Below are 72,089 nucleotides of genomic sequence, written 5' to 3' on the forward strand. Positions count from 1 at the left end.
CATTTTGCTTCATCAGGCAGCATACAATAAGAAGATGCATAGAAAAGAGGGAGAGACATGCAACTCAGTTTGGGCTCCCAGTCTGCATATATTGCGGTCTGCTGAATTATGAAGAATTTGTAATAAAAAAGTTTTATGCAGAACAGACAATGTCAAAGTTCACAAGAAGTTGTTTCCTGCTCTACAGTGTAAATGGAAATGAAGTTATCGGTTCTCATGCGGACGGCTGATGTGTTGTTCAGCTGAGAGAGAAGATGGGAAAGGACAGAGAAGCGAAGAAGAACTGATTAGAATCACATGAGCAGAAACGTGTTCATTTTGAATAGAAGTGAATATGTTTACATTTTATTTGTTCTTTATTCCTGCATGGTTTTAAGTGTCTTCATATTTTGTAAATTATTTAGATAAACTTTATATATATGTATATATGTATATGTATATATATGTGTGTGTGTGTGTGTGTGTGTGTGTGTGTGTATGTATATATGCATATGTTTGTATGTATGTATGTATGTATGTATGTATATATATGTATGTGTATATATATATACATTTTATTTTATTTTATTTATTTTTTTATGCCGTCAAGTGGCATTTTTTCTTCCAGGGGCAAATAAATAAAATAAATAAATAATAAATTAAGTTATGCAGGGAACCATTCCAAGTAAAAAATGAAGTGAAATTAAATGAAAAAAGTCAAATAAAATAAAATAAAATAAAAAACCCAGCAAAAAACTAAGCTGGACAAAAGCACACCTATAGGGTTTGTAAATGATTCTAGTAAGTGTAGTGTCATACCTGATTTGTCTCTTGGTCAGTGGTGAGTCTGTTGCAGTAACGTGTAAACAACTTTGGAGGAATCCCTGTGCGTTTTGTCACCACCCAGTGGCAGACTGTGGACCTGCACCTGGTCCACACTGAAGCAATAAACAAACAGCAACCGTGAGAGTTCATCTGGACATCTGCCTCAGATCAAACCATAAAAGCAGATCTTCATTTTGCTCCAGAACCATTCAAATGTTTTTAATATCCAAAACTGGGATGAGAAATTTATTGTGCTCTCATAAACATGAGGAAGGTGTTGGATATCACAGAGGAAAGAGAGTAAAGACAGAGGAAAAACAAGGAGCAGAAAGTATAAGGAGACTCGAGAGAAAGTGATGACAGGAAGATAAAGAAGAAAGGCAAGAGGGAGCAGTGTGGTTGTGAAATAAAATGCAAGACATGAAACAGTAGATTGCTGCTGCGGTCAACAGCTCTGCAGACAGACAGATGGTGGAAATGACAGAGAGAAAAAAGGAAGAAAGACACAAAGAGAGAGGAATGTAGTTTGGAGGACAAGAGAAAGTGACGGAGGAAGATGGCGTGTACCTGGACCTTTTGGAGTAGTGGACAGTGATGTAGTTGGGTGCAGGGTTGTGAGTTTCAACTTCTGTGATTGGTGGAGCATCCTTCAGGGGAACGATGGCCGGATGGCTGCTGTCACTCAAGTCCTCTGGCTCCTCCTACACACACACACACACACACACACACACAAAAATACATAACTTAGATAATTAGTTCTGTACTGTCATTTCTTTTCCAGAGTATTACGAGACTCTCAGATTGTGTCCTGAGTTGCGTACCGGTATGTCGGACATCTTGCCCTTTCTCACTGGAAAGGTCTGTTGGGCTGACTCATAGAACATGGTGTCAGCTGTCAATGATGGACGCTGGGGTCACACACACACACACACACACACACACACACACAAAAAGAACAATGGAAACAGACAAACGAAGGGTCATTTACAATCGATAGTGTAACAGAAAATTGCATTGTGGGATCTTTTCATTATTCTTCTTTTGTTTTCATTTCAAGCAAGTAAAAAAACAACAGTAATAACATATAAAAGGTGCTTTACCTTGTTAGCTCCTTCTCCTGACTCCATGTCTACTCTGTGCATGTTCTTACTGAGAAGACACAAGGACAATATAATAAAACCATAACCAAATGATGGCTTTAATGCAAATAAACCACAAAAGTGGCAGTTTGGAGATAACAGAAACCTTGAAAATAAGTCTGTAGTAGACACATAATCATTATGTATTCTTCCAAAAAACAGGACCACAATTATGTTTTTTTTAAGGGGGACTTATTATGCTTTCTTTTTTATTTTGTGTTTTATTTATAATATTACAATGAAGGAGGCTCCTCATATTAAACGTGGCCAGAGTATTAAATAATGAGCTAAACATATGTTATAGAAATTCTTGAGAGCAAAAACCTCAGGTTTCCGTTCTAAATAATCTGTATCCAACAGTTTTTTTCTACTTCTGCTACAATATGACCAGTGGCGTAGTGGAGGGTATGGAGGTATACAGAATATACCCACCTCCTTTTTCTGGTTGTTTACAGTATACCCACCTATTAGCCAAAAACACACTGGGATATATTAGAGAGTATAGCCACTTCCTCCTTGGTAACCTTCCCATCTACCTAGTAGTACACCCATCTCATCCACTACCACTATACCACTGAGTGTGATGTCATTGCATGCTAGATTTCTTTAAATGAAGATGTTAAAATATGGAAGACCTGAAAACGCTGACCAGTCAGAGGAGACTGGGTTTTTTCGTGAGAGACGGCTTAAAGAGATAGGCGCTAAAATGGAGCGTTTCAGACAGTGTGAGGAAAGTGTTTTTTGAAGCATGTAAACATGTTCTACCTTACAAGTATGAACCTGAAAATGAGAATAATAGGTCCTTTTTAAAACATGTGTAAGTGAACAGAAATAGCTCATCAAGCAATGAGCAAATAGCAGTGTACTTCCTGTCACCTGATCATAATGGCCACTGTGAGAGTGATGAGTGCAGCAGATACCCCTACTGCTGACGCCAAGGCAATGACCTTCAGACGACCTGCCAAAGGGAGGACAACAGAGGTTATCAACATGACTAGAAAGGAGAAGAAATGAGGGCAGCATAAGAGGAATAAAAATAGAAGTTGAGCAGATATAAAAATAGAAACAGAGAAAGTGAGCAAAGAGCTGTGCATCATCCTGAAGGCGTCTAGACTTTGAGACTTGTGTTTCCAGTTCAGATTTCCAAACCTAACTCCACTTCTTCAGCTGTCTAGACTCAAATAGTAGTTTTCCACAACACCTCATCACTCCTTCCTCTCCCCTCATATTGAGAGGGCTTTACATGACTCACCATGACTCATAGACAAACAGTCAGAAACCATAAGACCAAACACAACGGAGCAAGAGCCCAGACCTCATGCTGCGAAAGTGACAGGGAGGTTTTATCGCTCAGAAACCTGTCCAATATCCCATGTGTTTGGGGGGGCACTGTGTGAGATAATCAGGAACATATATCTATAAATGTGGCAAGCTTATCATAGACACTTCATCTCATCCATTACACTTCTAAAAGTGATATGCACAATAACTCAGAACACACACAACCACCACAGTATACACAGGGGAGTGCAGGAGAACAGCTGTCAGCAGAGATGAGCCACTAAAAGGCCTTCAGATTGAGTGTGAATGTTACTGTTAGACCTTCACAACTCATGAAAATCATCACATACATTTTTAAAAACATTGTATGATAAAATGACTTTTAATACTCCAGCAGAGTAAATATCAGATACTTTAAGACTTTTTCTCATGTATTATTCTAATAGATGACTTTAACTTCTACAAAAGTAATTTTCTTGAAGTATATCTGTAATATTGCTCAAGTTGGGCTTTCAGGTACTTCATCCAAAACTGAGTACAATATTTATCAGGTAAAAAACACCACAAGTATTGTACAAAGATGTGACCTGATGATGATGTTTAAGTAAAAGGGTCATGGAAATTACTGCAGTTCTTCCTGAGGGAGACATGTGGACTAAATAACACAACAATCAACGCCAAGACATTTCACTCAAAACCATAAATGTGAACCTCGTGGTGTACAAAATGCCACGTCAATCCATTTGATAATTGTTGAAATATTTCACTCTACAACTGTACTAAAAAACACAACATGCTGTCTTTTCGTTCTGATAGAACACAAAGACACACAAGCTTAAGAAAAAGACGTGTCCCTGCATGAATAATTATGTACCTCTGACTCGTACGGTGAGGACAGGAGAGCTGTGGGCTCCGATTCGATTCCTGGCCTCACAATAGTACTGGCCGCTCTCTCGAGGGCCGACCTCTGAGAAGGTGAAGACAGGACCGGACTTGCTGCCCCACGCTGCATGGAGCACAGAAAGGGACAAGATCTTAGTTTTTCAGAGGATACAAACCACCGGAAAGTCACCTTACAGTCACAATACCTTACTGACTACAAACATTTACAGGTGACAGTTAAGTATTGATGATTTTGTAATGTTAACCTTGAGTGGAATCACATTTTTACGATGCTAACATTGTACAGAGCCCCCGTCCAGAGCTAAGCGGTGCCATGTGAAGTTGTCCACTGCCGGGTTTGCCTGACTGCTGCAGGTCAAGGTCAAAGGTCGGCCAGCATCCACCACACTGGAGGGACGAGCCAGAACTGAGGTGTTCTTAGGAGGGTCTAGAGAGAGAATTACAGAAAGATACTGTAGATGCAGACGGCTAAGAAACATTTTGTCTTGTAAATTGTGTTCTAGAGAGACGGGACAAAGAGAAGAGCAAGTTCAGACTGAGAAGAGGAGGCATATCTGAGAATTGTTCTTAACACTGTCACTGAGCAGCATGTCCACAGATAAAAATCAGTATTTATAACTGATATTTAAAGAATGAATGAAAGAATGAAATCACACACATACACACACACACACACATACACGCACACACATGCGCATGCGCATGCACACACACACACACACGCGCACACACACACACACACACACACACACACACACACACACACACACCAAACTCACTACTTACAAAGTATAGTGAGTGTAGCAACAGGGGAGGTCTGGTATCCGAACCGGTTCCAAGCTGTACAGTAGTACTGACCAGCAAGGTGAGCACGCACCGAGGGGAACGACATGTTCTGGAAGGTTCCTTTAGCCAACACCTGGTCACCTAGGATACGATACCAAGCATACCTGCAGGAGGAAGGACGCTGAGGATGATGATGACGATGATGAAAAAGATTACAGGATTGGGCAATTTGTGATAATATAATATTTGTTCCTTGATGATTAGGTTCTATAACACTGGATTTAAGTTAGATTTATCAGTATTTAAATGGTTCTGTCCATTTTGTGGTTTTGTGTATAAAATGTTTAGAAATTTGATAAAAAAAAGAGAAATGACAAATGACAGAATCATGATATGATGACAAAGACAGCAAAAACACCCATAAGAACTCAGTTCCCTGTCAGCATCATGTATTAGTTGGTAAATACTGATAAACATGGGGGAGAAGTATTTGTCATACCTGCTGGCAGGAGGGTTGGCGTGGCTGACGCAGCTCATGTTTACATATGAGCCCTCTCTGATGTCGGCTGGAGGACTCACTATCACGCGCGTGTTCTTTGGAGAGTCTAAACAGACAGAGAGGAAAACAGGAGCACCGTTACTGTCATGTTTGTGTTTTGATTTGACATAAGGTCCATGCAACAACTGATCCCAAATGTGGAGTGAAACTGAGGCCGCAATGGTGCCTGTTCATTATTGATGAATCACTTCAGCTACAAAAAATCTGCAATTTGAGTTTGTATCACTTCCTGTTGAATCCATATGACAGAAGATACCCATTATGACTAGAGTCTAAAATAAAGTTGTTGCCTCATCAGTTTGACCCAGGATAACCTTTGACAGATTTACACAACAGAAACTGTCTGTGATAGCAACGCAAACATGCAACAAACTTACAGGTGACGTTGAGTAGAAGTGGTTTGGAGCGGTCTGTTCCCAGTGAGTTACGTGCTACGCAGAAGTACTGTCCTCTGTCAGTGTATTTGAGGTGGGACAAACGCAGCTGAGGCCTAAAACTGTCTGGGATGCTGCCACTCTCCATGTCTTAAGAGCAGGAAAACACAAAAGCAGATTAGTGCAAACATGAACTGACATGACGAGCATGATCTAAAGATCATAAAATGTTATGTTTTTCTTTAAAGGTCATGCAATTGTAGAGGAAACTTCCGAAACGTCTGCTGTTCACAAGTGTCCAGGGAAAACTTGATCCTGCTCTGTTTCAACAAATCATTACAGAACCTTCACTTGTCCAACTGCAGGACAAAATTCACATTACAGCATCAACCAGTTATTTCATATCCACGACACAGCTAGTATATGTGTACACGGACATCATCCGCTGTCTGGTGGTGAACATTGTGCACTGTGGTGTACCTTTGAACCATGCAAAGCTCTCTACAGGTGGAGCTGCATCACTACTGCAGGTGAGAGTAACCGATCCCCCCTCTGTCACCTCCCCGACTGGGAAGACTGTGATTGAGGTGGAACGTGGACCATCTAGAGGGGAAGAGAGTGATAACAGGATGGGAAGAAAAGGAGGATATATGAAAGAAATGGGGACAAAGAGGACAAAGGAGGGGGGCGAAGATGAAATAATGCAAAATGCAAATAGAGTTTACAAACTTGTTTCAATGATTTAACATTCATCAAGGCTGATACTGTGTGCAGGCTACAGTTTAATGGATTTTGCCACGACAAATTGTTCCTTGCGTTTATGTGTTAAGTCCATAGACTGTATAAAATAAGGCATATGACCAGGGTGACGTCACCCATTGGTTTTTGGACAGTTTTGATGAGTTTGGCATTTTGGCCATCGCCATCTTGGATATTTAAAGCCAGAAGTGACCATATTTAGATGAGAGTTTGGAGAAACCGTAATGCTAGCTGCTAGCTTGGTGGTTAGCACAGCAATTTTACAGCTATGGCTATCTGTGATAATGCTAATGCTAATTTTGACTGGCAAAAACAAGGCTTAAGCTATCAAAATAAAATGTACTTACTGGAAAAAACTGAATATCAGACAACCAAACTATTTTAGGTGACTAAAATACTACAATTAACTTAAAGAACTGAAAAAACCCTGAAATAGTGATAATGACATCTCCCCTATGTGAATGTGGGGTTATGCATGTGGTTACATTACCTAACCAATGTTACGCCCATTGTTAACAAATGGTTCCCACCTGTCACTCAAAGAGACCATGTCTTGTATGCTCAACTTTAAGCCTCAAAAACATCCAGACAGGGGGGTTATATTAAAATGAATCCCCTGTGTAGTTGTCATGAAGGGGGATATTAGCTATAGATACCAAAACCATTTTATGTACCAGGCTACAAGTGTTTGTCTCTTCTGTAAAGATGGGCATTTTAACATGGTTTTTAACAGGTCTATGGTGATCGACTCATTATTGGAGTCACTTAGAGGAGATGTAGTAGTTTTTTGTACTTCTGTGCTTTTTTTTTCAGCCCCAGGCTACCACTTGGTTGTGTCCCAAAAGTAAAACACATCAGAGCAATACTTGTATGCAACTATGATCCTCCCTCTGAAACATGTTCAGATACATGTGACTTGTTACTTTGAAAAACTGTCTGTTTCTATCAGCTTGCTTGAGATTACTCACGTCCCAGAGCCAGTGAGAGAGACGGTGACTGTACATTCTGCGGTGGGATTGGTCGACAGGTGTACGCTCCAGCATGTTGCTGGTCAAAGCGGTTGATAATCATCCATTTCTCATAGGAGCCGAGGTTGAGTCCGTTCCTGTGTGCAGAAAACTGTATCATCTGCCGTGTATTAACTACAATATTATGCTCTGAACCACAGCGTAGATGACCAAACAATAATACACTCTCATGCACAATAACACACCTGTACAGAGCAAGGCTCCGCCCTGGAGCAGCACATCCTCGGGCCTGGCAGCCTACAAACACAGTCTCTCCGAGGCCAAACATGTTGGCGGGTCTTGCTGGATGTGCCTGTACCTGGAGGTCTGAAACACTCACAGACATTGACACATGCACGAAAACACTGGCTGGATGAGTCCAGTGCCGCCTCTGTTAGTATGAGCCTACCTGTTACATCCAGAGTGATGGTGTTTGGGGAGGTCCATCTCCCCAACGGTTGGTCTGTTTCAAACCTGAAGTGGTACTGGCCTGCATCACTCAGCTTAACTACCCGAATCTGGACTGAACAGCTGGAGTAGCTGCCCCCGATGTAGCTGGAACCCACCATTCATTTGTCATTACATTTACTCATGATTTGAAATTTTCAGCATGTTTTCAAAAATCACTGTATGTTTCTCCTACCGGGTGCGCCCGCGGTACGACAGGCTGATCTCGTTTGAATCTGTGTGGTGAGCAAACTCCCTGCGACCTTCTGCAGACACACGGAACCACATGACCCGCCTCACAGTGTGACCTGTGAGGTTAAAGACCAAAAATCATACATGTAGCCAAATATTTTTAGGCTTTAGAGTGAACTTTGGTCTCTTGGAACTTGGACACATGTGGCATCCAGAGGAATTTATGGCTTTATTAATCATTATAGACATGAAAATACAGTAAAAAGTATATGTTTTTCTTTCACAGATTACAGTATTTATTGGCTTTTTTGGTACAAAATGTTATATGCATATGCAAATTCATATAGAGTAAGTATCCAAAGTACTTTACTCTGTTCAGTCTAGATATTATGCTATTTCCCATCTCCCCTCACAAACCAACCCACCAGCTAGTCATTTTTATTTTAAGTCTGATTGTATCCAGTCATTATGGACTAAAAGTTTGTGAGAGTTCCCAACTGTGGAACAGCAGATATAATTTTCTTTTAGCGTTGCAACGATGTGAGATTTTCATGGTACGGGAACCAAATCACAAAAGATCATGGTATAAAACTATTATTATTATTACTATTATTATCATTATTATTATTATTATTATTTTCATCAGTTACAATGCCTTTTAAAGGATTTTTTGGTTGATAAAAAACTTTGTGTAGAACCCATTCCCTTAAATGGATGTTTGTGTAAAAAAAACAGTACAAAAAATGTTTACTGAAAATAAACAAAATGAAGAGGAGATCCATCCAGCTGCATTCTTTTCAATAATACTATACAATAATACTTACATGGTATGATAACCATCAAATTTGCCTTGAAACCAGTGACCTGTTGCAACCCCATTTTCATTACATCAAGCTTATTATCATACTTGTGACAACTAATAATATCAAACACAGAAACCATGGATTGTACAAACTTAACTAGACTTGATCGAAAAAGAGATAAAATAAAATAAAACTGAGTTTAGATTTAAAAAATGTATTTAAGTTCCAAAAAGGAAAAAAAAGAACTGTGTGGGGGGAAAGGTAAAAACTTTGTTTTTGAATTACAAAAATGAATAATACAAAATGGAATAGAGAAGGTTTATACATGGATTTCATACCTGATGGATAATCATAACGGCAGGGCAGAGTGACAGTTGTTCCTGCCCACACACAGATCTCCCTTCTGGAAAATGACACACTCCACCTGCTCTGGATCCCTGTAGGACAATTTAACATCACAAACACCAAGAAACATTAATACAACAACTACATACACAAATGCACGGTTAAAAGAGGCAAACTAAAAACAGTATGCACACCTAAAAACATATGCAAAGCAAATAAGGCTGAAAGATGAAGAGCATCTCAGCTGTCTTTTAATTCTTTTAATCATTTCATGAAGGACCAGTTCAGGGTTCCAAACAAATAAGCGTCTGGCTGTCACATCCACAAAAAAATAAGCTACCAAACATTTAGGGAAAACATACTGGAGCTGGAAATTTCAACTGCCCACAAGTAAAAGTTTTCCTTCACTGCAGCTCCTCAGAGGGAGACGTGTCAAACCACAGCTCTGATCGACTCAGAGAGTGACACATAAATTGGAGCAGTGAACATGAGCCTTAATGTGCAGCCGTGGTGTCATCCTGTGCTGCTTACTGCCTGCCTGCCTGACTACCTTGCACAAAAGGCAATCAATACTTATAAATAACTTGAGCGTAAAGGCAAGGGCACCTGGCTGCAGGACCTTAGGTGCATAATGGATCCTATAAGTCAGTCATTCATTTTTCAACTGTTGTTGCTTGTATTAAAACATGTCTGTCATTAAGATATATCTGGAATAAAATACAAATATCTCACAATAAAGGAGTCTGGCAATTCATCTCTTGCACCCTTGATAATAGGAATATAGTTATTCAGACCTTTTTAAGTTTTATACCTCATGATGAAAAGAAAAGTTGCAATTTCTGAAGTATTTTAGTGTTTTCTCTTACCTGGTAAAGCTGTAAGGATGGTGCCCAGAACTAACACACCTGCCAACATCTCCGCTGACACGAGCTCTGTAATGTCACCGGAGAAAGGGAAAAGCAAAGGCAGAGGTGAACAAAACATTGTGGAAAAAAAACACCATACAGCTGATTAAATGTGAAGCACTCACCCCTTAAAGTACCTTCATTCACCTCACTCAGTCAGACCGACCGGGGTTTGACGGATGCGAGATGGAGGTGAGGTTTTAGAGCGCGGATGAGAGTTGCATGGTGATCAGAATCAGGTGGTAGGAGACGGGAGGAGGAGTGGAAGGGGCAGACAGAGGAGGATGAGGAAGTGACTTCAGCTATTGTCCTGTGTTACATCTTCTAAACTTTCAACTGTTTCTATTTTCATTTTTTTTCCTCACTTCTCCATCTGAAAGTTATTTAAGGTCAATGATGTGCTGACTCTGGTTTCCTACTTTGTATTATTGTGAAAATGTGACATCCTTGTGATCACTTTCACAATTATCTCTTTTAAATGAACGTCATCAATAGACTATTTCTGGATTTTGTAAAGTGTCTGCCGCTGCTTTAGCAACCTCTTGACGACAGCCTAGGAGGTTACTATGTGCTCTTATCTAACTCTTGGCAATGTGTATTTCTTTAAAGAAATGCAAAAATGAAATAAAATAAAATAAAAAAAGATGTTAACAACACTGGGATAAATACTACAAGCAAATTATACATGCAGTATAATTTTAGTGTACATGAACTCTTGAGAAAAATGTGTGGGTCTTTAAATGCTAAGGGTTTCACTAGTTAGTTGCTCAGTTTTCGGTGCTGGGCACAAAAGGCTTTCAGAGCAGAGGAACTTTTTCATAAGTCTAAGAGTCATAAGTCATAAGTCATAAGTCTTTTTTATTGTGTCAACACCACAAGTTGTAGGAAAGCTTGTTGTTCTTAAAACCCTGTTTTGAGGGAATACAACTCAATTTCAACCCATCAGAACAAAAGTGATGGTGCTATATCGACAGCTAGCTGGCTTACGTCACTTCAGCGTTCCTATTTGTGGTACAACTGTAAACTCTTATTTTTGGGGCTTTTTGCTTTTATTTGAGAAGATAATTTAAGTGAACAAGGGGGACAGAGAGGGGATAACTTGCAGCATAAATGAAAATGAAAATGCCTGTAGTATTAGTTTATCAGAGCTTTGACTGGAAAAGACCCTAATAAGAACAGTGAGAGTGAATCAAAACAGTAAAGGTGTGGGCTGTAAAAAAACAACAAAGGAATTAGCTAAAAGACGTTAAAATGCTTCACGAGGCTGAGGGGACCCATTGACCCATTGTTTATATGAAAATATTGATGCATGAAACTTTAACAAAATATTCTTCCTGATTAATAGACATACAGAATATTCACTGATCAAATTTATTTCACTGTAAAAGTCAGTCTTCACTCTCTGACATTGTGACAATACTGGAGCAAACTTTGACCATCAGGATTGATTGATTGTTGAAAAGACAAACATGCATGGTTCATTTGTAAAATGAATTCGGGCCGGTTGGCGTACACTAATGTACATAAGTCAAGCAGACAGAGACTCGGCAGCCCAGATGTCCTCTCATCCACTGCTCTAATTGAGAATTGCTGGCACAGAAAACAACCCGCAACCAGACGTGGGGAGGTTCGAGACCTCTCAGTCAACTGTGTCCACTTAGCCTGATGAGTCTAAATGACTTTAACATCCCACCCTGCCACAACTTGGCCAATAGATGTCAGTTTAGCGTCACGACTCGGCCAATTGGCTACTTACCCCAGCTTTGACCCAGGAGTAATGATGATGTACAGTTTAACTTTTCAGTCAATCTCTATTCACAGTCATCCAAGTCAGGGAGGGACGGGGGAGTCAACTTTAAGGGTTCAGAGATGATATCTTGATGTACATCTGGAAATGACTGCTGACGTTTTACTTATTAGCCAGCTGATCAAAGATGATGGAGGGGGGCAGTATAAGGGATCGGTGCTGATTTTAGGAAACATGGAAGTACATCCGATTTATATCCTGCTAGAGCTTAGGATCCGCAGGCCGCATTTTAGTTGGTCTTCACACAAGAACAAGAAGAATGTTAGAGCTATTAGGTTCAGACTCAATATCTTCCTCATGCGAGTCATAAAGACGAAAATTTAATGTCATGGTTTTTGCATTTTTGGCTTTGTTCAATTGTCAGATGGTACACCGTAAAATCTGACATCAACCATAGTCTAAGACAAGCAATTTATCTAAAAAGAGATGCGTGAAAGGTATTAAGATTAAGTAAGACTCATAGTTATACTAACTTATCTTTTTTAAGGCTACCCGTTTCCTAGATTTTTTGCAGTAAGATAAAGCTGTAACACGTTCTCAGCCCAACTCAGCAAATATTGATGCTTCATCAGTGGACCCACACGTCAAAATATGACACACTCGAGACACGCTCAATTTTGGATGTTCATAGACTGTCAAGTTACGCTCTTAACATGCATTGTGTTTTTTCAAAATGCACTTTGGTTTCACAGGAAATGTACAGATTCTGCTTGTTAAATGCAGACAGTCTTTTTCAAAATGAACTTAAAAAAAACATCTTTCCAACCTAAGTCTGTAGTGCACATGCTCTAAGAAGAAGATTCAGGTAATTTCATACCATGGAAATAGAGGGTTTTTGGCTTCATGCACCACTGAGCAACTTTCATAGGAATGAACGGGGCCCTGCCTCGAATGATGTATCCAGGTCTCTTAATACAACAAACCTGATTGACTTTTGGCTTCAGCGGTAGACAAACAGCGGGCTCCCTGGTGAAAGTTCAGAGTTTGTTTGACCCATCCACTTCCCCTACCTCCCACCCTATGTAAACTTCCTCACACTTTATACTATGATAGTTGCCTGTAGCATCAAAAACAGCTGCTGCCTGGGGCATCCAGTGGGTCACCTTGTACAGCAGGCATCCCACTTCCTTGCTGCAGTGGCCGCAGGTTTGACCTACGGCTCTTTGCTGCATGCCGTCCCCTCTCTCTCCCCATTTTATGCTTAAGCTGTCCTATACAAAATAAAAGCAAAAGACAAAAATAACAAATAAAAAATCTTAAAAGACAATAATAAAACAGCCACTGCCTGGTGCATATCATATCGCCACAAAGGGTGCCCCTGTGTGTTGGTGTCTGCTGCTGAGGTCCACTGACAAAGCTGCAGTAATTACCAACTTGGAAGTAAAATCAGGATGGACCAACCTGTCAGATTTTACCATTAGGAAATTAGGGAAGAAAAAGAGGTATGACATGCAGCACAGTTCCTCAGCTGGGATTGAAACCTTGGATGCTGCGGTAATGTATGCCTCTTAACCATAAGGCAATCAGGACGCCCCCTAAAAAAATACAATTTTGTACAAGAGGTCTGCATTATGTTTAGTGGGGAATTCAAACTCGACTTTGAACAGCAACCCTAATAAGGAACAGAAATTCTCTGGTTGGGAACGTTACCTTCAAAACATAATCAAAATCCTCAGGATATAAAGTTAAATGAACAATATATTCCAGTTCACAGATTGCTAGGTTGGATTATGGGTTGGGACCCGAAATGGGTCACAGGCCCTCCTCTAAAGGGTCTCCACATGACGGGAAAAGTTTGTATGATTTAATGATCCTGGATCCCAGGAAGCAAAAAAAAAAAAAGTCATTTGGTCCCTGGCTGAAAAGTTTTAAGAACCTTCCCCCTCCAAATACTGTCTGTATTATGTTGAGTAAAAAGAGTGGTGGGCTTTGAGCTTAACCTGTAACCACAGAATGACTTCAAAAGGATCACGGCACACTAATAGGTCAAAGCCTGATGTAATCGTAATCGAAAGCAGCCCGGACTAAACGAATGAAGAGAAACAGATGGATGGAGCTAGATTAAGTGTGACTGACCACAAACAGAGAGAGAAAGAGGGTGAGAGAGGGAGGAATGAGAAAGTTTGAAGGGGAAGGTAGGCGAGGGGGGAAAAAGGAGACAAAAACACGATGAGGTAAGGTGGCTAAGGTTGGAAAGAAAGAAAAGAGGGACGGGAGATGAAGCAAGAGAAGTAGAGGAAGTTAAGAGGAAATGGAGAATAAAAAGAGGGGGATAGGTTTGTCAGAGGAGAGAGAAAGTGTAAGAGAAATGGAAAAAAGTGTGAGGGGAGCAATAGACAAATGTATGACAGCGTATCCAACCCTAACGGTAGGGAAGGTATCCATCCACTGACCGCAGCCTCCAGGCCAGATGAAGTGTGACCGTCTGGTGGTCAGACTGGACCTGAAGATTTTCCGCTGTTGCAAAACACTTCCTGCCTGCTGTTTTCATGTAATGTGACCGCTCACAGTTTGCTCCCCCGCCATACTTTAAGTTGTACAATATGTTATTTCTATGTTATTCCTTATGCCCACAGATTAGACTCTTGGCTCTCCGGGCCCTCCAGCCTTGGATGGACTCCACATAAGCAAATAATGATCTGACTGTCCAACATATGTTAGTCTTCAAATTGAGTGGTGCTCTCTGCGGGGGAAGTCTGGGCAAGAATGACGATGATCAGAGCTACAATCATATCTGACAAGGTGATATGTTGTCCCTGTGCTGTCTTTTAAGAGCTCCACATGATGACTTGATGAGCAGGATTGTTGCCAAGAGAATCATTGAACCGACGGGGAATTAAAGAAAAGCAATATAAGGAAACTGAGAGAGAGAAAGAAGAGGTTTCTTCTTTGTTAAATCTTATCAATAAAACACAATATTTAGCCACTTAGACACTTGACTTTCATAAATGAGCCAAACCAAACAGTTGATGAATTCTTAAAACTCTTAAATCTTTAAAACCGATTGGAGCTCTATTAAATTTACCCTGGTTTTGCTCATTCCTGTCCCATTCACAAACTCGGCTGCAGGGTCGGATTTCTGCTCCTTGTCTGCCAGAGACCTGTCTGTGGCTGCTGTGGTATTCCACGCTGAATGAGTCATGTCTGGTGGTTATTATGGGCAGGCGTTTGGCTCCCCCCGTCTCTCGCCCCGTCTAGTGGCAGCAGACAAAATTACATCTTTTTTTGAGCCTCTTCCAATCGAGCTGACTAGGATCAAGTTCTCAGTTAACCAGCCTAGATGAGTTAAGGAAACATTTTTGGTTAGTGACGTAAGGATACACTGACATTTTAACTTTATGTCAGGGTGATTAATACCAGTTTTCTAAAATTAAAGCTGATGAGAATGATAAAGGACACACCTTATTTTTAAGGATTTAAGGATTTTGTGTGGATATCAAAACATTTTGAAGGATTTGAGGCTGCTACTGAGAACAAAACAACAAAAATCAACAAAACAACTTTAAATCAGAAAAGAGAATTCTTACTTAAATCTGGTTTCAAACTTAAAGCTGTAACCCTGAGACCTGGAGCAACATCATTTTATCACTTTCAGATGCCCTTCCCAAGTATTTAAACCTTTAAACCCTTTGCAAATTGGTAAGATTTAAAAAACATGGAGAAAAAGACAACAAGCCACTTGGTAAGTAATGTTCCACAAACGGGAAGAAATTAGTAGATTTAGAATTTTTTTTTCTTTTTTTTTTAATGCCAGGGGAAAATTTCTAGAGAAAAAATTATTGATAATGATCATAATCACATATATAAAATTATGTCAGCGAATCATAATAATTTTTAAGCACATTTCCAGGTCAGTTCTTTTTGAAGCTTTTTCTTTTTTGTCTTTTTCAACAATTTTTCGGGTAATTCTCTTGTACTTACTACTAATTTCATGCTTATGCAGACTTTCACGATCTTTAAACTACATCCGTTGCTCTGAGCATATAATAATGACACATTGGAGTTGCTGGACAGCCCGGTGCGGCTCACACAGATGCTAAATTGTGCTCCTGGTGTTGGTAAAGTGATGCTGGGGACACTGCTCAAGCAGCATATTTTGATACCGTGGGAGTGAGATCAGGCTGTGCCGACAAAGTATGTTGTTTCTATTGGCCAGTCTACAGACTGAGAGAAGATGACTTTAATTTAACAAAAAGTACTCTGCGCAACCAGACTCTTTCAGCAAAACCAATCCTAATTTAACCATACAGAAGAGGCAACCTGGCAACCTAGAATTAGGTTCTTCTTACACTGGGGACAATTGTTTCGTACCGTACCTGCCGGTCAGCTTTATGTAATCTACACCCAAAGAAGAACAAGCAACTACAAGCATCATCAACGAAGCATATTTGTTTATGTTCTATGCGGTTCAGTGTATCATCCAGTGTAGCAAGAAGACTATGGAGTCCACCCTGTTAAAACAATAGTCATTCGCTGACTGTGACTCGCAGTCGTCCCTATGGGTGAGGAACAGACCAGTTATTGAATATTTCTTTTGATTTCCATAGTGCATTTAAAAAAGTGTGGACAAACTACCTAACCAGTGGCAGGAGTTATGTTAATATAATGACAGTAACCATTGCACACTTATATAAAGGCACGGTTGCTTTCACACCTCCTGCGGACCATATCCAAGCACATGTGAATCGTGCCCAAGACCACCTTTTCAAGTCGACGTGTCCAAGTCTGGTACACTTGTCTTCACACCAATCAAATTAACTGGACTTTGGGGTGAAGTGTACTTGGATCTGTGCCCGGGTTCCTAATGTGAAACCACCCTAAGTCTGGCACCTCATCCCCTGAAACACAATTTGTTGTGTTACATGCTGGTTTTTGTACAGATTAGGGAAACGAGACACAATGTGTTAACAAGTGAGCTTGAGAGGTGTTTGGAGATGGATTTTGTTACTTTGTCAGTCTTCATGCTAGGTCAAGCTAACCGGCTTCTGGTGGTAACATCGCATTTCCAGCACAGATGAGAGGGTAACTCTTTCCATCTAACTCTCTCTGAAAGAAAGTGAATGAGCCTAATTCCCAAAATGTCAAACCATTCCTTTAACACTGAAGTATTATCACAATTTTCCCTGTTTTAACCATTCATTTTACTTGTTTAACTCTAAATAGATGTCATAATACTGATAGAAAACACTCACAAATGTTGAAATGATTTATTTATCAGTCATATCAGCATTTTGTTTACTGATTATGTTGAACTGATTTTTGTAACTACAAGAAAATGTATCTGCAGATCAGAAAAGATTAATACGCCTACAAGCAGCAGCTACACAGAAATATGTCACTGAGCAGCCTCCTGTGGAGGAGCTGTATCGAATCACTGCTTTGGGGTTCACAGACTACTTGTGAGGAAAAGAAGAGCACACCTTGTTCACGTCGACTGTCCACATTTTCTTCAGTGGCATATATGATCTACTGAGAGCCAAACTACTCTCTGTGCGTCTGTCTTGATTTCTTGTGTTCTCAAATATGAGTAAAAGTCATTTCCTGGTTGAAACTGAGAGAGAACATGTGTGTTTTCTGTATGTGTATGAGAGAGAGAAATGATGTGTGGGAGTCTGTGTGTGTGTGTGTGTGTGTGTGTGTCTATGATGGTTTTACCATGTGTAGAGTCCCTGTATGGGACTGAATGAAGTCGGATATGAGGGAACCTGTCAGGTCTGGGCTACTGTCGGAAACCCTCCTTCATTACCTCCTCCTCAGCTTCGGCCTACGTTTTACATCTGAGTACATCCACATTACACATACATTGTTGTAAGTTAGTGTGTCACGTATAATTTAAAAAGTTACACTGCATTTGGCATTATATTAATTACTTATGAATTGGGCAAATGTTAAAAACAAATTCATTCAAAATTGCAGTTTTGTCATACCACTGCTTTTTCAAACATTTTCATGTAGCTGTTTTTATTAAAGAGTAACTAAACCCCCAACTACTTTTTTTTAGTTGAAAAGCAATATATATGGGTCTTTAGTAGTGCAGTTAATTGATTCAGGTCCAACTCTGGACATTTTAGTGCAATGTATTAAAAAGCTATGTATTGTTATAAATATGCATAGTGACTGCCTTCTGAAGTTTAAAACCTGCTATTGCGATTGAATTTCAATACTGACAGCAGGAGCCTGCTTTCATCACCAACCAAGCCCCCTGTCACCGCCCCATCCCTCTCACCAACCAACTACTTTGTGTGAGTGCCGGGAGCAGAGAGGTGCTGTGGATCAAGAGGCGGCATAATTGGGTGAGTGGGCGTATCTTAGCTCCATTTCCAGCCCTGCCCATTTTTGAGACTTTTTTTACACTCCAGGGATGGGGCACTCCAACCAAACATGCTCTTCAAAACAAAATCTCTGCAAAGAGAGATGGTTAACGGTCTAATTATAAGACCTTAGAGGGTTAAAAATATCAAGACAACAAACCCCACTGAACTCTGGAGTTGAATTAAGTTATTATGAAACTGAGAATTTAGTATGTAGTAAGTATGTCCTTAATTTGAAAAATCCGGGATGTTACAAATTATTTGAATTTTCAGACATTTGTGTTTTGTAGATACTGACAGATGAATTTGCAATGATTTGCAATGTTGGGATTTCTCAAAGGACAACAAAACTAACCAGTCTTGAATAAATTCACCATTGTTAAAGAAAACAAACTGTTTAAAGAGTCAGTCTGCCTGTCATTTGTTTGGGTAGCCTTGAGGCTGAGCATTACTTTACTCAACAATGTAGCTATAGTGAGTAAAACAGCATTATGAACAGCATTTTTGTTGAATTACGAAAAGGGTTTTAGCTTTTTACATACTTCATTTGAACCAAAATGACCAAAAACACCCACTAAATGCTTCAGTAACAATCCCTCTGGGTTTTATTTGGTGCCAAGTTTATTTTCTGGGAAATACTGTCTATGTTCGGCATTAAAAACATTATCACTACCACAAAATGAACTCTCAAGACAAACAGTTAATTGGCTGTCTTGCACTGAAAATGAGAATGACAATGACAAATGAGAATGTAACAGGCAAACAGTGTTTCAGTGGTGTGAGGCCTGTGACAAGCTTTCAGTCACAACTGTATACAGTGTAATGTGAGAATCACACCTTTCTGTGGCTTATTTTGTTCCCTTTTTTCCAGGGTTTAATTATTGGTGCCAAAATATCGACCTAATCCGTAGAATAAACATCGGAGTTGTTTGTTTCTCAAACCACTGATCCATTACGGCATTGTTGAAACATTCCAACAATGCTGTGGTGAACATGTGGCATAAAAAACCACTTGGTTATGGTTAAGAAAAGATCATGTTATCTAGCCGTCTCTCTTAAAAACAACCGGTTTGTTGCCAATATTCCAGCAGGAAAAGCAGTGATGTCCTGATAAAAAAACAACAGCTTTTGCGCCACTACCCATGCAGAAAAAGAAGGAATTATTCAATAAATAACAACTGCTTTTCATGCAGCAGGAAAAGCAGTGATTTCTTAATAAAAAAATGCTGATGCTTTTCACATCACTATTCCGGTAGGGAAAGCAGCGGCATTTTGATAAAAATAATTCCTTTTTGTGCCACGATCACAGCAAGCAAAGCTGTGATGTAATGATAAAAAAACAACAGCTTGTCATGCCTAAGATGCCACTGAAAACACAGCACAGGGTCACGACAAAACAACTATGTTTGGTGCCTAAAAAGCAATTGGAAACACAGCAATGACTCCTTAAATTATTTTTGCTGATTGTTGGTCTCAAACAGTGGTCTCCTTGGAAGGTGTCTCTCCAAGGTATCACACTATCAACCATCCAATCCGCCCCCAAATGACAAAGTCAGCACATATAGTGCACCACTTCAGAAATACTGATATGATACGAATGAAAATGCGAACATAACATGTCAATGGTTTGCAGAAATGTGCAATTCTAACATTTTGTTCTGGGTTGAAAATATCCACTATTGACTGTGCAGCTGAATATTTTGATTTAGAAAAATCAATTTGCCTAACTCTCCTTACTGTCAGAGAGCTTACCTTAGTTACTTACAACAATGTAATCTACTAATTAAGAGGCCCAAAATATCCAAAGATAAACTACAAATTTTAGGGGTGGTATTTAAGGGGGAGCAATCAGATTTGGATGGTGTTTGGTCCCACCCTGGCAGCCCTCTGGCTACGCCCCTGGTTTCACGTCGTCCACATGGAACAAGCTCGGTCCAGAACTTTCCTGCAATCCCAACCCCAATCCTAACCTTAACCCAAACCCTGTAATTAGTTTTTTTCAAGGGAAAATGGTCCACACAAGTCATTTTCTGGTAATTGACTGCGAGCAAAGTTTAAATGGTCACACACACACACACACACACACACACACACACACACACACACACACACACGCACACGCACAGCCTGCATATATACACACACGCATAAACACACTCACTCATATCCACAGTGGTCGTGCAGCTGCGGTGTGTGTGATAATGAGACAATCCTTGGAGGGGCTCATCTGGACTGCGTTATATCATCTCCCTGGAAACAGTCCACAGCTCTAAAATAGGAGTGTTTGCTCCCAGTCAGCTGCAGCATGATGTCATCCAATATAATTCCTACAATCAAGGGGAAAAAAAGACATTTGATGACATGTGAATGTGCAAAGAACAGTGGTTTCCTTAAATATGGAGATTCTTGTGGTGCAGACTAATTCGGCGTTCTGTCTGCAGCTAATGTTTGTCCAAACAGAGAAGTGCCATAAACAGAGAAAAACTTGTTGCCTGAGCCGTTGCACCTGTCTCATATTTTCTCAAGTGAATGAACTGCTAAAAATAGAGAATAAGCTCTTTTTGATATGGAAAACACATTTATTATCAGAATGTCTACCCGGTACTGATGCTCTATCTACCTTGTAGCATAGACAGAGCCAAAAGAGTACAAAATACATAATATATATGCAAAAAATTGTACCTCAGTCTGGTATTTCACAGGGTCTTCCAGGTGTTCCACTTTTCTAATGAGTTTCACTAAGCTACTGACTTCATAGCACTCACTAGGTGTCCCCCCCTGCTGCGGCTTATTACTAACTCCACATCTGGACGGGGCAGTTTTACAGTACATTTACAGTTATACAGTAGAACCATATGCAGACAAAATACTTAAAATTGCCTACATCAGTAAAAAGACTTTCATTTCAGTATATCCGTCTCTTATCGGTCATATTTTTTTCTGTTGTGATTAGGAAACTGCATGTTTGAAAGTCCATATAATGAGGTTCTTCTGTCTTTTTCTTTTTTTTTTTTCTTTTTTTGGTCCAGGGCGACGTGAATCTATATGAATGCGAGCATGACCGTGTCACTCTCGCCTTAAAAGAGCCTCAGATTGGCCGGGTCTGGTCTGTTTCCCGAGCAATAGCTTTATTAAAGGCTGCATCTGTGTGTATGTGTGTGTGTGCGTGTGGTTTACTAGCCGGCTGTGGTGGTTCTCAGGGGACAGCCCTCTCCAGCTGCTGCTTTACAAGACTGTAACATCAAACACACACATACACACACACACACACACACTTAACACAAAGGTTTGACTTCACACAGCTTTCACTTCAACCCTCAGCCTCCCTTAACAAGTTCAACAAATGAACTCTTCTCTCACTTCTTCCATTCTCCACATACCACTGATCTTTACCATCACACCTCCCGCACTCTCTCTACTTTCTTTTGAGATACAACGAAATGTATGCAAAGTACAAAAATTGTGCATTAAATTTTAATCTTGTTGAATATATTCCATATGTTGTGCAATATTATAGTGCATTTGTAAGCAAGATAAAAAAAAAGTCAGTATCAGGTGTAAATCTGTAGGTGACCCTGACCTTTGACCTACTGGAGCAGGACAAGCTAAAGGCGCCTCTTCAGCCCCCCCGGCTGCTGGTGCACAATAATTTAAGTGATACTTTTAAAGAAGGATTGTTTTTCACTCTTCAAGGTCTCGTCTGCTTCCCTGCTGCACCACAGTAGTACAGTCATAAAATGAAGTATGAAATGTTTGGACTTGACCTGACAATAAAACTGCTTTTGCACTTTAATATTTCTTTGTCCTCTTAAGCTCCACTTTAGTTTTCCCAAGGTGAAAATTTTGGCAAAAAATAAAAAAAAAGAAGTCTGAAAACCAGTGCACTGGAAATCTCTCAGTGTTGACAAAAGCCTCTTTCACACATAGTTCCCAGTAAATTAACATTTCAGGCACCATTAGTGGTTTTCAGTATTCACCCTTACGCTACATTCAGGAACATTTCCGTCTCGCACCTTTTCACACATGCTGTGCTGATGTTGAGGTAGACAGGGCAAAAAACAGTCCAGGAGATGGCGGTAATGAAATTCCTAAAGATGCCAAACTCATCAGAAGACGAAGTTGGGGCAAGGCCAGAAGTGGGAAGTGGGAGTCAGGCATGTTTCATTTAGTACCCGCTTGTACTGTTGTCAAAAACATTGATTTAAATATCGATTCTGTTAGTATTTGAAACAATTTAAATACCTATTTTCAACTGTACTGATACAACAGTGCCATCTACGTTTTCTTTTCTAGCAAGCCCTTATAATGTCCCACTTTTTTGGGGGTTGCGGGGGTGTCACTTGAATGCATTACCTGACCTGGAGTCTCTCATTAAAGGCAGGTGTGCTAAATTAGTCAAACAGAGGATACAACCTCTGTGTGTATGGTTAAATCAGTTTAGTCCTCTCATTAATATGTTTATCGTCCCATTAATTTGAACTTTGTATTGGTAAAGGCCTGTTTATTTGGGGGGATTTTTTTTGTAAATGTTGATTTGACGGTCAGACAATTACGTTTAGTCTCATCCAACAACTCTCCATACACCCTGCAAATCAATCTTCACCCTGGATCATCAAAAAAAAAAAAAAGTGAGTACAACCAAATACAGCGAGTTGGTCACATATGCCATGGCGTCTATGGTCGGTTATTTCAAGCTTATTTAGATGCCACAGTGCTTATCTTTGAATAAAAATGTATGCCCACAATTTTATACACTCTATCATCACACGACAGGCCTATGCCATTGTGTTCAACGTCACACTGTCACGCCTGTCACGCCATCACACCCTTCACGCCTCTTTTAATGCCGTGATGCCATAACCAATTTAAAATCACACACTGAAGCAGAATGATGCTGCTGTCGTTTCATTATGTGTAAAAATGCAAAGGAGTCATAAAGAAGGGACTTAGCAGCGGCCCTATAGCACAATCTCTGTGTAACAAGGGCTTCTGTCTGTCACTCTCTTTGCTCCCCCTTTTTTGTCCTCCCCCCTCTCTTGGTGATGTGAGCTCCCTGGCATTTGAGGCAGCCAGTCATTACACCATGGAACGTGGAGGAGCCAACCAGAGCCTTAAACGTTTGGAAAACCATAGTGCGGACAATTTTATTTATTGTTACCTTTTAGATGATGTTTTATGGTCAGTCCTTTTAACATAAATTATTTGTTTCTCAGGCTTACCAGAGTGAACTGCATTCAACTAACTTTTATTTTTAGTTTTGTGTTTTGTCTCAGTAAGCTCAAACTGTGTGGCTGGAAATGATTGCAGCCAAGCAGCCAGGGTACAACAGAGCAGGACAGCCTGGCTAAGCTCATATAACCAGTCAGGGGAAAACACATAGCCCAGGGAAAAAAAGCACATGAACGGTAGGCAGGGATGGTGGCAGATTGAGGGAAGAAGAAGAAGTGAGTGAGAAAGTGGCAGAGTTAAAGAGAAAGTTAAAAACACAGAGGGGAGAGAAAGAGAGGTGAGCTGGTGAGCGAGTCAGGTGGTCAAAGTGCTCTGCCACCTCATTAGTGGTGATGACATCACAGATGATTTTTCTTTTAGTCTGCTACCACTGCTCCACCACTCGTCTGTTACAGAGAGGTAGAGCTGCTACCGGCAGTAGTCTTTAACGGCAGAGTCTGGGGAGCAGCTTTTATGTCGTCAATAACTCAGCACGAGCAAAAAGGAGGCTGCTCTGATTGGGGAAGCGTTTTTTGAGCTGAGTAATCACAGCTCACATTTTGTAATATTTTTAATTTAATGAATGAACTGTACTGAACTGATTTAGTTGTAACTAAGCCATTTGCCGTTTCCCTTGAGGATATGGCCCACGTCAAGGCTACAGAGAGCTTTCAAAATTGTTTATACTGTAACAAAGAAGATATCTCACAGGTGACGAACAGCGCCTCCAGACTGACTCAGTCAACTTCAAGCCAATCCTTGCACTTTTGTGAAGAGTCTCTCCATTTTTATTTTCTGTGTCCAACATTCATACAGGAAACAAAGGCCTAATAGTCTTGAGAGGAGACGTTTAAGCACTGCTCCAGGTCTGATTGGTTGCAGAAAAGTGAATGGTGTCTTGATTTTTTCCTTTTTATATATCCACTGACATGAACCAGACCTTTCACCTCCGCTGGAATAAAAATGCTGAGGGTAACAGAGTGTGGAGAGGGGTCTGGCTTGAGTGCACTTTGCAAATAATTAACATAATTCACAGTTACAACACTAAAAATGATCATAAATTTAGGCCTGATATCTAAGGAAGTTCTATTTTTGAATTATAGTTTAGCATATTTGTGCAGTATAGTTTAATTTACCCGGATGATTGGCACTGCTTCTGCATTACTGACCCTGTAGAAAAAGTGCACCAGAGACGTCAGCCACTGAGCTAGCTAAGTAATAGATAAAATGATTTCATCTCGCAGCTTTTCTGGATTGTCCAAATATTATCAGACCGAACAGATAAAATCCTGATAGTGAAACAAGTCATTTGCTGGTGCTGTAATGCTAAAAAAATTATCCACTGATGGGAAAAAGTAATTTTGGGCCCAATAGCATCATGTGGCGGACTTGGGATTTGTAATTCCACTGTTTGGCCTCAACAAAAATTGGCTTCAAAGCCCAACACACTTCCTGGAGGCCTGGTTTCACCACTCCAACTTTCCTATACATGGACCGTGACGCTCCGTTTATATGACAGAGGACAGCCAGTAGCCAGCAGAATGTCCAGATTTTTTTTTACTTAGTAGGGGTAGCATGAAGTACGAGCGCTGCTGCGGGCACAGGTGTCGGCATAACTTTGATTAACCACTTTTGTCTCTACCACCCATACCTACTTTAATTACTTACATTGCATTGTTTATAGTTAAAGTCCTGTTTACCCAACACAACGACACCACACAAGTGAGCTCTGCTCCAAATCAAAACAGATCTGCTTCCTCCTCTGTGGCTTTTTTTTTTTTTGCAGCTAGACACTACTCTGCCTCATTACTGCCGCTCAGGTTTAGGACTGAATTGCACCTGTAAATTCAGTTTATTCCTCAAACAGTTCAAACTGACTAGGCAGCTAGCTAATAGCAACTCGGATGGCAAACTAGATTTCAGGGGTTTCTCGTGCCACCTCAGGCCATTCCCTAGACATGTGATCACAGCCTCCTGGCTCACAATTACACTATATGAGAAAAGCCCGACCATAGTTAGCTTGCACCTTCTAAAAAATATATGCTGGCACTACAGTGGCTGCAGAGATAAGCTGCAAGAATGTTTATGTTACATATAACAGGAAAATGTGACAGCAGTATTTTATTCTATTCAACGGCTAAGATTTTCTAAAACTTTTGCAACAGATCCAGGCCGTTCCAGACTACTGTTACATTCAAATATACGACACAAAGTGACAAAATGCTTGGCACATAGTTGCTCCAGCACATCCAAACAAGACTGATCAACCATATAAGGTCTATGTTTGCTGTAAATGTGCCGCCGATTCAAATTCCCAGACAAAAAGTGATTGTAACACTTTCCGGACTCTGCTGATATGCACTGGAGGTGAGACGGCCTTGAGTGTTGCACTACACCCTCAGCTGCCCCAGTGGAGCAGATCAGTGGCCAGCAGCTGTTTGTAGAAACATTGTAGGTGTGAATGCGTGTAATTGCATTACTCTAAAGCACAGTGCATCTGTGGAAAAAAAACCCTTCAAGGTTAAACAGCAACTCAGACAAGCTGCAGTAGAAAAGAAGCAAATCACAAATGAACACCAGATAATGGATTGGAAACAGACTTCCACCCTTCAAAGTTATTTTATTGCCCCAGTGTGTTCACAAATACTGCAAGATTCAAACAAACTAGAAGAGACACCCGCATGCAGCCGGGCTCAGATGTATGACGACAGCCTTCAGACACACTCAGACAAACGAGATAAAAGTCACACAGCCTTTAATTTCCCAGCATTTGTTTCATTGTTTTACAGCGTTCTGAGGGATGTCGAATCAAACAATAGCTTTTTACTATGTGTTTGAACCCGGTGCACCACGAACGTGTTTGTGAGAAACTCTATCATAAAACGGGATATGAACGGAAAAAACTAAGAGAGCGAGCACGGTTTCAACTGATGTCTTCCAGTTGTGTGACCTCTCTTTCCTTCTCCGTCTTTTTTCTGTCTCTCTGCCTCTCTCGGTTTAATAGGGCCAGCTGTAGAGTCTGGCTCTCTTGGGAAACACAGTAGAGTGTGGCTGGAGCTGAGGCTGAATGAGGCTGAAATTGGGGCTGGTGGTGGTGGTGGTGGAGGTGCTGGCGGGGGTGCAAGTTGGGGGGGCGAGCACTTCCGACCATTTTCCCCATGCAATACACCATGCAGTCTGGAGCGTTGGCAGGCCGCCGCCAACTCTCTCCCCTTCGTCTTCTTTCCCTCCCTCCTTCATTTCCTTCCTTTCCATCCCACTTTTCTTCCTCTGTCTCACTGCCTCTGTCTCCCTTTCCCTCCACCTTCTTTTCTTCCTTTTCCTACTCTTCTTCCTGCTGTCCTTCTTTCAGACAATTACATTTGGTAATGACCCTCTCCAGACGTCTGCTCAGTGGCACCATAACAAGTCTAGAAGCTCTTCCCCTCCTTCTATCACTCTCAGCAAGGTCTAAAAACGACTGTCCAAGGACTACGATAAATAGCTCAAGTCCTTGGAGTCCCTCTCCCCCTCCAGACGCCTGCTCTGTGGTACCGTATCGGGTCCAGACCTGCTTCCGAGTTTTGACAGGTCCCTGACCCACGCCAGAGCGGTTCAGCTAGGTTGGGATTGCGTGTGTTTAAGTGTGTATGTGTGTGTGTACTGGTGTGTGTGTGTGTATGTGTGTGTGCGAGGTTGGGCCCGGCTAAGTTGGTGGGTGTTTTTCATCAGACTAATGAATAATACGTCTGAGCTGAGAGAGGAGTATCAAGCGAGAGGAGAAGAGGAGGAGAAAGGAGGGGGGACGAGAGGGGAGGGGTAATGACTATCAGATGGTGCTCTACTACTGTGCTGCTGCCGCCACTGCTGCTGCTGCTGCTGCTGTGTCCTTAAAGGGGAACGACACTCGATCTAAAAATTCACATTTGTGTGTTAATCTTATGAACTGTGTGATTAGCATTGTGAAAAAGAAAAAAAGTAGATAGAAAGACTTGAGAATCTAATGAGTAATTTTAAACCTGGTAAATGACAGCAGACTCTGGAGCAACAGACGAGTTGCTGAACGTTAACGTTTTCATGGACTGATTTAGTCTTTGGTCTAACCTGTGTTGGACAACTTACTTTAAAATGGTTAGAATCAATATTTCATGACAATTATAAAATGAAACAAATGTAAGATATGACAGAGGCTGCTCATTGTGGTTAACCTAAAGATAATCATCTGAATTTTCTACTCCCCTCAGCTAAACATTGCTTTATAGTGAGTTTCAGCCCACTGTTTAGCCCACAACTTTGCTATTTGGTTCATTCCTGCACTGCTGTTCGGCTGCAACTGGCAAATCCACCCCTCACTCCTCCCTAGCCCCACCCCTTTGTCCAAATATGGTCACTTCCGGCAAAAAAAGAATAAAATAAATAAAATAAAAATACTAATTGGTGTAGGCCAAATTGCCAAATTTGTGGTGTCAAAACAGTAGTTAACAAACTAATGGGTGCTTCACTGTAGCTAAGTCCAACACTTTTATACAATCTTTATTTCAGCTGCCCCCCTGTGGCAAAAAATACTCATTAACCTATTCATTACAGACTGCGGTTCTTTTACTCAACTTCACCGATTATTGCAATGAATCAGTTAAGTGTTACAAATTACAGATTACTAGTTACTCCGTTAAAATGTGATAAGTAATGTAACTACTTTAATTACCTAACTTTAATACAATGTAACACATTACATTTAATTACCTTTAGATTACTTTTCAAGCCAAAAGAAGGCAATAAAGTGAACGTTATATTCAATATATAAACTTTACACTGAAAAGAATATATTCTGGTTTGACTCCAGTCTAATCATCAGTATTTTTATTTTTACTGTAATTTATTTGTATATTTTTTTTCTCAGTAACTGTAACGGATAACATTTATTTATTTATTAATGCCTATTCAAGAATAAATTTGATGAGTTTTCCTCACTCTGTCGAGCTCTGTCTTTAAACAGCGCAACATAACTTTACCCATCAGGCCTTTCGACAAGACCTTTGACGAAGAAGCAGCAGCTGGTATCAATCTACAGTTAGCTTAACGTTAGCCGGGTGACTCCACATCGCCAATTATCTTCGCAGTTTACACAACCTTTAACTCTGAACAAAACCAGCGAAGTGTACAGTGAGCGACGGCCGCCGTTAGCAAGCCAGCTAAGAAGACACAACATGAAGAAGTCAACTTTGGAGTTTCCGTAAGGTTTATTTCTGCTGTCATGGCGGAGGCTCGTAGCCTGCACAGAGCGCATCGTGTAACCTGTCGTCCACCTGTGCTCCAGGTAAGACAACAAACAAAAACACGCCGACATTGTACATTCAAACACCAACGCACTAGTGAAGCCCTAATAGTGTCGTTCACTTGGCAACTTGTTAAAAAGACAGGTTTCATTTTGAATTTGGTAGGAGCATCTTTTTTTTTTTTTTTTTTTTGGACGGCCATAATGGACATTTGTGTAACGTCAGGCGAACTGTGTGTGCACTTCCTCTTTTTCTTCTTAACAAAAAGCTTAAAAGATAGGCTACTGTATATAAACATATTCAAAAACCCCACTTCATCCACCATGTGTTGACACATACAACTTTCCTAAAACCGTAACTATATATTTTTTCTTATTTTAAATAGATAAGTTACATTTAATTGCATGAATATAGATTTGAGACTACATTCATTAATTAAAAATCTAGATATAGGCCTAGATTTTCCATAGTAACTATTATGATAACATAAATGGTTATTCACTAGTGTTGAAACCAATGTTGGAAATAACTTTTTTATCCACCTGTCAGTATGGCAGGTGAACTCCAAAATTTACCAGCCACTCAACTGATAATCATTGTTTCTTTGGCTGGTAAGTGAAGCAAATCTAGCAGCCACTTGCATATTTTACCAGCATTTTGCTGGTGACTCCGGTTGCAACAGAGTGAGATCTTAACAGTATGATAGCCGTATTGCAAAATATCGCTGTTTCACTGTATTACAGAAATATTGTTATCATTGAAAATGACCCTTGAAAACAGAAGGATTAGTTTTGGTTGAACAAATGTTTTATTACTATAACTGAAACTTGAAAGCATTTATTTAATGGAAGTATGTGTTAAAAGACTGTCTTTTAAAAATAACTAAAATTAAGTTGAACTTCTCAGACCAGTTGCATGTTTTTTCAAGATCATAGCTAAGCAAATGTACACAGTATAATAACCATCAACTTTAATATCACAGTGTACCTTAAAACCGATATATAGCTGCAACCCTAACATTCACTAGTAATTTAATTTGTAAACACACGTTTAATGGTATATCTATTCTCTTATGCAACCTGAAGACTTTTTGCAGCATTCACCTCATCAAGGGCTGAATGTTGAAGCTGTCAGTGACTTCCTCATCATCAAATGCATAATTCTGCCCATGGCAAGAAGAATTATAGCCTGTGTCTGTGTTAGCTCAATAGCTCCTCTATTGTGGCATGCACTGTCTAAATTGGAGCGATATTGTAAACATAATATGTATTTCATGTAATTCTAAGAACACGCTTCATAATGATTTGTCATATAACCTGTAACTGACAACTAGTGCTCTTTATTCGAGACACATTCAGCATGATTATGTAAAATCTAGACTCGGTGTTGTGGACTTAGGTCAACACACTTTATGTAGTTTTATGTAAATGCCACCATTACTGTGCTGTAATGTAGCTATTTCCTTTTTCATACAACATTCTTCTGGCAAATGCAGCCATGTGTGATTATGAAAAGATTTAAAGTCTACATTATACCCAGTCAAATGTTTTCTGGCCTGAGGGCAACAATTGAGAGAGAAATGGATACTGTGTTAGACCAGCCACAAACTCCTGGGAGATGCAAATCAGAGGAAGATCATGCTAATGCATGTAATGACGGACCACAGTGAGTGGAACTGGTTTGGAAATGCACCTCCAGAGTGCAGTGGGCAATCACAAATATATATGCATGTATGCAGTAATGGGCTCAGGCCCTGCTGTGTGGAGTTTGCATGTTCCTCCTGTGTCCGTGTGGGTTTTCTCTGGGTCCAAAGAGTTCAGAGACATGCAGGTCAGGTTAATTAGGTAACTGGTGACTCTGCATTAACCCTAAATGTGAATGTGAGCTTGACTGGTTGTCTGTCTCTATCGTGTTATCTTGGTGATTGACTGGTGACCTGTTGAGGGTGTACACTTTCTCATGCCAAATGTCAGCTGGGATCAGCTCCAGCCTCCTCTTGACTCTCTAAGGATAATTGTTTTACAGTGACAGATAATGGATGGATGGGTGGATCTACATGCTATTTCCATTTTTGCTAATCTGAGACAATATTTTATATTACAATATTATTATAATATAAAATATTGTCTATAGTATATGTTTTATCAACTCTATACTTACCATAAAACTATAAATGATTGAATAAATAATTGACAGTTTTTTACTACAAATTAAAATAAAGTCTGAAATACTTTCAAAATCCATGTAGATTGATTTAAAATAATTTCAAGAACTGCACTGATTTTTTTCACTTAAAAAATAACAAATTGAAGACATGCCGTCAACTTGAGTATTCGGACTATTATATTGGGAAGCAGATCCAAAAGGGAATCAGAACCAAACTCCATTGTTTACCACATGTTGTCATGATTTTCTCCTTTGCAAGAGCAATGAGCTGTTGGATTGCATTGGCTCTCGAAAGACGTTTATTTTCTTTGGGTGATTTTGATCTTTTCGGTCATTGAGGCTGTTGTTTCCAAAACTAACATAACTCTAACGGCAATTATATCGGCTGTTGAATCTGGGTCACTCACTGAGGTGAAATCCATGCAGGTGTGGGAATCTGATCTACAGTTTAGGTCAATGCAGAGGACCCAGGGCACTGGCTGCATGAAGGCACTGCTCTTTCATGAGTGACATGATGTAATGTAGATCCAGTCTGCGTCTCAGATGTTCAGAGTTGACAGCCAGGCAACTGTTTTCAAACACATTTGCTATCCAGTGACCGGATGTGTCCAGTGAGAGCTGGAGGAGAGTGGAAAACTATAAAACTAACTATAAAATTTAAGACTTTTTGTTTCCATTGCATTCTTGGTCCATACCAGTTTTGCAACAGTTTCTCAGTGAGGAAATTTTTGTGAATTTGCCCAGCATGACAGCGCAAAAAGTAGACAGCAACTGCAAGACCTTAAAGGATCAGTCTAAAAGATTTAGGGGGCTTTAGTGGCATCTAGCGGTGAGGATTGCAGGTTGCAACCAGCTGAAACTTAACCAGGTTAGATTTTCTTCTGTGTTCATTGTTCAGGAGGTTTTTAACAGAAGCCAAATTACCTGCAGAGGTCTCTTCCTCTCCAAAACAAACAGACTATTTGATTAAATGCGTGGGAGGGGTTTCTGCTGCAAGCGAGTGAAAGCAAACCTCTAGACCTAGTGCAATGAACGTTTATGTTTCACTTTCACTGCACCTGACTCTCTGCTGCTCCATCTGTTCCCAGAGTACGCTGTGCGCTCAGAGAGTGTGGTGCAGTGAATAACTGAATGGTATTCTAATTAGTGCTTCTAATGAATGGTCCAGCTCCAAAAATATAAAATCTATACGTAGTAGCAGATGGTTTAATCATGGCAGGCAGCCACAAATACATGAATGAGTGGGGAACCCTGCCTCGTTATATTGCACCTTTAGGGGGGACATTGGGCGCCAACCCCTAATGCTTTCTGGTTTTACTTGTCATATTATGGGTCAAATTCAGTGTTCCTCCATCCTGACTGTTCCATGCACTTCCTGTATGTACTGTAATCCACCACTGCAACCAGCACTGGCCTCACTTCATACAGTCAATACCACAGCATAAACACCACGACTGTGATTGAAGGGTAGAGATAGATACACAGACGAGGGAAGGAGAGAGAAATATGGACAGAAGAGGAGAAGAGAGCGAGAGTGATGAGTGCTGACTTTAACATTGTGTAACTCTGACAGATTATTCATTGTGCTATTAGTTTTCAGCAGCGGCTTATGGTTGCCAATCTACACAAAAGAGGCATACCAGCAATGGCAGCTGGGTTTAGAGTTTTCAATAATGCACTACTGAGGATTATAGACTTCATAGTTGAGTTTTACATAGGTTGTCAACCTTTAACCACCGCACAGTTGAAGCGGGAAACAAAATTTAAAGGTCAGCCAGTTCCTTGGAAATAAGAGTTAAGTTGCACGATCATGGCTAATAAAACCCCAAAGACTTGAAGAAGGAAAAGCAGATTAGAGTTTGATCAAGGCTGTTTAAAAGCTTTGGTAAAATCTGAGGGAGGACTTGATTTTCAAAACTATTAGAGCCCCTTCATACACATGGTTAATTTGTATCTGTAGCGAGATAGATCTCTTTCATTTTGTTCTGTCTTTGTTTTCTCTCACTCATGTCTTTATTCCCCCCTCTGTCTGCTCCCTTTGCTGTCTGTTCTCATTTTTTCTCCTCTTTTGGAGGAAGACAGATTGTCAAAGGGAGTGTAAGTGAGTAAAGTAGCAGCTCCCCTACTATAAACCCCTGAGCCTCCCCTTCATCACCAAAACACTCCACCCAAAAGTCTGAATCCCTTGAGAGCAAACTCCCTACAGAACCTCCAGTGTCACAGCTTGTACAGATAAAAGGCTTCATCTATGGCTGAATAAACCTAGTTCCTGGCTTTAACCACAAGCCCAGCCTGAGCCGTCCAGCACTGTGGCCGCCCGCCTCCCAGCCTGCTGTCCAGGGACAAACACGGCACAGATGGGGAGGCAGAGGAAAGAAAAGAAGACACAGGGAGAAAGGCAAACTCTTACTTCACCACTCAAGCTTCTCAGCTTCTTGCTGTCAAGAAAGTGGCTTAACAAAACATCCGTTTGTGCAAACCCAAGTCCTGATCTTACCTCTTGCTGGCAGCCTGCTCACATATTGAAGTATATTGATGACAAAAGATTTGTAGCAGCACAAAACAAATTTGAGTGTTTCTCAGTCTGCAGTTCAGCTTTTGAGAGTAAGAGCAAATTAGATTTGTGCACAAGGAAGGACAGAATTGGGATGGACGATTTGAGCATGCAAGAGGAAATATATAACTCATTTTACCAGCAGTAGAGATTCTCACACTCCTAACTGTCAAAGCTGCTCTGGGAATTTAGTGTCACCCAGTTTATTTGAACGGGAGTTGAAAAGTGAAAATGTGCTGCCACTAAGTGACTAAAATCAACTGCAGTTGGCATATGATATCATTTTTAAGCGAGCAGTTTTAAGAGTCAAATAATTCATTATTTATAATGCTAGTAAATCATCATGGGCTGTGGCTTCATTCAAGATGTCAGCATTTTAAGAATAGGTGTGGCACTAGTCTGTCATACTGGAATGAATAAGTCAGGCAACAGTGGATGAATTGGATTCTGCAAACTTAAACTCTGAAAAAGGTAATCCTAACATCCAGGTGTGGGTGTTGTAGCTTGCTAGTCAAAAAGGGTTAGCAAGTGACCCCTTGCGATCTCAAGTGCTCCAAAGCTGCAAACTGTAGAAAATTGAAAGTGAACTTTGACAGTGTGCATGATCAGGACTGCACGTTGCAGTTGTAGACTGAGAAGTGCTCAGAATTTGTTTTGTGCTTTCTGTTAAAATCTTCTTCATCAATGTACTTTCACATTGTGTCAGAAAAGTCCAGAGAAAGAAAAATCACCTAGCATGGAAAAACAGGAAAATTAGAGGAGACTGTTTGCTTTTCTGTCTGCAGAATTGATCTGTGTCAAAACCTGCAATAAAAATGATCACAGAAGATTCTCAAATCATATTAGATAATCTGATCAAGTTCTTTGTTTTGTGAAGAATGGGCCTCCAACAAATTTAATTAACTTTGAGTTCATAGAGTCCGGTCTGTCTTTGCACTGCTTTTGTCTCAGACATTTGATATTTGATAGCACTGTCCAAGATCGTGGCTTTATTACCCCTGTCAGCTCACATTTTATCTGTTTCTTTCACATTTTAAGTCACCATCCAAGAAACTGAATATGTTATATTCATATTGATAGGAATATATGTTTCAGAAGCCTCTGTGGTCACTAAGGTCACCAAACCCACCCAGTACACGAGGGTGATGCAAGTCCTGTTTTAGGGTGGATTTCCCTTGAAACAAACTAGCATTCAGCCAAAACAAACTCCTGCTGATGGTTTGCCTCTTGCCTCTGGTCTCTCTGGCCTGCTTCTAGACAGCAGCCGAGGGACCCTCACTGCTCAGGGGGAGGAGCGGAGGAGTCCTCCGGCCCTCCCACCGGCTATAAGACCAGGGGCAGACGGAAACACTCAAACAGCAGGCACACGTGGAGCAAAGAGGCAGGGAGAGAGACGGACGTGGAGAGAGGCTGAGAGAGAGAGAGAGAGAGAGAGAGAGATCAACCAAGTCAAACTGCTGCCACAGGCTGGGAGTAGATTTTGCTGTTGGGATTGAAACATACAAATAAAAACAAAGGATCAAGACAAAGGTTTAGAGAAGACAAAAGAGGACAGAATCAACAACCATTTGACTCCAACATGCCATTTTAAATTTGGTTTTCTTACAAAGGATTAACAGAGAGAAGAATTGACCTTTGGGATGTGAAGTGTTTTTGTATAAACCGAGAGAGAAAAACGCTGCAGCTCTGTGGTCAAGTTGGTCTGGACCACTGACAAAGGACTATCTCTGCATCATAAGGGCGACATCTGACTTACTCGGTTTAACAGAGTTTGCATAGAAGAAGAGAAGTTGGAGGTTAAGTAACAATTTAAGGGGTGCGTGTCTACACAATTAGATAATTAGATAGATAATTAGCTTCTGATAATAAACTTTCAAAAGTTGAACCTCAACAAGTGGAAGACACTCGTGGATTGACCAGCAGCTTACGCAGCGTTGTTACGGTGAAGATGACATTCGCCATGCTGCGCACGGCGCCTCCAGCAGGCCGCTTCTTGTACGGCGACATTGCCCTCCTCTCCGAAGACGAGGAGGAGAACGGAAGCGAGGGGTCAGGCTCCGAGGAGCGTACCACCAACTCCTCCAACTTCCGCCTGTCCTCCTCGTCGCCATCTGCCTTTCACATCAAGGTGAACAGGAAGAGGAAGCTGTGCGGGGCAGGAGGGAACGGAGGGGTAGATGTAGCCATGATGGGGAGGCTCATCCCCCCAGGGTCTTCCATCCCTGGGGAAGGTCGCCAGAGGACCGCAGCCAACGCGCGGGAGAGAGATCGCACCAATTCTGTCAACACAGCATTCACAGCGCTGCGCACTCTCATCCCCACCGAGCCTGCAGACAGGTACAGAGCAACATGAGTCACACTGTGTCATGACATTTTTTTTTTTTTTATCTGGAGACCAAAATAAGTAGTCCCTGATGATGAAGTTCTGGATAACATGCGCCTTTAATCACAATTGAGTTATTTTTTGGAGAGGCCTGTAATCTAATTGAGGTAACACTGCTTTTAATTATGAGTAGATATTTCCTATAAGACATGTGTCATAGAGTTAGTTTCCAAGAAGTGACCTCTCAAATATCCAACATCTGTTGCACCTTATTTTGAAATACTATATAACAGTGTAACAGTGTTTTGATAATGATCATTTTTATCAAATAATCTCCTTCTGATTTGATGATTAGGAAGCTGTCGAAGATTGAGACGCTACGTTTGGCCAGCAGCTACATCAGTCACCTGGGCAACGTCTTGCTCCTGGGCGAGGGGCTTCATGACGGACAGCCGTGCCACGCTCCCTCACCACCATTCTTCCACGTCAACTCCTCCCCCAACCGAGGATCCGACCAGTCAGCTCAGCCAAAGCACATCTGTACTTTCTGCCTCAGCAACCAGAGGAAAATGGTGAGCAGACAAAAACTATAAATTAATAAACAACAAAATGAAACAAAACTAAAGTATATCGAAACAAAACAGTGTTATCAACTTTTTAAAAAATGGTGATAAATACTCTGAAATATTCAAGAAAATAGCTGCAGCTTTTGCCTATCTCTAAGTGACCTAAGAAACACTGATTAACACTACAAAAGTAAGAATAATGCATTTCTTTAGTCACTTTTAAAATGCAATACATGGAGCACTAATAATGCTTTTTCCAGAGTAAGATAATAAAAAAGCCCAGATTTAACCAAAGAGAAAGCTGATGATACTGTAGGATGAAGCTTCTTTTTGGGAAACTGCACAGTGCTTTAGGGTCAATTTGGTGTTTAAAGCTGACCTGAGGTCAGTGACTGTGCCTATAAACCTGATTGGCCCTGAGGGACATTAAAAGCAGAACCTCTTTAAAGTCCACTTTTGGGGTGAAGGACTGTGTGTTATTGTTCTGTTGGGGGTTAGTTTTACTCGAGCAGGTGGCTTGAAAGTTCAAGGTGCTTTCTGAACCTCAGGAGACATTACAGTCAGCGATGGAAGTTATTGTTTTTGTCTCATAGGAACTAAAAGAGGTCTGACAGCATGCAGTCTTTTATTATGGTGACTGACAAAACGTGCTGGACCGTAGCGTTAAAACGACAACTGTGGCGTTTTTGTTCTTTCTTTTTTAAAAATATGAATTTAAAAGTTTACAAGGGTATTTATGCAGCAAGTGAAATTTATGACCAGGAACCCATGAAATTCATCCAAAACCATGTGTATAATTTCAAGAATGTATTGACGTCACCCTAAAGATGAGGTTTTAATCATAACTCCTAAACAACTGACGAGAGATTCAAAGACTGGTCATGGCAATGACTTTGTCTCACTGAATATGGATTTCATGAGAGAAAAAATCTGTCATATGTGCATTTGCATACTGCATGTTTTAAGAACATTTCCCAAAAGCTCTTTATTGTATTTGGTCATAAGTTTATACACAGTTTAATAATTCAGGAATAAATTCAATTCAGGATGATGGCACAAAACAAACTAACAAAAAAAGAAAGAAATAAAATGATTTTTTCTAAAATGGTAAAAGCTGCAGATTCTTCAATTCGTTGCTGCAGATGGCATGTCAGACTTTTGTAGCAGTTTTTTTCACTTCTTCCACTCCTCTGTCTACACTTCAATAGAGATACAGAGAAGGGGAACTTCATCCAGTCCAAAGTTCATCTCGCATTTGATTGATTCAACAGAGGAAATAGAAATAATCAAGAACACTCTCAGTATAACAAAGTCGTCAGTCAGATGACAAATAACAACAAATGAAGAATTCCCATCAGCTGACTGTAATCAATGTACATGACTGCCGCTCCGACTTCAACAAACACCATCAGTCTGCGCAGGAGATGATAGAGAGGTGACGTCCACTCAACTCTCCCCCCTCTAACCTAGCCGCTGCCCATTTAGGAGGATTTATGGGTAAGGAGCTGACATCTGGCAGACTCCCCCGTTACCCCAGCAGTGTGTGAAAGCTAATACCCTCCTCAGTGTCTAAACCCAGAGACCCTTCAGCTGGGGGATAACCTGAGTCTCAGCAGTGTGCGTCTCCCCCTCCCTGCTGCCTCCCCTCTGAACCTTTGTGAGTGAAAGCCTAGACGTCCTCAGCGTCTCAAGCCCAGACACCCTCGGCTGCAAGATAACTAGTCTGAAATCAGTCTTGCTTTCTCTCTCGTTTCCCCTTTTGCCTCAGTTTGTCCTCTCTGAGTTCTCCATTTTTATTTCTTTCTCCCGTCTCGTTTTGTTTCACTTTTTCCTCAAAGCTCTTCTCGTCCCCCCGCCACTCCCTCAGCTCTCTGCATATCGATCAGCCTGGTGGAGGTCAGAGCTGTCAGTAGGAGCTGTGTAATACTATCTGCTGCTGTCAACTCACTGCTGCAGATGCATGGCTGACCTGTAAATGCATGCTGGGTAGAAAACAATTTGGAAACTTTCTCAAGTCAAAACCTTCAACTGTAGACACGTTGACACAGACTATATTACTTGATGTCAGTCACATTATGCTGTTTCCCATTAGCTCAGTAACAACTCACTATTCTGTGTATGCTGAACGTACTCTTACTGTTTTAATGTAGAGCACTGATCAGGTGAACCCAGGTAAAAGTCGACATCTTTTGATTATCCTTTGATTTATTTCCCTAAGACAATATCACTCACAAATGAGAAAGGCGATGAGTTAGGGAAAGATTTTGATTTTTTAACTTAGACCTGGATTGTGCAATTGAAATAAAAAGATGTCTCATGTTTCCATTCAGTATAACTTTCGTATATGACATAAAATAATCCTCCCTGATGAGTTTGGATGGCTAATATAATTGTCAAATTCAGTGAATATATCCCCACAGTCCTCTAGCTGTTCGCTCTGCGTGCAAAAAAAAATCCAGCGTTTAAACACAGCCCTGTCTCTGTGAATGGGAAACAAATAAGTGACTTAAACCGAATCATAAAACGCTATGCCGACTACTCCCTCCTTCACGTCCTTGTCCACGAGGAACAGAGATACAGCATGATAGTAATGAAATGCAAATAGCATCGGACAATTGCCAGAGCTTCTGACAGAAGGGGTGTATTTGTTTTGGCACTGAGTTCAAATGCCAGTAATATTTTTCCAGAGTCACCGGCTCCACCTTTAGTTTAAAAAAATGGCTCAGTAAACTCATTAAAACGACGGTCTCTGCAGTTTTTAGCAAACGTTGCTCAAACGGGTAAAGTGTGAATTGTTGGGGACTGTTTCCAGCTGTGGATTAATACACATTTGGTGCCCTAGTTGGCCGCAGGATGGTGTGTGTATGGTATTTACTCACTATAAACTACAGCACCTATGTTTATAATAATGAAGGAACATGCCACCCAGTGCAGCTGTGCGGCTTATTGATGTTTATTATAGTTTGTAGACAACAATTGGAAAAGGATGAAGTTACTTTGTGTCAGGTTTTTACCACACACACACACACACACACACACACACACACACACACACACTTCTAGTCTTGTCAGACCTTTTCATAGGACATCAAGACAAATCTAAAATATCACCAGATTTATCCTTTAAGGAGAAGCATAACAGGCTCGCCTGGCATATAAACAGTTAACTGTGAATGGCAGAACCTGAGAGAATTTCATTTTCCCAGGAAAAGTGGCCATACAGTGTGTTTAAGTGGGCTAAAGGGCAGAGCCGGTGCTGGTGATTACAGAGAGGAAACGATTGTGAAGGTAAAATGAGACTTTGTGTCCTGAGTGCTCTCTTTGTATGTTTTTATGGTCATTGAGGTTCATCACAGCTGTCAGGTCTGCTTAGAGCAGCTGCTTCAATTATGCTTATTTCCAATGTGGGAGAGGGTGAAAGTGAGAAAAGTATATGCTCATTTCCTCTTATTATGTGTGTATACAGTATAACTATTTCAAAACAAACAGTCTTGTTAGTAATGACTACTGCACTGAGAGGGCTGAACTATCGCAGATTACACACTCAACGGAACACGAATCTGATGTCATTATCTGTGTGACTGTGCACGTGATTCAGAGAGATTTCATTTTATTCAGGTGAACGAGATATAATTTACTCTTCATAGATTTGACAGAACGCAGTAGTGACAATAAGAGTGAAAATTAATAATAACGTCATCTATCTGTTCAGCTTTGTGACCGGAGCTGCAACGATGAGTTAGTTAATAGATTTGCAGTTAAAAGAAAATGAATTGCCAACTATTCTGATATCAGATTTCACAGATTTTCTTAACAAATATGTCAAACATTTGCTGGTTCCAGCTTCTTAAATGTGAGATTTGCTGCTTTTCGTTGTCATTTATGACCGTAAATGAAAAGACTTAAGGTTGGATAAAAGAAGCAATTTGAAGACGTCAGGATGTAGGAAATTCTGAGCATTTTTGACTTTTTGTTGACATTTTATACATTAAACAAGTATTTGTGAAAATAATCAGCAGGTTAATCAATTTGAAAAAATAACCATTAGTTGCAGCTTAGTTGTAACCAGACATTTTTTAGCTTTTTTTTTAAAAATAAAAATCTAGTGGCTTTTTAATGTAGGTTTTTGTATTGTTCATTTATTTATTTATTTTAAGATTTATTTTCAACCCATAATAAAGATTCCCAAATTTTGAGATACACGGTTTTTAGACAGTTGAGATTGTTCTGCTGCATTTGGACACTTGTGAATATCACCTCAGTGTGAGCTTAAAGCACGAGAAATTGTTGCTTTCTTTTTTAGTGAGACCCTTTGAATATCTGCGATGCTCAGTGCAGTGATCATCTTTTCCTCCGCATCACCACCAGATATAAGTTGTCAGGTATAGAGCCACACACTGTGGGACATTTCCACTTCGTATCTTTAAATCAGATGCCATGCTTTTCCTCTGGCGTGCACATATATATTGACAAATTTAGATTTTTCAGGAAACCTGTTCTGGTGTGGAGCACCAGCAGTTTGGTACGGACAAACTGGAGCACAGCCTTCATTTGCCGGTGTCTTTGATAAATGCTGTCAAAAAACTAGGGGACGCTCTTGATGGCTCCATCTGTAAATGAGATGTACAGGGCTGAGGATTGAGGATCGAGGTGAGCAAAGGGCTGCTCAATTCCCAGCGCTGTCTGCTTGATTGATGCAGATATCCTGTGCTAGGCCTCTCTGCTTCTGCTGATCAGTGCAACTGTCAGGTGCCTGGACTCAACCTGCAGCAGGAAACCTGCACGATTACAGCTTTTTTAATCATCGTGGTGTTAATATCTGCAGTATATCTGCTAGATGTCACATTTAATGTTCCTGAAACATAGTTGAGCATCTGCAGCGCTACTTAAATACATGTTTTTTTTGAGTTACAGGTGAAGGCAGCACACAAGTATCAGTTTAATGCTACTGAGTAGTATTGAGATGGTGTTTATTCAGTCATTCTTTAATACAAAACAAAAACAGAAAACTTTTTAAACCAGTTAATCTTTCTACTTTGTTGTCTTTAGGCTGTGACGCTTGAGGCAGTTTTACAGCTTCCTCTGCAACTGTAGCTTATTTCTTTTGGCTTGAAACAGTGAGAGGGTCAATTCAATTCTTCGACAAATGTAAACAGAAATGTCGATTAATCTGCCAGTAACAGCAATCATGCTGAACTTTTTCCTTCCAAGCTGGATATGACAAGTTCAAACATTTTCCAATATTTAAAAATTTAAAGAAGCTCGTTTGACAGATTAAAGGAGACTTTATACATTTGGAAACAAAATAAAAATCTGGCAAAAATAAAACTACTATGATACTTATTGTGTGGTTGCTGTAAATAGACCATTGTTCCTTTGAGATGGTTACACTTAGTGGAGTTTACAAGCATTTTAAGGCACAGCCCCGATTTAATTCCAGCTTGAAGGAATCTTATTTATTTGGAATTTCTTTAAAAATTAAAAAGAAATGTGTAAATTTAGCGAAATGGCAAACATAACAAATGATGAATACAGCTCCTAATATCACGAACAGTTCTAATTTACATCTGGGCTGCAGTAAAACTTTTATATGTGATGATTTTTGTGGGTGGCTGGAAAGCAGGGCGTATGAAGAGACAGTGGCACTAAAACTGCACTGTGCAATTGTAAACTGACTTATCTGTACTTGTATTTGTGCGTGTGTGTGTGTGTGTGTGTGTGTGTGTGTGTGTGTGTGTGTGTGTGTGTGTGTGTGTGAGAGAGAGAGAGAGAGAGTAAAAGTGTGTGTGTATGTATGTGTGAGAGTGGCTGAGAGAGGTAAGCAGTGAGTCTGTCTATATGACACTGTTTCTTTGAGAGGGATGTGAGTGACAGAAAGATTTTTACATCCATGTACATATACAGTACACACATATATCTACACACACACGCACTGGCTGGCTCTCTGTGTCTGGAAGTCATTGGCAGTGCAGAGCGGAGCAACAAATGAGCTAATTGTTCTGTAAATGATTTATCCTCTGCTGAGGCCTGTACAGCCAGTGTTTAATTCAGCTGCTGCTATTAGAAACACATTGACGTTGGGCTTTGATGGTGATGTTAAAGAAGCCTGGAAACCGCGCTCTGTGAAACGCCCTCGCTGCCTACACACACACCCACACATGACACATATACACACACGTGCACGACCGTAGAAACACTGACGCTGGAGCGTACAGCACACCACACTCTGAGACTTTTATCAAAAGCATTTCATTCGACCTCCTCAGTTTCTTTTCAGCCAGACGGCAGTTCATTGCTTCTTTCTAGACACCCCAAAAAAAACTCATATGATTACTCACTTAAAGAGGGCTGGATCGTGACTGTGCTTTCAACACTTTCTTAACTAATGGTGTGCAGGAAGTTGTGGAAACAGAGATGGCGAAGGAGAAAGAGAGGCAGAGAAATAGCCAACGACTCAGCGGGATAATCAACTTAGCTATTTATCCTCCAGTTTAGACAGTTGGTTTTCGACTGCGCCGAAACTACACTTTGCTTCTTTATAGACATCAAATGAACCGTGCACCTTAAGAGAGCTTAAATGCATGAATAGGACATGTGCAGGAGTGAACTAATGACTGCGGTTTTTACAGTCATTTGGTTATTAGTCTGTTTTCACTGGAAAAAAGCATTACGTCACTTGTGTGCATGAAGTAGACGTTTCGAGGTCAGAGATGAAAAGTAAATTACCCTCATTTGCTGATAATGCTGGTGTTGACTTGGAGTTAATGTTTTGCGCCTCATGAGCGAGAGCTTTGCCTGTTTGCTTCTCAGGCTATGCTAATGAGGTGCATCGGTGGTAGCTAATATACTGCAGGCAATTTTCAAATGTATTCTAGCCCACGTTCGGTGTGTGTCTGTGTGCCGTCATGCATGGACCTCTCTGTATATTTTCAGCACAGATGGAAGCAGTTAAACCCTAATTTAACACCAACAGAAGAAGTCGTGTCAGATAACTAACAAAATCTATTAGTAAAACTATCATTCTGTTGTCATTTGGTCTGCAGGGAAAGGGTTGCTCACAGAGCAAATTAAAGCAAAACTACAGTAATCTGAGCCAGACACAGAGCAAATCTAAGATAAATTTAAAACAAAAATAAAAGCAGAAATTGGTGGTTTAAATTGTGCAGTTTCTTAAAACAATATCTACTGAAGCTAATGACATATTGGCTGCTGTAGGATGCTCATCGTAGCAGCGATGATAAAGTGCTGGTTGATGCGTAATGTAGCAGGATGAAGTCATCCGAGACTGGTGAAAATGAAGTCGGGCTTGTTCTGGAGCCATTATAACAGATTATTAAAATGTGGGAACAATTAAAAGCATGTGTGGCCGGCTGGTGCGAATTACATCTGATTAGGCGATCTAAGATAAATCAAGTGTTTTTCAGAAGCTATCAGGATGCTTATTAGCAAACCACAGCGAGCACAAAGTACATGTCTGATGCATCCAAGCCACATAATGGCAGACTGAGGCTTATATGGTGTGTTAGTTAGCTTAATTTAAAAGTCTGATGTGCTATTTATTGCACCATTTTAATGCACGTCTATGATCCTGTAATCGCTGATCGTTTAATTACAGCTTCTTGTAGAGACTTGAGGGAACTGACTCATATTCACATACTTTCACTCGATAAACTAAAGGGATATTACCAGTTTTCATTTCATGGTTGAATACCAATCTCCTTATACGATTGTCGGGCCAGTACCCAAGTGGAATTATTTTTTCCAACCAGTCATCCCTCTCCTCATGCAGCCAGAAACTAAATTAGATGTTTGTATTTGACAGAATGGCTTAACACAGGAAAAAGAAAAGAGAGAGCGTGCATGGAAAATGTGCAGTTATAGGTAAAGGAACAGTCTGGATAGGGTTTCGGAAAAACATAATTAAAGTTTGAACTTAAGCTGATAAGATGCCGTGAAGACAGTGTTTATGATCTTCATGTTGAAGTTAAAACAGGCTCCTTTCTCCTTGCTAAAACAACAATATTGTTCCAGTGTGTTAATATCATCATATTGTATCTAAAGTAAACATCATCAGGTAATCAGATTAGTGTCGGACAAATCACTCCCCTGGGATGACAGTGGTATGCCTGTGTGCGCGTGTGTGTGTGTGTGTGTGTGTGTGTGTCTGTGTGTCTGTGTGTGTGGGTGTTTGGAGAAAGAGAGAGCAGAGATGTCATCCGACCACGCTCTTATTAGTCTTCAGGAGACTGTTTTGACTACCAGGCCAGCCTCAAAGCCCCCCTCCTCCTGTTTTGACTAAACCAGTCAGACTCCAGCTGAACCGCCTTCGCAAGCTACAGCTGGGCTTCAAAAAGTATTGCTGAGCGTTCACAGTGAGCTGACTCCTGCTGATTCCACAGTAATTTGATGTAATTTGGTGAATCACCCAATTGTCATGCACAGCTTTTGAGTAAGATTTCACGTACGCACGTTTTCTAACCTGCCTCAACTTTAATTTCCACTGATGAATACCTGCAATTTTCCACAGCGCCTTCCAGCAAACACCAGAGAGCGAGGCTACACTTGTCTCATCCAGCTGTTGGTTTTATAGTTTTTGTTAGTAGAAAGCACAAAAACAGCAAAGCCACAGTGAGACCAAACGTTTTCCAAGCTGCGTGTGAAACAAATTCAAAACTCACAGAGACGAAAACAGCCAAAATGTAACTTTTTTTCCTCTCTGTGAAAGATTGTATAAGCTGTCAGTTAGTGACCATTGTTTCTTCATCACTTCCCTTATAGCACGGCGGCATAATTTCGGTATGCCATAAGCAGTCCTGTCCCCCAGAAATGACATTAATTTACTACTTATTCGTTTTGTTGTCATGTATCATGTGTGGTAAAGTTCAGGCAACGATGCACGTTCATTAAGGTCAGGAAAAGATTGTCGATTTGGTTAAATGTTGATAAAGTAAACATGTTTTTTTATTGTGCCTTAAGTCACTTTAGACTTTGTTATCAACAACGCCAGCTTTCTCTAACTGAAATCATGTACTATGTGAATGTAAACATTGCTATAAAACTATTCATAGTACTGCTTCAGTTGCTGCAAGCAAAAAAAAAAAAAAAAACAAGCAAAAATGTTAAGAAAAAATAAAACGTTTAAACAAAACCTAACAAGTAACAAGTGTTATGGCTGCAAAAAATTGTGTTACATTGAGTCAGCTGCAGTGTTAATATGTTTTTTTTCTTTTCTTTGATGTATAATTATTTATCGCTGGTTCAAAATGATGAAACTCCAATGACCCAACATTCAACTTTTGAGGTTTATTGTTTCAGAGATATGTCTGCCACTGTAACTTTGCTAGACATTTATCAGCTGAGGGCTACATCATCTACATTTTGCACCCAGAAAATATCCCCAGAAAAAAAAACAGCAAAATGGAACAAGAAATGAAATATGTAAAACTAGTAGCTGGTTATAAACATATTTAAAAGATGTATACCTGCTATTAGCATTAAAGAATCAATCGTTAATGTCTAAATGATGGCAGTCTAATAATAATGGCCCTCTGCTCCAGCTGGAGGAAGAATTAACAATAATAGTTCCTGTGTCTCCTCACATTCACCTCAATCAGTGGGAGGACCGATTCCTGTCCAAATCTTATGATCTCACGCTCTCATTACTGCCTGATACCTTTCCAAACACCTACCCACCTTTGTTGATGTCAGTCAAACGGACTTTTCCAAACACCTACACCTTGTGCACAGTCTGAGAGGAAATGTGTAACAGGTGTTCGGCTGATGAGAGAAAGGCGAGAGGGGGCGGCCGAGAGGGGTTAGTTGAGACGATATGAGAAGAGGAAAGAAAAGTCAGGAGAGGACAGGAGTGCAGAAAAGCTGATCCACACTCCAGTGGAAATTTTCTCCCAGAACTTTTTTTTGCTCTTTTACCACAAAATGAAATTCAGTTTTCACTTGCAAAAATAAAGTTTTTTTTTTCACTTATTTGTCCATGAAAGTTGACCCTAGATAGAATAGCCCAAGATCATTTTCCAACCATGAGTTAATCAAACATCAGTCCTGAAAAGTAATTAGTAAGACGGGGATGACGTGTGTTGCATATCACTCAACGGTGTGTTTGATAAAATCCCTTGACTGTAGTTTGAAAAGTGAGCGTAAGATGGCCTGAGAAGTGAGCAGAGCAGAGGTTAGGTGGAGGAGGGAAAATGTGATGTTATTTTCCTGGCCAGATAGAGAAAGTCTCCTCACCAGCCAGGAAATCAAGGCTTCTCTGTTCTGATACCACAGATAAATGAGAAGCATATCATGGTGCAGGGCTGTCATGCATCAGCTCATGATGTCACTCCTCAGGCTGTAGTAAAATCAGCTACCACCACAATTAATGTACAGCATGTATGCTGCTGCACAGAATGTGTTTGTGTGAGTTTGCTGCACATAGTCAGGGTTCATTTACTCTATCAGCCCTGATAAAGTACATACAGTACAACACTGTGCCAGTGATTGCAGTAAAACAGTATCTATTTACACAATATGCACTCGTTTTTCCTGGATTGCCATTTCATGACACTATAAAGACATCAAACACTGCAATGTGACTCATGTTGAAGAGATAGTTCAGATTTTTTTAAGAGGGGTTGTATGAGGTTCTTATCCATAGTCAGTGTGATGGTAGTCGGCACGCAGCAGTTTGGAGAGGAGTTTAGAGAGTACGGCCACGGAAGCTAAGCAATGTACAGCTGTGAACAGCGGTAACAGCAAAATGTAGTTTAGCTACTTAAAAAAAGTAAAACCTCAACAAATCAATATCCATTTTTAGTGTATGCTATATTTAGAAAATTTTCAATGCTATACCTTTTACCTTCACTCCATTGACAAAAGCAGTTTTACCAAACAGAAGTTGCTGGTCTGCCACTGCTTCAATCAGTTTGTTTGTTCTGTGACTTCTGTAAATAACACTATAAAACACCAGAGTCACTCAATAACACAGACGTACCAATCATGGAATGACTTATTATTAGCATGTGAAAAAATGTGTTGCTAGTAGTTCGGAAGTGAGTTACTCCCCCAAGTGAAGGAGTTCAGGTATCTGTGGGTCTATTTATATCTATTTTCAGTAAGGTGCGTAGGACAGGGGCAAACAGAGCACAACTTGGAAAAAAACTCCTGTACTTATTTTAATGCAATGTTTTATTAGGTTAAAAAAAAGCAATGAAATAGTTATTTTTGCAAGTTAGTGTGCCAGATTTTTTCTCTAAGTCGTGTGTGAGAGGTAAATAAGCTTGAGACAGTAAGGTGGTTCGGGCATCTGATCAAGATGCGGCTTCCTATAGAGGTGTTCCAGGCACGTCCAATTGGTAGGAGGCCCCGGGGCAGACCTTGAACACAGTTAAATATCTGATTTTGCCTGGGAATGCCTCAGGATTCCCCAGGAGGAGCTTGAAAACATTGCCGGGGTTGTGGAAGTATGGAATATCTTGCTCGGCCTGCGACTCGGCCTTGATAAGCAGATGGGTGGACGAATAGCTGTTTCTCCATTTCTAGTCCTTATGCTGAAAGAAACTGCACTGTTCCTTTGGACTCATTTCAGTGTTGAAATCCTTGATAATGTGAGATGTTTCTTTCTTTTGCAGAACAAGGACAGAGACAGGAAGACGGCCATCAGAAGTTAACGAGGACACAAACTTCACCGATGAAATGCTCGTCACTCTGACAACGCTTTCAGTGATCTCACCGTTACTGCAACTTGAAGACTTCTCAGACTTGACACATTTCAGGCTTTTGATGGACCTCTATAGCACTTGCAGGACTTTTCAAGGAACTTAACCAACATTTCTTTTTTTTTCTTACTTTTTATATTGCATTACAAGAACTTTACACTTTTTAGAGTGTTTTCAAATATGTTTGAATCACTTCTGAAAAGTTCCACAGTACTTTTAAAGGGCTTCCACATGCTTATCAAGACCATGACGAACCTTTCAACAACATTTATAAGACTTTTTACTGTATTGTTCAAAGACTCCGTGGCTCTTCAGTCAGAGTCTGAGGAACTTCTGGCACATGATCAAAAAACACACAGAGCCTATGAAAGACAAATATGTATTCATCGAAAGCTGTGTGTTATTAATGTGTAAACTGAAATATAAATGTATATTTATGTGACATAACATTATATAATGAAACTATGTTATTTAACCAGCATTGACAATTCATGACAAATTATGTATAAAAGGTAGAAAATATTGGCTATTGACACAATTTATGGCATTACAAAAAAACATGCTGGAACCTTAGTGGTATTGGTTATTTCTAATAATCTAAAAAATGTCCCAATGCTGGAAAATAACTCAAGATGACCAATAAATTGTTTGTATATCTGGGAGTAAATTTCATTCATATGTTGGTGGTACTTTGAGCCTTTTGTCCTCTAAAATCCTCCCAAGTTCCAACCACTAAACATTATAAAAGTTTCCACTGTAAAACTATTCAAATGGTGGCTCATTTAGGCAGCTCGGGGAGCGATAATTTTGAAATAAATTCCCTCACTAAAGAAGCAGCGCAGCGAGCATAAGTGGAAGTTCCACAGTGACTACACCTGTGGCTCACATCAGCCTAATTCCTAATTTTACTTTTGGCTGTCTCTCTGTCTCTTTTCCTCTCTCACACACTCCCTCTCTCTCTCTCTGTCTCTCTCTCTGTCTCTTGCTGTCTTTCTTCTCTTTTGGGGCACCAAGATCAGAGCAGACAAGAGAGACAGGGTTTGAAGATGAGGCGGACAAGAGGGGTTTGAGGAGCAGAGGAAAGACGAACAGAAGAGAGAGTGGAAGAAAGAAAAAACAGAATTGAATCTGCAGGTATGGCTGCTTGGACATCTGCCTGTGTCCCCTCACTGTCCTCTTCTTTACCTTTCCACATGCTCTTTTCTCCTCCTCTCCTCCTCTGCTCTTCCTCTCTTTTCCCTGGAGTGCCACTGGCCAAAGTCTGGTTGGTGATGGCTTTCCAGCGTGTTGAGCCACGCACCACTTACCCTTCCCTTACCTCGTTTTTCTTTTTTATCTCCATCCATGTATATCTATCCATCTAATCTTGCTTCCTTTTTCTTGTCATATCACCTTTTCTCACTACTTTTTCCACTCTTTCCATCCCTCTCTCCCTCTGTTGCAGTCTTTCTGCATCTCTCTGTTTTCTCCAAATCTCTCCACTGCCTTTATGGAAAATGATCAGGGCATTAGCAATGTGGAATGTTGCCCTTACTTTTTTTTGAAATTGTCACTTTTTTCATTATAGCTTCTCTCTCTGCCTGCTATACGCTTCTCTCAGACCAGTGGTTCCCACCCTTTTTTCTTTAGGGACCCCTTTTCTATCATTGAGTAACTAACAACTCTGGAAAAAGTGACAGTTTACAGATATTTCGTATCATGATTAATGCATAACAACTAAACATAGGCGTAGATATCAGAAGCTGGGGATACCTCTCCCTCAATATTTAGAACATGTGCTGTTGTCCTCCACAATAATAACAGTAAGAGTGCACTTTTATTTTGATAAAATTAAAGACATTTGCACCTTAAACTGATGGAAAAAATGCACACATTTGTAGATAGAAATTCATCAGAATGCAGGAAATTGTGTTTGTCGTCAAATGCGACAAGGTCCTTGACCATGGCAGAGGTGGGTGGATGAATAGTTTATCCACAAGACTTTCAGGGCAGAAGCTGGAGTTCAGGTCCCGTGTAAGGTTTATGGACTCTTAGGCGTTCTGAATCACATACTAATTCTTTTTACTTTAAGTAGGCACTATGGCTGCCCTTGGTAATCTCTAGGATTATTTTGTTTCTCTATTTTAATATACTGTACAATACAATCCCATTACTACTCAGCTGGTCATCAGTCACTTGAATACACTGTCATCCATCACTGTGGCTCCTGTCAGCTGTCAGTCAGCTGATAATCAGCTGTCAAGCTGTCATCTGCTTGCAGTTCAGTCGATGGGACTGCTAGCCTGAAAAGCATGCTGGCTTGCATACTGCAAAAGCCAAGCGGATGTTGTAGAACATCCCGTTATTTTTGGCATACTGCATCTAATCTGCCATACTATGTATACTACTATCTTTTTCTGGCATACTACATGTATATAGGTAGTATGGATGCTGGAACTCAGTTATACTTTGTCACTATTTATACCATGTTACCTGACTTTCTGGCCTTCATTTGTTCTTTTTTTCTTGTAAAGTTTAATCACATAATATTATAACTTTTTCTTTAAATTACAACTTTATTCAGATAAACTACCATTTTATTATAGTATGACTAAATTCTCATTACATCTCAACATTACTCCCATTATATTATGATTTTATTATTTTAGATTTTCTTAAGATTTTCTTCTTCTTTTCATACACACACACACACACATATATGTGTGTATATATATATATATATATATATATATATATATATATATATATATATATATATATATATATATATATATATATATATATTACATCAGTATTCCTTGAGCCTTTTTCCACCATATATAAATCAAGAACGGCTTATGACCCCTCATAAAGCTTTAGTGACCCCTTTTGGCAGTCACAACCCTGCGTTGGGATCCAGTGTCCCAGACCATAAGGTGTGATGTTACCCTCTACAAGGGCAATGTGCTTGTTTTTTTGTAGTTTGTAGTTACCTGTTAAAAGACAGGACAACATTAGATGCAGTATTTCTACCGCTCATTGGTTCTGTAGCAAAATCCAAAGTTGTGGTTATCTGAAATGTTGCACTGCACAACTGATGCGAGAGAGATGCTGGTGCTTCTTAAGGATTCTTCTCGTAGTCGTAGGTTTTATAAAAGAAATGGCTTAAGAGAGTGAGAATCTATTAATACTGTCTGTACCCAGGCTACGGTGTCCCAGTTCAGCATTTTAAAACCACATTACAGCAGTATTCCTTGAGCCTTTTTCCACCATTAAGGGAAATGTAAATGAGCCGTTCTTTTAATGGAGGCTAACCCCTGTGCTGCACCGGTTTGGTGTTTCCAAATTATTTTTTAACAATGCTAACAAGCTGTTTCTGCAGCCGAGGTGCCAATTATGGAGCTTTTTCCTACAATGTGACAAGTGCCCGGTGAAGAAAAACAACCAACAAAAATTCAAATGTCACTTGATCGTTCTGCCAAAACACAGTTTTTAGTGGAAGCTGCCCTGAAAAACAAAGCTGATTTATTGAGTGCGTAATCTCACAAACACCCCCAAAACTATAAACAGCACCTGACACTTGCAGTCGGTTTTAGAGTTAATGTGTCTGACTTTTCCAAGGAGTGATGTCATGTAAAGGACACTTGCTTTAATGAAATAACTCAGAAAGGTGACAAAGAGGGAAAAGGTGTAAATTTAAATTTTAGACTAAAGAAAGACTGGGAAAAAATATAGTTACACAGTTGATAGTGTGCTTTAAGAAGTCTAGCAAGAAGAAGAATGGCAGCCAAATAATGAACTAAAGATTGTTGCAAAATCCTTATCTGGAATATCGCTTATACCAAAGACAAAATGCAGTTCTGGCATATTATGCTTGAAATGCCCTTTAAACTCAAGTGCCAGAGCAGGTTTTTTCCTCCCTGCACGTAACACAGGGAAACAAAAGACTAAATCTCAGGGCACAGTTTGAGTGTAAGTGGTCCCTGCTGCTCGCTGGTTCCTGAGACAAAGGTTTGAAAAGCACTGTGTGTCTTGTTTAAAAGATCTTAGTACTATTATGAGCCGATGAGACGTAGATAATCTTACTGCGGAAGGTTTTTTAAAAGGAAGCAATAGCTTTGAAAAAAAAAGTGCTGTGTGTCTAGTGTGTCCTAATGACTTCTGGTCCAGTTAGTCTGAGAGTCTGATCTCTCTAGCAGGCCGTCTGTCTGAGCAGCGGTGAGGGGGGAAAAAGGAACCGGTTCCTCCCACACAGAACAGATCAGGTTCCCCCTACGCCTACACACTCACAATTTAACACACGCAGATGACCATTTACACACTCATATGCCGATGAACTAACATATGCACAAATAGATGGACGTATGCATGCTAGTGCAGTCACACACTCACAGGCGCGCACACGTTCACGCTAAGCAGAAGGATCTGTGATATAGCTTAGCTGTCTAATGATCTCTGTATTTTACATTGATGAAAACAGATCAGCTGAGAGGGCAGACTGCTGTGGTGTATTTAAGTGGGCGGTTTTGGACCAAGGTGAACCGGAGGTTGGACGATAGACTGGCTCTTATTATCAATATAATGGTCTCTGACGAAGATGCCCCCATGGAAATCTGGCATGTGAATACTGATAGCTGAAGTAATAAAAAGCTGGCTGTTGAGTCTTAGTTGGTAGCAGTGCCAGAGGGACTGGTGGATGTAGCCTGAAGACGTGTTGGAGAAATTTAACATATTTGGAATATAGTGGAAAACTGGCAAAAAGTAGTGAAGGCCTAAATATGGAAAACACAAACTTGTGATCTATTGTAATCACTCACGAAAGAAAATAATATACATGTCTGGTGAGCTCAATAGTAACAATAATTATCCCACCAATTGATTTTCCTGTTGCGCACGTGAGCCTTCGTAGGATCGTGACTCATGGAGATGATCATACAAAGGTAATTTGATTTTTCACTTTTAGTTTATTGGAAACTGCAGGCCATGGCCTCTGTTTCCCCTCTTTACTCCATCCATCACGCTGCACAATGAGCCTCCTCAAAAGCTGGCCAGGCAGACATCTTGGTTAAAGTGTCTAATTACAAATTACTTGATTTGAAAGTAGGTAAATCAAACTTAGTATATAAAAAAGCAGTATCTTTAAATAACTCCCCTCAAATGAATGGCATTAAGTAAATGAAGCCGCTGTTGTGGCTAGTGGTCTGTTAGAGTTTAAGCAGCTGTGGTTTGGTGTCGAGGTGCCCACAAACTGCCGAATTGATTTCCCCAAAGCAATAGCATTACAGTATTAAGATTCATTCATTTGTCCTTGAACACTAAACACCCTCTTTATCATTTTGATGCCATGTTGGATGTTGTTTCAGGACCCCTTGTTTACTCTTTGATGGCTAGCATTGGCTGGATGCCATGCCACTGTTCAGACAGTAAAAATGCCCCATAGGACAAAAAGCCCACTTGTCCAACGTTATCCTGAAAATCAGACGCCCATTGCTGCGAAGGCCTGATACTCTGAAAATATACTCTCTTGTAGTTAAAGATTCATAGCCTGCAGTCAGTCGGCCCTGCCTCCTAATGTTTCACACCCTCTTTCCCACAGTTGATTGGGAGCATCTGTGTATATGGCCGGCGGAATAGACTGACGTCCAGTAACTTACTGAATATTCCACCCAGCTGCCAATGTGTCACCCATGTGCTTCCATGAAGAAATGTGAATAGCTTGTTCTTCTCAGAGGATTAAGCTGACACTACCATTATAATGTCACTGCTGTGTGAAGCGCTACATAATGCCTACCAGGGAAGAAGGATTGTTTGATTATATATCCAACCACGAGGTTTATCAGGCCAGGGTTAGAGTTAAGAGGTTAGTTCAGCCCGGCCCAAGATGGCGAAAGCATGACCCGCCCTACTTTGCGTACTCAGATAAACTTGCCCTAAACCAAACCAATCCCATTCCTCATATCTAAACCTAACAAATCCAACCAATGTTGCCAATGAGTATTAGCCAATCAGAGGCAGAGTAGGGCGGGTCATGCCGTCGCTATAGAAGAAGGTGGCATGATGTCATTCTGCATAATAATTAGTCATGTGCTTCTTTTTCGGAGAGTGAGTGAGAGTATATCATATGTTTGGAGCAAAAGGCCTTTGAAGCAATGCAGTTGCTTTTGGGATAACAGTCTGTCAATCAAAGGTGCTTTCAGTCCAGTAGGACATTTTTTTAATTACTGAGGTCCTGGAATAATGGGCTGTAAGAACAATGGATGGATCCACATTTACTGCATACGTTCTGCTGTGTACATGCAGTGCAGAATAAACAGTTGTGATGTGATAGAAAATTGAACTAGGTTTCTTGTCTTCAAAGCAGTATATTAATACACATAACTAGGGGGCAGTGCAACAAACTGTAAACAAAACATTGACATATTATCACCCAATAAAGGGTGTGTTTGGATGCTGTTGGAATGTACTGTTCAGTTATCCAGAGCACCGCAGTGCACTCTGAGCCCTCCGTCTGGGGAAACGGAGCAGCAGAGTCCAAACAGAGCGAATGTATAACTGACTTGGCTGTTTGTTAACTCATGTTCATTCATTTATTAAATACAACACTGTTTCTTTGAACAACAGCTCTCTCATTTTAGTGTAGAGCGTCACATTAGTCATTTGAAGTTGTGTTTGTACCTTCCTGACAAATGTAAATCCAATATTCACTTTCCATTTTGCTCTGTTTTGGTCTGCACCAATTTCTGCGGGAGATATCTGGCTCTTTAGTCTCTAAATGCTTCACCATGTTCACCATCTAGTTGCTAACTGTGTCTGCCTGCTGTTTGGTGCTGGGCAAAGCTCTCTGCTGCAACTAAAAATAAGACTGCGTGAGCAGAGAGTGTGAACCAACAAATCACTATACAAACAAAACAGCAAGCTGAATGACTCAAAAACAACTTCAGAATCAGGTGATAATTCTTTGTGGGTTCTTCACTACCAGAAACCCTTTTACATTACACAAAGTCCTTTGAACCTTTGTTAATATCAAAATATTCATGAGTGCAACTTTAAGTTGACTATTTACCCCTGATAACAGCTTGGCTTTATAAGGTAGCTGCTGTAGCCCCATCCTCCGATAGAAACCCAGGAACTGAATATGAAGATTGTAAATCTTAAATCAAATTTGTTTTTTAGCAACCACCACAGTTTTTACAAATATAATTTTTCCTTGAAAGAAGACAGGTTCTTGGATTTACTCTCCAAAGCATAAACGAGTCAGTTTTTTCAACTGTCATAACATGAGAATCAGTGGAGGAGACAGGAGCACTTCCTGTTTTTTTTCCAACTCATCCATGTTTTTGCGCTCTGATGGTACCCAGCTGAATAAGGTCTATTAATTAAAGATGGATAGGTAGCAGTGCTTTTCCTGAAGCGTGACCTCCTGTTGACATTGGAGCAGAAGTTTCCTCTGGTGTCCTCTCCTGCTCCGTAGGCCTGTTGGCCAACTTCCTGCCTCCACTTGAACTGTCTCAATAAAACATAAAGAACAAAGATATAAAAAACATGGAGGAAAGAGCGAAATGCACCTTTAGGAACATTAGTCTTTCTAACCCAACAGGGACCTGAGCTACACAAACACACACACACACTCGCTCACACACACAGTCGCACACGGCAGGAGGCTAACTGCTCCAAGTGGGAGCTGTGCTGCCGAGAGCCGGATGAAAGGAAACACTAAAACTACAACGAGGGAAAGACAGGTGGCCAGTTTGGCAGTTCCACACACCCCTGCGCACACTCTGACACGCACACACACACTGATACACACGTACACAAACTCCTTCCCCCTCAAACCCCCTGTTGTGCACACCTGTGAAAGTGCCAAATCCTGGACTCTACCACTTTCAGCTCTCCAGTTTTCTTCCTACCTCCTCTCCCTTCCTATCTCTCCCTTCTCTCCTCCACAATGAATCTCTCTCCCCCTTTCAGCGAGCTCCTCTGTGTAAACATTCTTCTTGTAAGCTAGCAGCCTGGCTCACCTTTAATTGGTTGTTAAAAAGACATTTCCTGCTCATGAGGATACCACCATGGAAGCCCCTATGATTGCATACGACTGAGTGTTTTTCCTTGACAACTACCTGTGATTACAGAATCCAAATATGTAACCATGCATGTGTTGATTCTGTAAGATTGTGCACATCACTTGTGTAATCATCAGTTACATTCAGCCACCTGATCCCACAAGATCACAAAAACACTTGGCAATGACAGCAGGGCACTGGACTGTGGACCACTAGTAGCAGCAGAGCACAATGAGGAGAAACACATTTGTGGCTCAGAAAAACACTCATCAATCGAACTGTTTCAAACCTAACATAATGTTTTGTTCCCCAAACAAATCCTGCATTGAAAGGCGAGTTGTTTGTCTTCAGCTCCACTTGGCATCTTCTCATGCACTGAAGCTTGTGGTTGAGGGTGATCTAGCCAGGTATCAAAAGCTGATGTTCTTTCTAGAGCCAATGATTGTTTTCCCATTGTGCTCCTCCATTGTTATTCCTCTGGTTTTCCCCCCTTTCATAAAGTAGAAATCTCACTGTAAGCTTACAGTGACTGTCTAGACTCAGTATTAATGTCTGTCTGGAAAATATACCCTTATGAGCAAAGGAAAATGACCAAAAGACCAAAACTGCAAAGGTTCAAAGGACAACTGGTGTACTGTCCTCTTTATTGTGTAAATGTATTATTAATATAACATTTTAGGGCTGCAACAAATGTTATTTTCATTATCTTTTAATATTTAACTGATTTTCCACAGTCTATTAAATGTTACAAAATAGTAAAAAAAATGGCCATCACAATTTTCCAAAGCCCAAGATGACTTATTAAAACTCAAAGATAGTCAGTTTACTATAATACAACCTATAAAAACACCAAATATTTACATTTGAGAAGCTTGAACCATTGAAGTTTTGCCATTTTGATTTTAAAAAAAGATTAAACAGTTCTCAACTTTCACTTGTATGACTAATGAGTTAATAATTATTTCAGCACTAAAACGTGCTAAAGGAGCATGTTGTTGGCAATGCAGGAGCTTGCACGGCTTCATAAATATATGGACTTTTAATTATGGAAATACAGTAGTTACAGCAGCAGGCAGCTCTGCAGCAGCATTACAGAAACAATGCTGTCAGTATGAACACCACAAGCTAGTCAGGCACAGTAGTTCGATAGGGGCGCCATACCGCACTGCTCACACATGCAGTGTGTCCTGGGCGTTAGTGTTGTTTATGCTGCACAGTATGAACGGCAACGGCAGCAGTAGCGGTAGATATATATATATATATAGATATATGTTTTTCAGCTCTTTGTATTTCTAGCTGTTTGGTTTAAGGACAATCATTACTCTGGTTTTCAACCATTAGTATGTAATGAACACAGCTAAAGGTGAAAGTCAGAGAAAGAGGACAATGGTAGCATAAGGAAACCAGCAGGAAAACGCTGAAGAAACAGGAAATGGAAGAAAAATAAGCACTAATCACATTATGGGACAATGATTAATTGCATAAACTTTCATTCTTAGCCTGTTGATGTTGACACTGGCTGCTGTTGCCATAGTTTCACATGTGCAATCTGGGCCGGGGTCCCATATGTTCAGAATTGCAAAGGAGAACCAAAGGGCACCGGCTCTGACCAGAGTCAGACCCCACACATGAACAGCTGAATAATTGTGCGGTTAATAAGTATAATTATGGTAGCTTGATTTAAACAATCAAACCTTGGGGGAAAAAATCAATTTGCAACTAATCTGCTGTAAAGTGGAGAGTACCAAAGATATTTTGAAAAAAACAAAAAAAAAGAATTAATATTATATTTTATGTGCACTTCAACATTATACAGTGCTAAAGAGAGCTACAGTTGACATAACAGCTCTGTGCTGCCAAGGGTGGAAAACAGAGCCAGATCTTAACCAAGTACAGGCTCAGTGACCGCCAGCTGACAATCAATGGAGACGCATGAAATATTAGCAACCAAAAGAAAACAGAATATATCTGGTAACTGTAGGTGATGTTGAGTGTTTCATCCAAACCTGCCATAAGTTGTCAACTATGAGAAACACCGGAGTGATCCGTGCAGACTTTCTATTTGATCTGGGCTGCTGATAGATGGATATAGAGATAGATGGTGGTGGAGACACACCCTGAGGTGCCTGTGGTGCATGTATGAAGGCACGCGTACACACAGGGCCGCAAGTGCTGCAAGTGTTTCATCCTTTTACAGGCTCTGTGAATCAGGAGGCACTTTGGGTTTTATTAGCCTCTAAGCAGGCGTGTACAGATCCAACAATGAACATGTGCTGCCCTTCACACAGTGAAAACACCCTTGACACACTTATTAGGCACAAGAAAAGAAATGAAATAGATGAAAACAGGAGAAAGTGAAATAATTTTAACAAGAAAGCAGAATAAGGTTAAAAGAAGGGTGGGACGCAGAGGAGGAGGAGCAGGTAAAGACTGCAGCAATCTTTTTTTCAGTTAAAGATAGACTAAAGAAAAAGCAGTAGATGGTAAGAAAGAGAGAATAAGCGAAGAAGCCAAGCCTTCAGTCAGTAGCAGCTTGCCAGAGCGTTGCTTTGCTTCGCCAGGTCCCTGTGCTCTCTGCTCTGTCCTCTCCAATAAGACCCCTAGTTTAATGCTGGAAAATTCCCTCCAAGCTGTCAATCACCCCCTTTAATAAAAACAAAGTATAACATTGCGGTCTCGCTCGCTCTCCGTTCCCCCTCGAGAATTAGAATGCGAGGTTTTGTCTGCGGAACTGTGAAAATCTCCTCTGCTTTTATTAGCAAAGCCCTGGTTCGACCGAAACTCTGGAAAAAATCTGGCCACTCTCCGCTCTGCGTCTCCCATCTGGACTACATTAAAGCCAACCACCTGGACCTAAACCAAACCTGAAATGAAACTGGGGGTATTACAGAAAATAACTCCAGGATCTGCCTGCACATACACACACACACAGTCACACACACAGATACATATCTTCCTTCATTCACTCTTGCGTGCGTGTTCACTCCACGCATGTGGCCTCCTGTTTCTCTCGCTTTTTATTTCGTGCTTAATCAGATTTCCTTAAGGAAAACTAGGCTTAACCAGCTTGATAGGATCTGATTTGACTGACTGGCTGGTTGGCTGTTTTTTTTCTCAGTGTTTGGTCAACTGGCTAGCTGATGGGCTAGTTGGGTGCTGACAAGTGGCCTAGCATGGCTGACAGAATGAGGGATTGACTGGCTGACTGATGGGCGACTATTACTGACTGACTGAGTGGCAGCTGGCATCGCACAGTGTGTGTGAGACTCTTTCTTCTCGTTCTTCTACCTGCTGAACCAAGAAAAAGTCCTCCAAAGTATATATTTTGGCCCTGAGCGTACTGAAAGTCAGTCAGCAGCCATGTTGTCTTTACATCTTCACAGTTCTGCTAATTGCAGAATATGAAGCTGAATGTTTCTGCCGTTGATCATAAGTTACCTGCAAAATCTTGTCTTTAAATTATAGAACAACTCTAACGATCTGTATTTTTCATATTGTGAACACATTTGACAGCTGGCCTTACGCTGCAGCTGTAATGAGCAAAGAGCTCACAGGTTGAGTTGAGACTCATCTTTATGCTTACTAGCCCACTTGTAAATTTGGCTTTTTTATTAACATAACAAGGAAATGTTGTTAATGAACATACCTGGCAAGTCATGAAAATGTTGATATTGATCGTATTAGCAAAATTTTCACTGACAACATAATTTATCTGCCAAAACAGACAATCTTGCCATACGCTTTTCACTTGCAGTGACTACAGCATTATTTTTTCATTATTACCTTTTTAATTAACGTTTAACCAAAATCACAATTTTTCCTTAACCTCAGCTGAAGTGCCTTTGCTACCTAAACAGTGACAGGGGTCTGAAAGCAAAGCCAGGATTCTTGTATCACAGTCCTGCACTTTGTACAGCTGCATTCCCCTTCGACCACCTCGTTAATTTGCTAAAAACTATAGTTCTCAGCTCTTTAGGGAAATTACTGAGTTCTTTTAAATAGCATTATAATAATAGCAAACAAATATATGCCATGTAAAGATATAGTGGAGTAATGGCATCCTGAGCATAGAGTGATATCATGCTCTCTCTCTCTGTTGTAATCCGAGCTTCTCTGTGGTTTGTTGTGGTAGATGGTGATAGATCACATGCATATTAGTGCATGTCAGTCCCTGTGTGTGTGTGTGTGTGTGTGTGTGTGTGTGTGTGTGTGTGTGTGTGTGGGGCTGGCTTTATTAATAAAATTGACTTGACTTGACGTTTTTTTTTCTGATAATGCCATCCCCGACCCACGGCCCCGCTGTAGAACCTCTGGTTGTCTCCAACGCTGTTGATGGTATTTGGCACTGTTCGCACTGTTAGCACATGAATGTCTCGTACAGCCCTTCAAACAGCACAGGTTGAGATGACAGGTGCAGTGTACAACAGGTGAAGCTGTTTTATCCATCTTATTACAAACTGCAGAGCAGAGTAAAGAATAAGAGCAAAAGAGGATGCAGTAGCTTAACACTAGCTATACACATGCAGACACACAGACACACATTCTCTCTCTCTCTCCCTCTCTCACACACACAAACACACACACACACACACACACACACACACACACACACACACACACACACACACACACACATGCACTCACTCACACAGCCAGCTGGTTGTATTCCAAAACCACTCTTAGCCTCCTTAAATCACCAAGGTAAAGTGTTAGTAGAGGCAGAACAAAATGAAATGAAAATAAACATGGCAGAGCAACGTTTACAGCCCAGAACCCGGTATCACTCCCCTCGGTGGAAAACACACCATAAATTACTGCAGATCTTTTTGTGGAATTTCGGAAAAAATTGTTCCGCGCTCCAACAAAAAATTGGGCAGTTGATTTATACCAGCATTAATTGTGCGTGCTTTTGAGCGAGTGGGGGTGATTTGTGTGTGTGCCTGCTGGGTGTCCTTGTGTGCATCCATTTTGTTTATGTGCTAAGTTTGTCTTGTGTGAGTAACAGAGAGAGAGGGAGAGACAGAGAGGGAGAGAGATGTAGGTTTTAGCTGTTAGGAGTAGCAACGCTGTGGTTTCTGACCATATGATCCTGTGCATTTCTTGCCCTGTAGGCAGCTGGACAGCCTCCACTGCTCATAACAACAACAATGTTCCATATGAATCTCACTCCTCAACACTGTCAACTTTCAGCTACAAATGCAGCTCTGGCTGCACAGATTTGTAAAGAATATATCCTTTGACTGGTACTGGTCTGGAGCCAATAAAAAAGGGACAAGTGCAATCAACAATGTCAAGGCCATTCACTGTTTATTATAGCATCACTGAGGAAAGCATTCTTCCAGAGGACAATAAAAGGTTGTACAGCAACTGAGCTCATTGCTCAGATGTAAGCTACAGTTTGGTGTAGTTAGAAAACTAGTGACTGTACCAACCAGTCCTCACACATTTTATCCCATCATGACATGATTAGAGTCCAATATAACAACATACTCTCACTCGTGTTATATACCGACGCATGATCAGTGGCCATTCATATCAAAATATGATCCACGAGTTATCCCACCCACATCAGTTTTGGCCAGACAGGGATGACTTGTCAATTTACACTTGTTAACAAGCGTTGTGTCTTTTCAAAATAAACCTTTGTCTTCACAGGAATTGTATGTTTCTACTCATTAAATGCATAAAGTCTCTTTTCAAAATAAACTTAGAAATTAAGTACAACAATTCATTTATGGGTTTACTTCATTAATTTTCGGCTACAAAAGCACTTGGTTAGGTTTAAAAAAAAAAACATCATGATTCGCCCGAAAATAAATACATATGTCACGAGCATAGTATACTACACATACTGGCACTCTTATGTTTTTCTAACTTGACTATTGTCTAATCCACCACCCCTTAAGCCCATCCTACGCAGACTTTCTCGCTCTTCATACTAGGATTGTTGCCTGGAGGCTGCCTGGCGTAGAGGACCCAAGCGTCAGTGTTTGACAAGTTGGGAATGAGACTGGATTGAATATTTACTCTCCTTCAGTTCTGTTTTGGACACTTCCCACTTTTGAGAAAAAGTGGTTCTTTAGCTGCTAAACTCGTCACCATGGTCAGTAGCTAGTTGATTACTTTGTCTGGCTGCCTGCTGCTTGATAAAAAGCTGATGAAAATATATATGCGTTCTGAAAATCCAAAACACTGAGCATAAAGGCTCCAAAAAGCTGAAATAAACTGCAGATTTTTCTGTGGGTTTATCACTATGAACAATCACATTGCCAGCACACAAAGTCATCTGATACATTACTAATATAAAAAAATATTAGTGCAGCTTTAAGACTTGTATTTGGTATAAAGTGTAACTGTTTAATACTTATGACATGTCAATGAGAGCAGCAGGCTTGCAAAGTGCTGTCATGGACAGTGTGAGTAAAGCAGTAGCATAAACTCTTCAAAATATTCTTCTATCTGAATCTGATGAGAAAATTGGTAGGGCCCTTTGGTAGCAATTACAGCTGCGAGCCTGTGTTCAATAATCTCAGCTTTGCACATCTGGACGCAGCAATTTCTGCCCAATCTTTTCTTACTGCACTAAATTGCTCCAGCTCCATCTCACTGAATGGGAAAAATGAGCAAAATGAAATTGTCAAGGCCTTGTCTACGTCCTCAGTTCAGCTGAGGTTTGGGCTCTGCCTCGACCTTGGCTGTGTGTTTTGGGGTCAGTGCCCTGTTGGAAGATTGATTCTCTGCAGAAGCTTTTTCTCCACAATTCCCAGCTATAATTCTGCATTCATTTTCTTGTTACTTCTCTACATATTCTAAGCACGGCAAAACCAGACTCTCCAAAAATGTGCATTATTTACTCGTTTGAAGACTCCTCATCGTGAATAAAAGTACAGTTCCTAAACTACAGGATGTGAGCCTGAAATATGTGTTTTTATGACCCCTTACTGCTAAAGAGGTGTATAAATAAGCCCAATTGTGAGTGAAGTCTCCTGAAGATCTGACCATATTGTTTAGCTTAAAAGTGTGAGGCCTGTGTCCCAGTTTCTCCCAAAGTTTATTTGTGCAAAACGTTTGTGGCCTGGGTAGCAAATCTAGATCTCTCCATTTTAAGTATAGAACTGAACTGCAATGGGCATCTCGGCCCTGATGTGTTTTTTTATAATGTGAGCAGGATTGAACGCTGGCAGTGGCTCAAATGGAAAAAGGGGCATCAGTCACAGGAGTGTGGTTGGAAATTTAACATACAGGACGGTCTGCACATTCTGAGTGACTGAGGAATTTTGAGCGTTCTTCACTCTGCTTTATTGGTCATTTTACAGGACCAATAACACTCCCAGCTTAGTAGTGGATCAGTTGTCTTTGTCCCTGTGGAGAGGTCACATTTCTTTGGTATCAGACTGTTCACCTGGCTTCAAGCCTTTAGCTCTTTCGCCAGTCCAGATTCCTGAGTGCCTTTGTGTGAGATAGATTTGTCATGAAGACAAACTGAAGGGATTTTGTTTGGTCAAGATACTGCCAGCAGGTAAGAAAGGTTCAGGTTAGTACAGTATCTGATTTCAGAGTTGGTGATTTAATATAAAATTGGTGGGAATGTGCAGCTGGGAGTGTTTGTGTCTCTAAAGGCTCTAAGTTGTATCACTATATCACCAAATGCTCTGAGAACCTTCTACAAAAGCAACATAGTATATCACAAGGTCGCAGCCAAGTTGTGATTGTGCAACATTAATTTTCTGAAATAAATATGAAGTTATTGTCAAAAAGACAAATGTTACAAAGTGCAGACACTCATGCAGGGGTGCTTTAAACGTCCCTCCCTCTACATGGATGTATTTTTTCTTTAGCATCAAGGTAACCCGAAAGCTGGCAAAAGATACATTTGAAGGGTCTCATATAAATGTTCATTCCACATTAAAAGTAATGACATCACAGATTAACTAAAGACAAAGGTTTATTTGAAATGTCAAATCTCCTGCATCAGCAACGTAATGCGCAGTAGTTTGACGGTAACAAAAAGAGTTGAGAAGCTGATCCAAAGAAGATACACACAGACAAGGAAAGACATTTGTACCTGGAATTACTCCAGATAAGTCATAATTCAAAGAGCCAGTGGGCCAAAGTCATGCTACAGTAGCCCACCAAAGCAGACGTGGTGCAAAATGTCTTCGCACAAGTCAAGGACATGCAAGATTGGGAAATCCAAGACGATCAGCATTTTATGACCCCGCGCTGAGAAAGTCAGCAGCTGCCAAAGATTCGACCTGGTGTTCTTGTTCGTTACTCTGCACTCTGTTTACTTTGCAAAGCTCACTTTGCTCAGAGAAGCTGTAGTAGATTTCACTTATTGTATGACTGTATGATATAGGAAGAAGCTATACCAAACGAGCAGCAGTGAGCTGCTCGTTTGGTATAGCAGGATACGCCCTGTGGAATTTGGGCACCACGGATTTGTTGCCACTTCCACGAGTAGTTTACCCAGGCGGCTACTGAAGGGTTTTGTGGTCAGGGCGGAGGTCAGAGCACACTAAGCTTCCCTTTAGAGGAGCAACGCCGGCTGAAAAAAAGGAAGAGGAACCCCAAGAGCCTCATATCTTACAAAATCTTACATATCAGTTGATGATTTTAAGATGAGAGCAAAAGTTAGTAATTGTTTCACTTTGTTTCGAACCAACAGCTGGCACATTACAAAGTGGTGATGTAGCCCATTTGTACTTGACTTGCTATTTTGTTTCACTAAATTACTTCATCCTGACATTGTATTCATGTTAAGTTATTTCTTTTTGAGGAGAGGGGATTATCATTGTTATTTTTTGATATCACAAGGTTGAAAGTTGACCCCCGGCTCTTCCTGTCCACATGTCAAAATGTCTGAAAGCTATCAATAAGCAGATCAATCTGTGACCATTCTAATCTTAGATGTAAGTGATGCCTGAAAACAGGTTAATCCTGACACACAACGCTGACGTTGGGCCACTGGTCAAAGTCGCGCTGTCGGTGAGCATCTGTCGCCCTAGTTTTTGCAGTGGATCCTGCATCTTAGGCACTAGTCGACCCTTGTCAGCTGCTTTTTGGCTGATTCAGAATGTTGTATTGGCGTTGGAGCCAGGGGAGCCTGTTAGTGAGAAAAGTCACTCTGATGGAAGTTCAGCTCAGTGCACGAGGGGAGAAAAAGAAGCGAGGAAAGCAAACACAAAAAGTTGAGAGGTCTTCAGATTTTATTTTAGCAATTAAACTTTTTAGCAGAAACGGTTTGTAATTGTTTGTGTTTTTGTTCTCTAGTGCACGGTAAATATCATTTTTTATTTCATCATATCTTGCATTATTTAAGTTTTTTGGGGCTGGTGAGGGGGCTGTTACTTATGCTTCATCCTCCTCAGTGTTATAAATGTTTTCTTTGAACCCCCCACTTGAACAGTGCAACACCCGCCACGCAACATGTGAAAATAATAACTTAATTGCACCTCATTTTAAACCTCAATATCTTCATAGAACTTCAGATGTGGTCAACCAATACACACATTATTAAAACTCTGACAACGGGACAGAGCGTTGTCCTCTGCATATGGCAAATTCCACCTCTTTAACATAACTATCTGTGCAACTATTAACTACATTGCAAAAGAGGGCTGAAAAAAAATCAGACGAGAAAAAAAGAAAGACCCCCTCTCTGCCTAGAAAGTCAGATACTTTTTCACTTTTTTTTTCACATGTTGGCTTAGCTTTTACTGCATTTGTAAAATATTATATTACAAAGTGGACCAAACATTGTTCATTGTCTGAGCAAAGCCCCCCTTGCTGGATGTGTACTACTGTTTCTGACAGTGTGCAGGAGAGTCTGCTTCTGATAGAATAATGTCGCTCCTGTATATTTCAGCACTGCGTCATCATCACCCCCACACAGGATGGATGAGTTTGGCCAGAAGCTCTCTCTCTCTTTCTCACACACACACACACACACACACACCCACACACACACTGTGTGCATTTACTTGACATATGATCATTTATTTTACAAGGCTTTATTACTTTTCTATTTTTATCATAGTAGGCCATGAGACATTGTCATGTAGGTACAACAGAATAAAGCTGCAGTTTAATTTGAAATGATTAGAGCCTTCAGGACTCTATTTCCCAGAAGGCCTGACTCATAGGAACTACTTACTCCTGCACAGACTCATATGACAAAACAGACAAGAGAGGAGGAGAAAAAGGAGCCAGATGAAGAGAAAGAAATAACAGCCAGACACACACAGACAGAATGAATGGAGGATGCTTCCAGCAAAGACACAATGACAAGAGCGACAAAGATGTCTATTTACTCACATTTCATTTGCTGGTAGAGCTTTTTCCTCAGTGTTTGACTTTGGAACAGCAGGAATTGGTGCCGTGTTTGCAAATTTTATGTTGTTAATACAAGAATGTGATTATGTTTGGATATTTGAGAATACAGCAAAAACATCTAGTGAACAGAGAGAGCGGTTCTGTTTACGCTTTGTACGGACTGGATTTAAAGTGAATTGACCCCAGCAGTCAAATAGTGCAAACAAACCCTGGCAGATGTGGAGTGATGGGATTTTGGGGTCCCAATAAGTTATGGAATGTGCTTCTGCCACTTGTCTCTGTATGGACCATAAACCAACCTTCTCCTCCTCGGACAATGAGCCTCCTTGTGAGAAAGGAAAGATGTTCAGGGAGAATAGACGAGCCTGCCAACAGAAATAAAGATGGAGGAGACGGAGCGCTCTGCAAAAAATGTGGAAGCTTTTAAATGAGAGAGAGAATAAGATCTGCGCTCCGCTGTGAGCCATCAATCAGTTCAGGAGCCTCTTTTTTTTTGCTAGAAGAACAAATGATAATATTTTGATCTGCATAAATTAGATGTTTTTTTACAGCACATTACATAATATTCAGTTTCTTCCTGCATGACAAACATTTTAAATGTAGAAACATTTAATATATCTAATATTTCTAGTATACACTTAATCAGATCATATAGAAATATATGACTGACTCCCATACAAGTAATCCCTTTCAGCATGTAATGTTTGACTGAAAAACATTCATTGTTGGAACTACAAGTATACTGAGTCAGCAGAAAAGTCACTGGTGTTTTGTTCAGTTACTGACAGTTTTATCATGTAAAAACAGTTACAACACATTAAAAAGATTAAAAGTACTGCAGCTAAGCAATAATCAAAATGATCTTTAAATCACTTCTAATTTGATTATATTGTAAATAATGAAATCAGATAACTTTAAAGCTACACATTATACATTAATTTGCTTTCAAAGGGAATTATGCTGTGTAACTGTTTTTTTAGGATGACAGTTAATCTAAATGCCCCAAAATTTTGTACCTGCAGTGGTGATCCTAGCCTCTGAGGGTCCCCAGGCAAAGAAACCCATCAAACCCTTTCTGCATTGAATGTCCTCCGACAGCTGCGGTCATGCGGACAGGCTCTATTCATTGTGCAATTTAAGGTCCACAAAAAAAGGCTGCATGTGAATGACCCCATAAGCATCACTGCAGATCCTTGCAACCATGGTTGGATGACGACATTTATGTCACACAGACTAAAACAGACCTTTGCGGACACACGCACATGGAAAGTATGATTAGCCCTTAATCAGCAGGTGACAAGCAAGACACAGGAACTGGCTCAGGTGTTGAGGAGCTGCAGCACTTATTTATTGATAAATAACCTAAACTGTACTGTACTGTAACCTAAGCTGCACACACACACATACTCTGATCTCTATTTCTCTCTTTGGGGCTCCCACTTAGTGAGTTTTTGAGGCAGTGGAGGTACACTGTATAGTGCTTTATGGGAGGTTTAAGAGGGTTTACAGTTGTCATTGGAAATTGTGCCAATATAAGTGGCCATCAGGGGCTCCTTTTACCCATTTTGTGGGGGTGGGGGGGTGGAGGCACAAAAAACAGTTACAGCGCAATATCCATCAATATAAATGTTTTTACATTCGTATTTATGCGCAGATTAAGAAAATTAATAAATTAGTGTGTTTAAAGGTGTCGTTTTTCTGTTTGATTTTTTAGGGCCATGTTAGCTCTTTCCCCCTCTTGTTTCTAGTCTTTATGTTAGCAAAGTTTAGCTAAGCTCATTCCTGCCAGCTCCAAATTTAATACATATGAGACTAGTTTCTCAACCAACTCTCTGCAATTAAGTGATTATTGCAGAAATAGTCAAAATGTTCACAGAAAGCACAGAAGACCGAGGTGGAAATGGGCCTCTGTTCAAGCATTTTTCTTGAACACCAGGGTCTCCACCACTTAGACAATGACATATCTGACAACTTATAGTAGCACAAAATTCAGTAGTTTCACCAATGTTTTTATGTAGAGAGTTATCACTAAGGTTTCACAGCAGAGGCAGCTAACAGTTTAAGACAACAACAAGCTGAAAATGGAAACGTAGTGAAGGAAAGTTTGTAGTGGGCTCCTTAAGGGAACAAATTGGCTGTGTTTGGGGGAGTTTCTGTTAAGTGTCTGAAATTTAAATATAGTGTTTAGTGGCAACTGCAGCTGCCTGGTCGTTATGGAAACAAAGTGACTAATGCATGACAAGCTTTTTTATCAGCACAAAATAGAGTTGAGGCAGCACTTTTTCTACAACAAAAACAGCACACGTGAGCATGCCCAAACCATACTGTTAGGTCAGCCATTATTTCAGGGAAACTGCCGTTACTTGGTAAGGTCCTTGGGGAGGTGAGTGTTTTTCTTTTTGTCCTGGAGCACACTTTGTCATGGCTCTTGTGTCTTGCCAATGGCATGCAAATGGAACACAATACCTGTACGGCCCATGTCGGGAAAGATGTCAGCTCTTGATTTAAAGCCAGTCTTGATTTGTAAGCCTCCTATGGCCTTTTTTAATGCCAACAGCAACAGAGCACTGTGAAAATAAACTATTTGTTTTTAAATGTTAGTGTCTGGCCTGCCTTAAACTTTTTTATAAAAGGCAATTTGAAAAATGTCACTTCTTTTCAATTTGATGACACTTGTAGTTACTTGTGGTAAAAAGCAAATGTGGTTTAACACTACAGGTCACAGAGTTCAGCAGAATGAACTATTGTTGTTTTAAAATGGAAGTTGGGCAATAATTGGGATTTTTCCATCATTCTGTGAGCAACCATCGTTTGATTTTACAGTGTATACGGCGTGATTTTGCAGACAGCAGGCGCAGTGAAAGAAGTTGATTACCTCGCTTGCAGCCCTTCATCTAACAGCTCACTGTGGCTGCTGCTGACAATATTTCAAGCGGATCTGCTCTCATAGAGTGTTGAGATTGACTATGGTAATGGTGGTAGTGCAAATCTCACTGACAAACACATCGCATCTCCTTTGACTACTTCATAATAAAAGTCAACTGATGTTAAACCAGTTAAATGCTTCTAATGTAACGCTGCAGCAGTAGGAAATGGTCAGTTTGCATAGCAGTAGCTTAATACAGCATTTTGTCTGCAAATGTTTTTGCTGAAACTCAGTTAAAAAGTAAATAATGCAGTAATTTCATCAGTCAGACAGGCTCAATAGCCTTTGTGTTAACTAATTTGTGGACAGATAGTGACTCAACATTTATTGAAATTAAAACTTTTGAGATTATTAATTCAAATTGACTGAATTTGAGATGATGAGTTGGATCATATCAAGATGACCACAATTTGTCTATTCAAATTCAATCAACTTAAAATTTTAAGGCAGCCTGGAGACTGACTTGTTAAAGTTAAAACAAATAGTTTCTTTTCACTGTGTGTTGCTATGGGGATGTTGATATTGATGCAGGATTTTCACCATTGTTGTTGTTATCCTTTTTTTTGGTAATTCTCATTTCCTTTGCGTCTTTTGTTATATAACCCTCCTCCACAACCCCAGCATCACACAGGGAAATTATGGGGTTCTGCTGGTGTTGCTCCCATCTGACTGTGGGTCCGAGCAATGGGACCAGTGCCAAACCTACATCAGGCTGCTCCCTTTTTTATTAGTTGTTGTAATGTCTGAAAGTGCCTCCTCTGATTGCATCAAACATTAGGTAATTGGTTGCCACCTTTATAGCTGAATATATACAGTATGGTGTCATGTTATGATTGTGCGTATTGGACAGGTAAAATGCTTATGCCAGGTTAAATTGACTTACAGTTTCTGCTGCAGTGCATTACATCTGTTTAAAATAAAAGCCGTTGCCACATTAAGGAAAATCCTTCGCTTTGACTGAGTGAAAGTGATGTTTGTTTCCACTCATTATTTTCCTTAAAGGCACGTAACTGTGGCACCAAGGTAACGCAACTTTTACTCTCTCCTCATACAAGGCACCATGCCTTTACTTTGTCAGACTTTTTCTTTTTTTTATATCCATCACAAATTTGTTTTTTCAGTAATCACCAATTACCCTCCTACCCGTCAATCCCCAAATCTCCCCGCTACATTTAACAGCAATGTCTAATAGCTTAAACTAACTGCAACAAACTATCCATTTCTCCCTTTGAGGTTGGTTTCAATCTTGAAATATGAAGTTGGAGCATATTTAGTGATGGAAACCGCCAGAAGTGCTAAAAATACCTCTGCCAGTCTGGTAGCCACGAGGCTCCATCACACACTCATTACCACACGACCTGAGGTTGGGAGGAGAGGAGAGAGGAGGGGATGTGGTCAGGAGAGAGAGAGGCATATAGCGCGCGTGTGTGTGTCGAAAGAGTTAGCAGAAAAAAAGGAAAGGAGAGAGAAAGTAAGGGATGCGGTATAAAGAAGAGGAAAAGAGAAGTGGAGAGTGAAAGAAAGGAAGAAAGAAAGGGATATGAGGTGTGGGTGTCTGTGTCTGCACAGAGTCAAGAATGGTTGTGGTCAGATACATTAGTATTATATGATATTTCCTATGGTCTCCTGGCATTTCTGAATGACGGCACATTTTGCAGCCTACTGGGCTATTATTGAAGTCTTGCATCACATCATTTCTGAGGAATTTGCTGTTTTGTTTGTCTGTACAAATCTCTTTTTCTATGATCCCCCTCCTCTTCATCTCTCCTCTCCTGCCGTCTCTACCGTCTCTCCCCTTCTCTCCGTCCTCAACACATCCAGCCACCTTCCTGGTCTTCTCTCTTCCCTGATTTATTCCCCTGTTTCTCTCCATCCGTCTGTCCGTCTGTCTGGTGCTCTCTGTTCCAGCTGCCGAGTCCCTCCAGGACCATCAATCCTTCTCCTCAACCCATACCTGGCCCTCATTCAGCACACACACACACACACACACACACACACTCGCACACACACACACACACACACACACACACACACACACACACAATATCCACACGTGTACAAATACAAAGCCATGTGCACGCATGCAGACACATGTAGTATGTATGCAGGAACAAGCAATAAAAAAATATATGAACACACACATGTACACGCACACATCAGGAAGCCAGAGGGGCAATCTGATCCTTCAGTCAACCTTGGAGTGAATCACACAGATGGAACTTCCAGGTTCGGGTCAAAATCTGAAATCAAGACTAACAAGGTGATGTGTGCCTCAGCGGGCTGAGGCTGTGCACTGGCAACAGCGTGGGTTTGAGCAGAGTCATTTCACTTTCCTCTCACTGTCTAACACTGCTAAAAATATATTTTAGATATGAAGATGACAACAAGATTGAAAAAAGACATAGAGGTGGAGCTGTTTAATGTGTTTTACTTTCAGTAGTATTCAGTACATATCAATGTACTGCGGATTTGAAGTTTTGGAAATTTTCTTGCTGGATAATTTACAAACACACACACAGAAACACACACTCTAAAGACCACAGCATGAGTACAATAAAATATAAGTATATAAGTATAT

The 72,089-nt window shown here is 40.5% G+C and overlaps 2 protein-coding genes across 3 annotated transcripts; one reads left to right on the forward strand and one right to left on the reverse strand.

Moving 5' to 3' along the window:
* Positions 1–206: 206 nt before the first annotated feature.
* si:dkey-33i11.1 (B-cell receptor CD22) lies at positions 207–10,701 on the reverse strand. Of its 2 annotated transcripts, none has more exons than XM_042490756.1 (19): positions 10,430–10,701; positions 10,266–10,331; positions 9,393–9,491; positions 8,256–8,367; positions 8,022–8,167; positions 7,819–7,939; positions 7,574–7,710; positions 6,327–6,449; positions 5,850–5,996; positions 5,413–5,518; positions 4,914–5,077; positions 4,405–4,554; positions 4,099–4,230; positions 2,820–2,901; positions 1,905–1,953; positions 1,626–1,712; positions 1,378–1,505; positions 799–917; positions 207–242 (listed from the first exon to the last, which is right to left on the reverse strand). In XM_042490756.1, exons 2-18 carry the CDS (start codon positions 10,312–10,314, stop codon positions 815–817), a joined length of 1,935 nt encoding a protein of 644 aa, XP_042346690.1. In that variant the 5' UTR covers positions 10,315–10,331; positions 10,430–10,701; the 3' UTR covers positions 207–242; positions 799–814. The 2 variants fall into 2 exon arrangements, with proteins under 2 accessions (XP_042346690.1, XP_042346689.1); XM_042490755.1 differs by having other exon boundaries at positions 1,372–1,505.
* A 24,281-nt stretch (positions 10,702–34,982) lies between these two features.
* LOC121946174 (basic helix-loop-helix transcription factor scleraxis-like) lies at positions 34,983–48,867 on the forward strand. Its single transcript, XM_042490642.1, has 3 exons — positions 34,983–35,942; positions 36,284–36,500; positions 48,125–48,867. Exons 1-3 carry the CDS (start codon positions 35,554–35,556, stop codon positions 48,161–48,163), a joined length of 645 nt encoding a protein of 214 aa, XP_042346576.1. The 5' UTR covers positions 34,983–35,553; the 3' UTR covers positions 48,164–48,867.
* The last annotated feature ends 23,222 nt before the right edge of the window (positions 48,868–72,089 follow it).

Source organism: Plectropomus leopardus, chromosome 7, assembly GCF_008729295.1.
Source record: "Plectropomus leopardus isolate mb chromosome 7, YSFRI_Pleo_2.0, whole genome shotgun sequence".
Taxonomy (NCBI): domain Eukaryota; kingdom Metazoa; phylum Chordata; class Actinopteri; order Perciformes; family Serranidae; genus Plectropomus; species Plectropomus leopardus.

Excerpts from the sequence above, each read along its gene's own strand:
- LOC121946174 (XM_042490642.1), top strand. The coding sequence starts at position 35,554 with ATGACATTCGCCATGCTGCGCACGGCGCCTCCAGCAGGCCGCTTCTTG. Across the intron at positions 35,943-36,283 it reads CCCACCGAGCCTGCAGACAG|GAAGCTGTCGAAGATTGAGA; the intron begins GTACAGAGCAAC and ends TTTGATGATTAG. Across the intron at positions 36,501-48,124 it reads TCAGCAACCAGAGGAAAATG|AACAAGGACAGAGACAGGAA; the intron begins GTGAGCAGACAA and ends TTTCTTTTGCAG.
- si:dkey-33i11.1 (XM_042490755.1), bottom strand. The coding sequence starts at position 10,314 with ATGTTGGCAGGTGTGTTAGTTCTGGGCACCATCCTTACAGCTTTACCA. Across the intron at positions 9,492-10,265 it reads CATCCTTACAGCTTTACCAG|GGATCCAGAGCAGGTGGAGT; the intron begins GTAAGAGAAAAC and ends ATTGTCCTACAG. Across the intron at positions 5,997-6,326 it reads GAGCTTTGCATGGTTCAAAG|ACATGGAGAGTGGCAGCATC; the intron begins GTACACCACAGT and ends CCTGCTCTTAAG.